Below are 72044 nucleotides of genomic sequence, written 5' to 3'. Positions count from 1 at the left end.
GGGAAGGGAAGGGAAGAGGAGGGAGGAGGGGAGGGGAGGGGAGGGGAGGAGTATAAGAGGGAGAAATGGCCCTGCTGCTCTTTAGGAAAACAGTATCTGCATATTGGCACCATGTAATTTGTGACCAAATAACAGAAGGCTAATAATAGTAGTTAGTTCAAAGCTGTGGGAAACATACAGACCTAAACTGGAAGGGAACAATTGTGTCCCCATGCAGCCCTGATTTCACAGACCGAGTTTTATTAAGAAACACAGAAATTACAGTTTTGGGGACCACTGGGGTTGCACTATAGTGATCTAAGAGAAGTTTATGAAGAAGGGTGTATATGCGTAACATTTTTTTCTGTTTTCCTCTAACTAGCAACACACAAGATGTTCATAGGCTTGCAGCACGTGGTTAATGAGGATTGTCAAGCAAAGAGAAGGTTGAATGGCACTCTTCAGAGCAGCCCTATGTAAAAGGAAGCAACAAAAAGGGGCCAAACCCTTCTTGGTAACAGCAGATGGTAAAACAAGGGGCTACAGAATCAGATGATGATTCAGAGGTTCAGGTTGACCATTTGGAAAAAAAACGTTTTCACTAGGAAATTACTACAACACTGTGACAAGTAACTAAAGATCTTGGGAGGCTTTCAAGACCGAGCTAGATAAAGCCAAAGCAATGTGATCTGTTGTTGTCAATAGTCCAGCTTAAGTGGGAGGTTAGACAGAGACCTCCAGAGATCCCTTTCACATCTCTGTGACTTAAAAATGTGAAGTTATAATTCTAAAAATATTAATATATTTAGACTTTTATTTTTTTACATATTCGTTTGGATATTACGGAATCTGCCGAGAACTCATTTTTCAGTTACCTGTGATGCTTTTCATGAACATATCAAAATGTAAACAAGTTCAGAATTCTATGGAGACATTATTGTTCTCACCGCCCCTCTCAATTTATTTAAGTCCCACCACTCTGAAGAAAAATAGAACACACTTTTGTTATTTGGTCAGCTAAATGATGATATATATGTAAATTCTTTCCCTAAAGACAGACACATACATTTGTCCCTTGTAAGGTACTATCCTACTTATTTCTATACATGTATGTGTATGAGAGCAAGACTCTGTCCCACACAGGCACCTTCTTGTCCCCAGAGATGTTCAGAGTTTTGTGAGGAAAGAAAAAACAAATTTTACAAGGGTCTGGAAGCAATTTGTTATTTGAGTACTGCGGTGTTTACGCATGCAGAAATGACAAGGAAAATGTAAAACACATTCAGCAGGATTTCCATGAATACTCCTGCATTCCTGTGTTCGAGGGAGCACCCCTGCACATCAGTAAAAAACTGCCTTGATTCAGTATTTACATGTGAAGACACAGGCAATCTTGATAATCTAAGGTCTAAGAGGAGTCACTGTGCATGTTGACACCCAGACCATGGGGGTGAGAAACACCAGTCCGACCCAGGAAGTGACTGACCACCAGAATGTGGAACACTTCCACTCTAACCCACATTAAGGGCAACCTTGAGAGACAGAAAGCAGAATCCTTGCAGAAAAAAAAAAAAAATAAAAAAATAATTCTTCCAGCTGACTGCAGAATATGACTGTGCTTTGTCTCATATACACTTAATAATAATTTAAAAAAAAAAAAAAAAAAAAAAAACCAGACGCCCGTGCATTTTTTTGTGAGCTTTACCAATGAAACTGGAAACAAGGGTATGTGTTATAAATTTCTCGCTGAAGTCCTGCACTCAGGGTAATTCTTTTGCAAACTAATAAACCCACCTGTGAAAGCAGGTAAGATTGGAACTCCAGAAGCATTCCACCTCGAAAGAAGAAATCTGATAGAGAAAAGTGCTCCAGGCTTGTTTAAAGTTTATCTACTGGCAGAAAAGCCTAAGGGAAAAGAGTGAGAATCAGCTACAGAGAGAGCAGCAGAAGAAAGGAAGACAAGAAGGCTAAAACGCACTGTACCTTTTCTGCTGGAGTAAGTAGATTTCATCCAGATGTTTATCCCAGGATTTTTTGCCTTGCAACTTCTGACTTAGTCCATTCCACATGCGGAAATAGAAGGGCTTCCTATCCCCAAATAAAGGTACCCCCATAGCACGTCCCCTTTCCTCTCTTGCCTAGCTGCCTGAAAGCCAACAATCCCCACTCTGAAAACAGTCAGGGAAGGCTCCCTACAGGTCACCACTCCTCCACCCCCAGTCTGTTACTTACAGAGGAGACCGCATCAGCTGATCAAAGTAATGTAAAAACAAAAAGTAAAATCACTTGTCTCTAGCAGACCATAGCCTGAGCATAATCAAGTACTTAGTTTCCAAAATAGCCCAACCCAAAGGTGTGTCTGATTTAGAAGCACTTTGCCAGCAGTTTACCCCCTCACAATGACCCTATACAGCACTGCAGAATATGTACAGCATCAGTGTCCTTGGCTTCTAGTATATCGTTTCTGAAGTCTAGAATTTAGAAGTAATTCTCCTTATGCATCTCTGAATTCCTCTGGAAAGCAACATTTAAGCAATTTTGAAATAGACAGCTGAACAGGTCAGACAAAACAGCTTTTAGGTGAGTGAACATGTGCAAACGTGCCCTAAAAGACACTGCACTCTGGTAAGGTAGTACAGAGGAGGACACACCTCCCACCCCAACCGTCTGCAAATCCCATTGAAGAAATTATCATTATAGACTCCACCTTCTCTGTGTCAAACAAAATCACAAGCTGGAAGAAGAGTTTATGTAGATTAATGTGTAAATTTTGCATATTTCATTTTCCTTTAATGTTTCACAATCTCTCACTGTTTCTTCACATTTCTTCCAGAAAAGCTTATTTAGGAAAGGGATGAAAATTTCTATTTAACAAAAACTAGGTTTTGGTATAGAAAAACATCGTGAGTGTTGTGTATGTTTGTGTGTATGTGTTTGTCTGTAAAGCAGTAGACAAAATATCAAAATAAAGAGAGGAGACAGCTTCTTCTTCTTGTGAAGAAGCTGAAAGCTATGTGGGAGGAAAAAAATACTCCTAGTTTCTAATCTTCTTTACCTAAAGTCTTGTCCTAATATTCTTGCATCCTGAATCAACAGAGATGTCCCTTCATTCTTACTCCTGCTGTAGTGGAAAAGAATTCTGTTTAGGGTGCCTGAACATAGGCAGAATCAGTAGGTAAGGGAGAAAAGTGTGTAAAGCAATAGGGCTGAGTCATTAAACTCCTGGTTTATTTAGAGGTTACTTAGACTTACCTAACCAGGATTCACATCCAACCTTCTGTAAAATCATGAGGTATCCTATCCTGTAAAAAATGTAAATCACCCCACAGAAAAAACAATGCCTTAAGGCAAACTTGAGGACTCATATCGGAAAATGTAAGATTCACTGAGTTGTCCAGCTCATTACATTGCAGCTTTCATTACAGCTTTCATTATAGCTTCAGACTGCAGTAAATCTGACTCTGTACCTTCCTCAATTGCATGGATATGAAGTCTGAATACTGCGAAAGAGTGTTTTCTTGTAATTCATGATAGAGGTCATTTTCAAAGGTAGTAGAATACAGAGATGAAAGATGGATGAAATACATAAGAACATTGCACAGACCAAAGTCTGTTTAGCAGATCATGGACATACCTCTTAAGCACTGCAAAGCTTTCAGTCTAGAATGCTGTAAACAGGTTTCCAAAACTAAGTTTCAAAAACTAATGACCTGGTAAGGCCTAATAGTTGAGGGGTGGAATGTAAGTCCATATGGTTTTGGTGTACATGGTTTGACACATACCTGGTACTTGCTTTTACCTTTTGTATGCCTTTTCACAGCTCCTAAGTCATGCTATGACTCTGGCTCCTAGCCTGCATACTCAAGGCCTACTTTTAGCTCCTGACATTATTCTAGCTCTGTCTGTTTGTTGTTCCAGAACCCTACTGCAAACAGGATTTTTACCCTGGCTCTCAGTGATGCCCTTTCCTGGTGTGTGTTTTGACTTCTCTTGTTTCTGACTTGGGCTGATTCTGGCTGCCCTGATTCCTGAAATCTCTTTATTCCAGGTTGGCCCTACCTAACGAGTATGACAGCTCATGTCAAAATCTCCTTACACACAATTTCCATCCTATGTCCATAGTCCATGAGTAGCAAAGTATGCACAAAGAAATACAAAGCACAGCCTGGACAAATGTGTTCCTCACACCACAGTGTCTTAACAACACAAAATTAGCATCAGACTAGCAATGATAAGTTTATGTTGGTTCTGTGCAGTTCAGTCACACCATGGTTCTAGGAGATCTATCAATACTGCATATGGCACAGTTAGGATGTGCTGCCCTTTGCAGAGCTATAGAAACTGTATAAATAAGCCACTATCTGGAAATACTTCATCAAAACCCAAGGAACTCATATTTTCATATACCTAATAGGAATTCCTATTTTCACATACAAGGGAACAGGACAGCCCTGTTTACCACTGGGGATTGTGATCCTGCCAGAAACACTACTATACACTTTTTTATAGTGCATTGCATTTCTTTTAGGTCAGTCAGCCTAGATTTAAAAACAAACAACCAACATAGATCTGAATAGCTGATTATGAATGAACTGACTTTTGGTGCCCCTGGAACTTAAGTCAGTCTTTTCCAGCAACATGCCTAAAAAGGAAAAATTATTACAGAAAAATTATAGAAAAATATTACAGCAAAATTTTCTACACAGTCTCCAGTTTTCATCCCTGTCACCCCTTCAATTCCTTCCTTCTTTCAAACATAAATCAAAATGGCTATTCCCTGGCCTATTATAAAAGTAATTTCAGTGCTAATATAGAGACAGACATAATTTGCACAGTACATGGCATGGATTCCTTTCCTTCTGAATGGCTCTGACCCTTACATTCCATGTTCTCACAATACTCCTGTTAAACTTCCTGGAAATTTTGAGTGCTGAAGGTATGTAGGATTGAGTTCAATGTGCTTATCTGGTGACAAATCAGGATGGGAGTACATGTTCTTTTTTCTCTTTCTCTGTTTTTCTCTTAGTTTCTTGAGAGTGGGGAAAATTGCAAGAGCTGAGTGATATTTTAAAGTTACTACAGACATGTAAATCCTAGTCTTTCACAAAATCCATCAGAATGTGCACTGTAATTAGCAGAAAACGGAGAAGATGAAAGGCATTGTAAAAGTAAGGAATCCTGCTGAACCTAAAGAAAAAACAATATTAGCTGCACATAGTAGAAGTCCTGATTTTTATCTTCTGAAAAGATTTTAAAGGTTTCTAACAGAAACAGCACAGAAAAGTATGTAAGGAATCATGTCAGGAAAACTTACACAAAGTGGCTTTTGAAAAGAAAAAAAATGAAAAGGAAGTCAACTTATTTATTATGATGATTTGAAATTCTCTTGCATGTTTGCCCTCCCAATTTGCCCCCCAGATCCATGTTAGGCATGTGGTAGACAAATAAAGTAGCAGAATTAGATGCTTAACACATCTTCAGACCATTGTACAGCCATTGGATAGCCCAGTTGTCTTGGCTAGCCTATAGCCAACCCAAGTAGTCTATGTCAGAGATAAATTATTGCCCCAAGCCTTCTGCTTGGTCAAATTTCAGCACAAAGATTTGTCTGTTTTGCTGTCTTAGGGACAGCATCAGAGCCACAGGTTGCCAGGCCATTTCAGAATCTCTTATTCTTCCACTGCATATTTCTCCCTGTCTTGTTCCATATGTACTTACTGAATCACATATATGCTCAAACCTTAAAAATAAAATTACACTTTCTGGGTTTTGCTCTAATTCACAAAAATCTTTCACCTTATCTCTCGTAAAAATTTACACTTCAGAATTCACAAGAGAAATTCTGTCATTTCAGCAACGGCAAAAACAAATTGCTTGGATTGCATACCCAAGTTTAGACTACCATCTTAAGAGCAAGACTGGAAGTGCAGTCTACAACCAGACTTACAATCTGTCAATATCATCTCCGTGTATTTCTTGTTGTACTGCAATTCTTTGTCGAAATCACAGCATCTAATAGCTCTAAAGATGTGAGTCGTGAGAGAAAAAATGAGAGAACTAGAAGTACAGGAAAAAGCAATGAAAAATAGCAGTTTCTGAGTACAGACCGAACACAGAACAGAAAGTCAAGATCTCACCAAGTCAGCAGTAAGCAGTGATGTAGTTTCTCCATGTGTATAATGTATAATTTTCTATTAGAGAAGGTTGTAATAATGACAAGCCAAGAACTGCTTATTACAGATATGTTAGGGAATCCTGTTGGACTGTGGTATTTCCAGTCGTTCAACTTACAGTATCTTACTTGTGTAGCATAGGAAAACCAAGTTGTGGATAATTGTGTGCAAATACACAGGATTGTGGACAGTTTCATATCACACAAGTGAGCGGTGATGTATATCAAAACCCAAAACTAAGTAACAGAGGAAAATAACTAGATATTCCAGAAGGAGCATACTTGTACTGTTATCTCCACCAGTCTTAAGAAATTCTTATCTTCACAAGATCTCATCTACTGGGTAAACAGGAATTACTTAACCATCAGTAAATCACAGATAACTCAGAAATAAAAGTAACATAAGAATTCATATAAACTAAATCAAGGTATAGCTGGCCTTTAAGGATCTACCATATATTATGTAACTAATCCTGATGTGTAATTCTATTAATCTGTCTCCTGGCATGAAGGATTGCAAAAGGCTGGAGGTAAGCTTGTTTTAAATAAAACATTAAAGAATTAATCTTAATTGAGGGGTGGGGTGGGGGGTGTGTGTGTCTGTGTGTCTGTATGTGAGCCTGGTTAAGAAGAGATTTACAGTGGAGTGGGTCTCCTCTTCTTCATTTGGAGTTGCAGAATCAAGGCCAAATACTTGCAGGGGAGAATGGCAGCAGAGGCACACACTCCTTTGAATGCATTCCAAAGGTCCACCCACCAACACTTGCAGGAAACTTTGTAGCATTTCCAGGAAAAGCTGGCAAGAACTGAAAACCTCTGGTGAGTGCAGCTGTATTGGCACCTTAAAGGTGAAATAGAATCACCAAAAATCTTCCTAGTTCATAAGTAACCTTGACTGAGTTGGTCAGTACGATTGTACTTCATTGGGGAATCCTGGGCAAGTGTTCTGGATTTTTCATACTGTTGTGATTTGAGCCATTAGCTTAAATCAGAAAGTTTTCTGTTGGTGAGTCCAGAGGCTTACCATTGGTTTAGTTAAGAGACCAATCCCCTAGCCTCCTGTCGAGGTAGAGTGTCTCAGGGACTCATGTACTCAATAAAGGCAGTAGCATATCCCTTTGGAAAAGATGGAATGAGTGAATGTGAAACATGTAGTCTACTCCTGCACATAAGGAATTAGTAGTGGGTCCTAACAAAAAAAATAGGTAAGGTCAAAAATATTTTACTTCTTTTCATTCCCCTCTTTCACCTTGGCCAGGTTCCTGAGTGTACTAAAAGGCTTTAATAGCCCTGATCAGCCCCACCTGGGATCTGTACTGCCACACTCATCACCTCAAAGCCTGTCCAGCCTCCCAGGTTTCCTAGGAATAGTTTGGACCCTTCCCCCTGCCCTGCCATGCTCTGCCCTGCCCAGCCCTGCCCACAAAGCTTCTCAGGTATAGAGTGAATTTCTGCCCCCCTCATTCACCCTTGCCTCTCAAGCCCACCCAGCCTTTAGGGACCTCATAGTCAGCCTGAGGTGTGCTACCCAGCCCCAAGTCTCTCATGACTTATCTCTTTCTCAGTACCCTGTCCTTGGCTCTATGTCCCTTGAAAAAGTGTTATGAAAACCACAATAAACCACTCTACAAACAGTCCTTTCTGACCTCAGATCCCTGTAAGGTGTGAGGACACATGCTGCTGAGAGGGGACACTACTGTTAGGTGCCTGAGTGCACTAATGGGCTTTGATGGCCCTGACCAGTCTAACCTAGGACCTTGACAAACAAACACACACATATACACATATGCCCTGCCCATGAACATAGAAGCCCCATTTAAGATCTATCTTGGGCCTTCAGTTCCTGCCTGAGCTATTTTGTGGGAGCATAAATTTTTAGCTCAGATATAGCTATGGTTGTGTTTGGCCATGGGCTCCAATGATCTGGACTCTGACCTGCTGACTGACTTCTAGCTTGACTTCACACTTCGTACTTTGTCAGCATGAACCCATGTAGTAGTAAGTGGACCTTGGTTACCATCACTGGGCATCATTCTGATCAATGTATTAATTTTGTAGCTTGATCTGAGACAATTTGCTGCATCACTACAAAATTGCCTGACAATCTAGGCTCTTCCTTGAACCTGGCTAAAATCTCCAGGTCTGTGTACTCATCTTACTCAAGTAGTGTGGGGCTCTACCCTAGCTGATGAGGCCCCAGTACTGTCTGGTATGAAGTCATGCTCAGCTTCCTATCTCTTAGGGTGCATCCAGCCCTTGCTGCTCCCTAACATTTCCCTCACAATTTAAGAGGTCCTGTAAATACCTCTATGCTTATTACTCTTTAAATTGCAGTATCAAAGATTGTCCCAGTGAAGTCTTGACCTGTTCTGAAAGTTTATGTGAACTTACTACTTTTAACAACAGAAAAGAAATAATCACCACAAAATTGTAGAGTCCATTTATGGTATCTGAAGAACTTCTTATAGAATTTTCCTGTTAGAGAAGTGACAAAGGAGCCAGTGGTTTCTTGCATTAGCTATTGGAAGGCCTTTGATTAGGTGAGTATATCAGAGCTTGATCCAAGCAGAGAGAGTTTAAAAAGGTCCCCTCTGAAAAGAGCATAGAAACTAGAAATGTTCCTCTTAAGCAGGTTGTCCTGAAGAAGGATATTCGTCAAGCGACTTGCCCATAGACAGGAAGTATTTTTCTCTGAATCATCTTTGGTTAGTTAAGGGAAGTTTCAGATTGCTGTGTTACTGTGTGAGTAATTCTGTTCTTTCTGTGCAGGTAAGGTGTTACAATAGTTAAGAAAGATACTCAAAGGCTGTAGCCTTCTGTCATGAGCTTCTGGGAAAAGGACTGTTATAAACCTCATGGGAAATTTTAATATAGTAGAAACTGAAGAGTGCTGTATGCAACGTGGAACTGATTCAGTGAGAAGGCAATGGACTAAACTTTAAATGAAATTTTAACAGCACCGAGAAAGGAAATTACAAATCTCCTGTAAAATGGAACTGGTTGTTTTCTATTTAATGCATTTATTAAAGTAACTACTGAAATGGAAATAATTTATTATAGGTTTAGTTACTTATTAGCAATTAGTTGTTTTCCCCTTTATTTCTGCTGGAAAAGTGGTTGTTGAGATTTATTTTGTTTGGATTTTTGTTTTTCCTCGGATTCTGTTGTTTTCACCTTAGTTAATAATTAAGAATTCTTCTTTTTTGTGCCTGCCATAACACTGAGCTGGATCAGAAAGTTTCATTTCCTTATCATTATCATTCTTTCACACTTTTAGCAATACGTTGAGGTTTTCTTCACATTTGTGTTATCTGATTAGATGTCATTAGGTAATGAATTTTGAGCCTACCATAATACTCAGAGCTACAAATGCTGTATTTTCGCTGGTGATTTGTTCACTCCATCCCCACCAAGAAACTGAGAGGTTTTATTCCACAGCAGAAACATTACAACCACATAATTCAGAACAACATAATGAATGATAAAAATTAAACATTACCCTGTCTTCCCCTGAGAATGTTGAATACCCCAGAAGGCTGTTCCCTAAAACAGACATACACTTATTAAGAACTGAGTACAGAACAAAAGTTATTCTGAGAAGTCAGGTGTTCGGGCACTTGTACATACTCCAGGAATTGACTGGGCTGAGCCATAGTGATGATAGTGATGAACCTGTTCTCTCTTGATCTTTTTTTTTTTTTTTTTTTTTTTTTTTTTTGAAGTGACTACTAACTAGATTCTTAAGGAGAAGGAAGTTCTATTGACTTACATAACTCTGAATAGGACAGACATTTAGAAAACAAATTATTAGAGTAAGTATTCTATCTTTCTAAGGATTTCTGAGAACAGAACTTGAAATTAAAAGTTACCTTTCCTTTTGCAAGTATGATCTATGAGATTTTCTAGGCAGAGGCTCATTTATAGCCTCCCTGAAGTCTTTTACTGTCAGTGGCCCTGTACCAAACAATTATGTATGTTTAAATCTCCCTTAAACTACACCTTAACCAAGGATTTATTTCTTTTGTTGTTTAGATGATCCAAAATGTCACTTTTTCCTATTAAAAAATCACTCATGCTGCTGAAGGGAGTACAGGCAATGTGACATAAAGATCACAACTTAACAAAGCACCACAGATTTTATCTCATAAAATGACATTAGGAGATGACTCAGGAGTAACCTCAATTCTTCTTGGTTCAGTCCTTATGCCCCAATATGGAGGTGTGGTCACTGTACATCCATTATCACTAAAAAGATCCTCAAGGCTCAGTGTAACACCCAACAACTGAATAACAAACATAAATGCATATTTTAGTTATTCCCAACAGTCTCCATGGTGGATGTCCTATTTTTTAACCTACATATCTATGAAACACAAGAGCTGGTGGAGGGATGGTATATATGCTTTGACATTCCTCTGTGCCTTGTGTGTTAAATTAGCAGAGACGGACTGCCCTTTACTGGATCGATGAAAGTTTGTTCACATTGTTAATGGTATCACAAATACATTCAAAGTACAAAGGGCAGCTTTGGTAAGTGTGTAGGTGACACTGAAGTGTGGGGAGTGGTTCCTGTCCTGAAGGGCAAAGCTGCCATTCAGAGACTACTCAATAAAATGAAGTAACAGGCCAACAGTAAGCTCACAGAGTTCAACAAAGACAAATATTCAATCCTGGGACTGGGATAGAAAAACCTCTACGTCAGTAGAGGCTTGGGACAGGTTGGCTGAGGACCATCTCTGCAGAAAAGTCTGCAACTTGAACATAAGCCAGAAGCATGCCCTTGAAGCAATGAAGGTCAACCACATATTAGCAATACTGTAGGCAGTACATCAAGAGTAATTATTATTCCCTTCCATTTCAGAAGGGTTATGATGCATGTAGGAGACTGCATCCAGGACTGGGCCCCCCTTTGCAGAAGAGATACTGGCAAACTGGAATATGTCAAACAGAGAACCACTAAGATAGACAACACTTCGAGGAGACACTGAAGAACTGTGTTTGTTTATCATAGAGGGCTAAGGCAGAGGTGGGGAGGGGAAGGCACAGGTCTAATTTCAGTGTCTACCTACCTTAAACAGAGAAGATAGAGAAGATAGAGAAGACAGAACCTTCTAGAGAAGATAGAACCAGACTCTTCTCAGAAGAACCAAGGACAAAAAGCAACAACTTTCAAACACTGCAGTGATGATGGTCCAGCAATGGAATAGGCTGTCAAGAGAGGCTGTGAAATATTCATTCTTTGAGCTTTTTCAAAACTCAGGTAAAAAAGACTGAGCAAGCTGATCTACTTTTGATGTTAGCACTGCTTTGAGCAAGGAGAGAGTACAGGCTTTTTAAAGGCTATGAATCTATAGAAGTCCTTTTAAGAACTAAAAATCTGTCAACTCTTTGAAATTTATATTTTGTTAATTATAATGTATGAAATTCCTGATCATTATCTGTTCACTGATGTTAGTGCATGCTAGAGCTGTACAGCCATCAAAATTTCATGCAGCTATCAAAATTACACGCAGCCATCAAAACTGCATCACTGTCATCTTCTTCAAGCATTAGCCAAAGCAGATCCTGGAGGTGAAAAACTATCCATTAAAATGTGACTCTTGTCCTTCAGGGGTTTTTTATGTGAACCAGCTCTGTTTGTGTTTCCAGCACTTGCTGAGAACTGAATATTGCTTACAAACACACATCATCTTGTGATATAGTCATGAATTGTTATAACTAAATAAACAAATTGTATTTACAAGTAGCAAAGAGCTAAAGCTGCTTCTCTTATTTCTGCTGAAAAAAAAAAAAAAAAAAAAAAAAAAAAAAAAGACTGGCCTTAGGAAACAAGAGAAAATTCACTTGGTAGTAGTATTTTTTAAATTATTGCCTGAAGTGAGTTGTATAAGGGTTGAGGATTTGAATTTTTTTAAACTTGCAAGACCTCAGTTTGCAGGGAAAAAAGATTTTTTTTCTTTCATAACATCTGGAAAACAACTGTCTTCCCAAGATATACTCTCTCCCAAATAATTTTAACCTTGAACTACTTGAAATACATACACTGTAGTCACCATGGTATCTCTGTGTATTAGCTAAAAGATTTTGAATGAGAACCTGCCACCAAACAGCCATAGCAGCTCGGAATTCAGTGTAAACTGATAGTGCTGCCACCAAGCAAGCTAGCTAATTGAGAACTAGCTCAGATATTTCACCACTAGACTGCAGGGTAAACCTGCTTCATCAAAAACCCTTTTAGTGTTCCCTGCACACAAGAGTCCTGTATGAAACATTCTGCTTCTAATTCTGGTATATCTTGAAACATGTTTGATCTTTGCATTTATAGCTAGAAAGAAGCAACTTCTCATCTGCTCATCATGATTTCAAATCAAGTTGCTGGAGGTTCAAGGCCATCATTCTCCAAAAAACTATAATAATAGCATGACTGTTGAGGTATCCAGTGTAACCTCTCAGAGTGAGACTTTCACAAACACTAAATCAGATCAGCTGAATCTCATAAGTAGATTTCCAATTAATACAACAGAGTAACCAGCATTAGGTCTTAAGTCTTTGCCCATCTTCTGAATTTAAACCTGTAAGATCAGAGGTCATGTCTCTAGAACTGCTGTAAGAACACTATATCTGAGTGACCTTCATTCAAACCCTGGGGAAAACACTACAAACTATTTTTTCCAACTGAACATCCCCTGTGCACCCACGGCATTTTTCCATAATTTGCCCGTTGGAGTCACCAAGTTTAGTGAAAAAGAAATGCTAACCTAATATACTTATTCCATTTGGCTTCTCCTGTAGGTGGGGTTGCCAAGGAAAATTGTTATGTATTAAACCCTTCTCTACCTCTTAAGTTCCTTCTGAAGTCAAATCTAAATATTGACTCCCAATGTATTTTCATTATGCCATATACAAACTATTTGAAAACTGATTATTTTTGTTACAAACCAGATCATCAGTTTAGTGTTTCGGTTCCAATCTTTAAAAAGTGTAATGTCACCTCTTGCTCTTTTCTTCTTTAGGCTATGTGTGTATTGGTTTTAATCTTTCCTTATTTGGAAACTCCCTTTTCCCAGAAGTTTGAGACATTTTCATTTCCACCATCCAGTAACAAAACTCTGATACGTCTTTCTTTTTCAGAAATAATGTAATCAGAACTTGGAGTATGGGAAGCATGTAAGCAATACTTTAATGCTTATAAAACCTGTAGAAATTATTTTGCCATCTCACTTCCACAGTTCACAAAACATTGCTGATTTGCAGACCCATGAGTGCTGTGCAGCTCTGCAGTTGTTTCATGGACACTTTTAGCTCCATAACATTTTTGGTTAAAAGGGCCTTTGAAAAAGGTACAGTATTGTCAAGGAGAAGTTGAGGACTGATAGTTACTTATTATTATTAAAAAAAAATTAATTGGAAGCAACAATACTGACAATGTAAATTTAAACTCTTTTACTAAACTTCTTATCTGAACTGGTAGTTCCTTCAGCTGCTGCAGCTATGTCTGAAACTGCCTATACTGATTTCTTTGCCATGGTATGATGAACACAAACTCCTAGCTGCATTTTTAATTCACATGCTGCCATACAGTGAGTGTTTGATAAAGATATTGAGGAGATATTGGGGCAGTCATTCAGCTACTGTTGGTTTTTTGCATTACCCGTGGAAGATAAAATTTTAAATAATAAATAGAGAAATGATAATCTGATAATAAATTATAAAATAATTTAACACTAAATAATTTCAATGGTCAGAGTTTTCCCACAGCTGTCTACCCTAGGGGAGCGATATACATTGAAACCTTACGCAAATGAACAAATTACCTTAAAAACCAGGTGTAACTTACTATAGGGCTAATAAAAGATTATTTTGCAATTTTAAGAATGCTTTTCACTACCAGCAAGCCAATACAATTTCTACCATTTTATCCTTTGTGTTGGTTCTTGAATATTGCCTATGCTCTGTGTAATATTATCCTCTCCTATGAAACATATTAAAAAAATTATATTATTTATATTTTTATATTAATAGCATAGCATTTTGTTACATAGAAACAGCAAACATTCCAAGGCATGACTAGGAAGTCGTGGGGAGAAAACCCTAAGAATATACCTTTTAACTATGTTTTTCACATGAAAAGAAGCTCAGAAGGCAGTCACATAAGTTACTAAACATAAGACATTTGAACTTCCCACCTTTGGGGTTCATCTTCACAAAAACAGTTGTGAATTTGTTACCTTTGGACAGAAGGAAAAACAACAAGAAAAAAATCTTCAAAACAGCTTCTGCTATTTGTTTCCCAGGGCTAGACTATAAGACACACACAAAGAAGCTCAGTATGAAGCTGAGCTCAGATGCTGTAGTGGTGGGCACTGCTCACATTCCAAAAACGCAGCTCAGATTACAGATTGGGCATCACATTATCAAGAGTACTATGGGAAGAATGTACATTCAGGCAACTTCTGCCCTCTGTTTCAATTCTGAGAAAGCATGACAGTATTACAGTACTAGGGAGTATTTCTGCCACAAGTGCACTTCCAGAACATGTTCACTTGCATTATAAATAGGAAATTTCATTTGTTGGCAGTATCAGTGTGTTCCCATTTTGGAAGAAATATCTGTAAAAGCGAGGGCCCCAGGTTTAAAAGAGCTTTGTCCAGTAGATAAAGAGGTCAAGCACATTACAGAAGATGTAGATAATGCAAAGCATCTAAGATCATATCTTTGCAGTTGCAGCCATTACTTGCCTGGTCTGTCCTGCAACACAGTCCTGTCAGTCCAACTGCTTCACAATGGTTCACAAATGTTTCTCTCTCCCTCTCCAGACAACATTGTTTACACAATTCAAATAATTTACCAAGAAATAACATTGAAATGTTGAATTTTGGGTTGACAGCTTTTGTTTCAGCAAACTGGGAAAAAAAAGCAAAAAAAAAAAGCACTCTAAAACTTTTAGAGGGCTGTATTTCGTAACTACTGAGGCAGATACCTTGAAGATCATTTGTAATACTGCCACTTAGATAGTACACATGCAGATACTACTTTAAACAAAATCTTGGCTCCAAATGAAGCCATTGTTATTTTGCAACTGTCTTCTTGTCAAAAACTGAATACAGTTATATTTAAAGGGGCAGTGCAGTCTCTTACATCTGCCTATTCCATTACAGCAAGTCAGTATTGCAAATCCAGGCTTATAAATACCAATGGAATAAACAGTGAGACTGGAAGAGTAAAACTTCTCTGAACCACAACAAACTGAAGTAATATTTATCCCATGGGAAATTCAGAAGTGAAAGTCACTGAGGTTATCATACAGTGTTCTGGGGATATTTAGAAAACACAGAATAATAAGAATGAAATTACTGATTTTCTTAATAATCATATTTAATTGTTTAAACACAGAGTTAATTATTTAGTTATTTTAATACTATATATTCTCCCTTGCTAGTAAGAGTAACTGAAGTATATTGTATGACACAGACTGTGCAGCTTCAGGGGCTTCATAGTAACATTTCTGACAGCAGTGAACTATCACAGTCTTTCTTAAAAGCTACCTAATTATCTTGGATCTCCATCTTATAATTGTACTACCCTCATTTACCCCATGCCAAATTACAGCCTGGAAGACTGCAGCTATGATTTGTGTACCTTATCTAATGAAAAGCTATATCGTGTGGTCAACTGTGGAACAGGTTCGAGAGAAATTAAGACAGAACTTTGTATAATTGCCCACTCATAAAGAAAACACTTCAGAACAATGTCACTGATGTTTTGCCTGGGGAGAAAGGAATTCAGGGCCCTGACAATGCACCTAATGACTTTTGCATTCCCATGGTAGCTATACCATTCCTCTTCTGTACTTTCGATAAGCACGTGGAGAGTTGCCTTACATTCTCATTTGCAAGAACCCTGGGTATATGTAGCCTCCACCCATTTGGAGGCCTCATTCTATTGTCACTATGTTAATTTATTCAAACAATAATGGCTAATTATTACTTTAATTAAATAATCATAAAATTGTATCTTTTTCCATATAGGCCTTGGATCACAAATTAAGAAAACCACTAATATCTACATCATAAAAGCTGAAAAAAAAATCCCAGAGGGATGGATCTATGCAGATTCCATAGGAAATCCTGTCCTGGTACAGCTGTTTGAACTGGTTGGGAAGATTTGTCCTGGAGGTGACTCTTTCTCTTGCTATTAAAGAAGACTAGGCTTTATAGACGTTTGATTCACACTATGTATCTTGTGTATGATTCCACTGTTATTATTTTAAATAATAGCAGTCCGGACAAGAGGAGATGAAAACAAATAGCAGGAGAGAACGAGAAGAGAAAGTGGCAATACTGCCAGTGCTTTAGTGGAAATCCAATTCACACTGGTTTTTTATATAATTGTCAGCCATTGTCACCATCACTCTCAGCTCAGGAGCTTTTCCTTTTGTGTTACTGTGTCATGGTGAGATAGATGAAACCTCTGGGGTAAGGACATTATCTTCATCTCTTGCATAGGATGATACAACCTGACTGCTGGTATCTGCTGTTAGAAGAAGCAAGACATTTTCATTTTCAGGATCCAATATAAGTGGTGAAAAATGGCAACATTTTGAAAGCTCAGACAGGTTTCTGATCTTTTTTCACCAGTCTTTCTATGTTTTCTGAGTATGATGATGACCTTAGAACCTTGAACTCTGCATGAGAAAGCAAAGGGGGAGAGTGCATACCTCCCTATGTAACGAATGTGACAGTCATGAAAGACGAGTTACCATTCTCATAATGACAGTAAAATAAAAAGAACTGTCTGCCAAAGAGGAGTGAGTTTCTCAGAATTTGCAGTGCACTTTTTGACTCCCTACAACACAAGATCAGTAGCTATAATGTAGAACTGACTACATTCACTTCACCACACACTCCATTCACAACTGTCTGTGTCCTGAGCTGCAGCAGCACATTCATCTCAAACCCAGAACTTCCAATATCCATAATTCCTGTCTTGCAGCTGGCCAGTCATTCCCACCCTATGGGCCCCAAACCCCTCTACCAGTTCCCTCTGTCCTGCCCTGTATTTCTTCACTTATTTCTGTTCTGGGATCTTCACACAGTTCTGCTTGTGCCATTCCCCCTTACCCTATTCCCTAGCTTTTGTAGTTCTGGGTACTCCCAAGAGGATCTGCTCTCAGTCATGTTCTGGAGTCCCCCATTACAGACTGTAGTATCCCTAGGTTCTCCATATCAGTTTTCTGATCATAGCATCAAAATCAGCCAATGGTTGTGCCTTCAGTTGCCTGTTCTCCAAGTAATACAGCCTTGGGGTAAGATGCAGAAATTCACTGATTACAATCTTTCAGACCATTTCCTTTCCTCCCTCCATTGGCTCCTTTTTGCCTCAAGGTCCTCACTGCTCCATCTTCAGAATGACTTTACAGCCTCCTCCACCTCCTCATTACAAATCCAATGGGGTTTTGACCTCATGTAGGAGAGTCATCTGATGCAGCAAGTGATAACCTTCCTGGTGCTGCCAATTGTCCCGTGCTTCACTGGACCGGAGAGCTGCTTTACTAGATTTCATGCACCAGCTCTTTCAGCCTGATGAGGGAGAAAGCATGCATTAACTAGTTTGTCTTATTGCCTTCCCCCAGCCCAGTCTGAGAACAGTGGCCAATGTGCTGTACTGACTTGAAAATTTTCATTGTCTTTGCACCTCAGACTGGTTCATGTTGCAGATTTAGCTAAGGGAGGAAAACATTAAATATTGAGTCATAATCCCTAGAAAGAGAAATTACTGCTATGACCCTGGTTTATCCAATTATTTCAATGTATTAATCTCTCTCATAGGCTGCTCATTCTCTACCACTCTGGATCCACTTTACAGACAGAGGAATCCCATATCCACTGTTCTTGGAGCCTCTACTTCAGAGGAGTCCTTTGGACTACACTAAGAGTCCACTCCACTGGCTACAGAAATGCACCTGTATCTCATGGTCTGGTTAGAAAAGCACAGCCTTAGGCAAGAACCTGTTGTCCAGAGCACTCAGTGTGACAACAGAAACCACCATGAGAATTCCAGAAAAGACAGGCCATGTGGAATGAGATTTTTGAATGGAATAGGTCCTCTTCACAAACAGGAAGTGATGTTAATCTACTAGTGTGAAGGCCAGTGGATCACAAGCACAAAAAGACTGTTCAAACTATGTCCAACTTAGGCACAATATTCAACAACTTTTTAAACAAATCAGTTTAATATATTGAAAATAGATTTGTATAATGTAGAAGCAATCCCTGCCTCCACATGGGGTGGCTGACAAAATGTGATTTAATTGAAATGAAGTGGGGAAAACAGTCACTATTACTTTAATGCTTTCAACCTTTTTTTGCTCTATCTTTCTTGTGCTGAATGCATGCAAACTGAAATTTTCACACATACTTACACCCACACATGCAAAACAATGAGCTGGGAACATCCAGAGAAATATGCATACAAGATCTGAGATGGGCAGTTGAATATCCTACTGCTGTCAGCAGCACTAAGTAAAAACCCATTTGCTACAAAGTTTGGTTCCTTTCTCCATATTTTTTCTTTTTTTAATAAAGAGGTTTGCGTTTTAATTTTATTAACTTTTCAGCCATGTAACTGTGTTTAAGGAGCACTGCTATTAGCTTAAATCTTTCTCATTTTACACTTCATCTTAGTACATCCCTTTCTTATTTGCATTACACATATTCTGTGCTGGTGAACATATATAACCACAAATGAAGGAAAAGAAGAGTCAGAACTCTCTGAACTCGAGAAAGGATTGTGCAGTCACTCTATCTCTTTTTAACGCCAAAGCTTCTATTGAATTTGTAGTGTCTGGTACTCAGTAAAGGGCAGTCTAGCCTTCCTCTGTCCTGCCCCAATCATTTGTTTCTACTGTCTAGCTGCAGACTAACATTTGTGTAACTGCACAGTTAACTGGATCTAAAGCTCAACCATTAAAAACCAGACCTAATAAAACCTGTATTTAAAATGTTTTTGTCACCTAATATGCCTCATTAACTGAGCCACACCAACACTAGAGTCAGCACAGGAAAAGATGTAGGAGCAAGTGTCCTGTGGCAGGATCCCTTGCTGAGACAGGAGCCTGGACTTATGCCAGAATGAATATGTCACTATGACCTCAGTAGTAGTATGAGTTTCCACATCTTGCATCTATTTACTTACCTACTTTGGTTAGATAAAGAATTTCAGAAGTGCAGGTGAGGACTTGAAAATATTCCACACTCCATGTGAGGAATGCAGAACACCTTTGACATACATTCTTACCGTTAATTGGGCACAGATTCCTTTAGATCCAGAGATTTCTGTAGGGAACATGCCCCTTGAAGTTGTTTTACTAGTTGCATGGCAGGACTGAAGATTCCACGTTCCAGTCCTATTCCCTCTTACTGTGTTCGATATGCTCTGTCTTTAGATCTGTTGAAACTTCTGTCCTTCTCCTGTGTTAAGAGTATATAGCTACTGCTACCTGGTATATTGTTCTCACTCCTTATTATACACCATTCAGTAGGAGACAGTATATAAGAAATTAATACACCCATGTAATATTCAATCCGTCAATATTCCTGAAAAAATTATCTTCTAAGTTCCTGAAGTCTGGTTCTAATCAGCACTTTCTGGGTTGAATGTAAAATCTTTTGAAGACTAGCTGGAAAAAAAAACACTTTAATGTTTTGAACAGCAAGCTGAAGATGACACCAAACCACCACCTGGTGTAGAAATCTCAGTGTCTATAAATCAAGAGTGTATACATCCTTGCATGTGCTCACTTTTGTAGTGACTTTCATATGCCTAGGATAATTATTATGATTTGACAAGCTAAATTCCTGACCTGCCTAAATACCAGACAGGCTTTTGGGCATCTCAGAAAAAATGTGAAGAACTTGAATTAAAAAAACATTATTAATACTAGAAAAGGAAAAAGACAAAGAAAAAAACCAATGGGAAGTCAATGGTAACATAAAACTTTATGTAAATTCAGGAAATGTAGAAGATACTTGGTACAGCAAATGTGAGTTTGAAAATAATTAGAAAATTGTCTCCCAGGGTACATGGTGGAAAGTCATCATCAGAGTCCTAAAATGTAGTCTGGACAGAGCTCAATTAGAGTGGGCAATTTGATTTGAGAAAGTGAATGTCAAGGGTTAATAAGACATGACAAATATTTTTCCCCTTTGGAACAGGTGCTTCGTAAGATTAGCCGTTTCTGCATTGATGTTAGATCACCATCTAGAGGACATCTTAAAACTCTTGTTATTTTACTGTTCTTTTTAAAAAAAAATTCACAGAGGCCATGTGAGCCAAACAGCACAACATGCTAATAACTGGTTAAGCACTGAAGTGGGAAAGTCATTACATTTTCTTTTCCCCTCCACTTGCACCAGTCTTATAAAACACTTTTTGTCCAGTTTCAGTCAGTTACTTGTGAGCACTACTTCTAAGGGGAAGATGATATGGAAATGTTCAGGATTAAGTGTGATTTTTCACATCAGGTGGTGTCTTATTGTTATGATCTCATCCCTTTCATTCTATTTCTTTTTAACTTTGAGCAGAGACGTACTCTTGTTGATTGCCAAAACTTTCACACTCTTTTCATTCTTTAGTGCATGAAAAGCTGTATATGACATGAAGTCCACAGTGTTTCTGCCTAACAGTCTCTGACATCATTGTGTGTCAGATCAGACCAATGATGTCACAATGTATCCCGAGTAACACTGTGGTGCTCCAGAAATCCTGGCTCCATTAGCTGAAAGGTGTGAGGAGCAAAAGTGTCTTGTGCTGAACAGGAGAACTGATGGGGGACAATCCAACCCTGATAGTTTCCCTGGGATTGACCATCTATCTGGTGGCTATGTTCCCAGCTGTGTACTGCCCAACCTTCTCAAATGCCGTCATACCACTGAAAAACAAGACTGTGATTCACACAGCCATGAATAGACAGCAAGAGGGAAACAATCCATCAGCAGGTGAGAGGATGGGTTGAAGTGAGAGGATGAGAAAGAGGAGGCTTGAAAGGCAGAAAATTAGATGGGATATGGACACAGAAGCTTAGTTTGGAAAGACCAAAGCAGAAGAGGAATGAAAAGATATGTGTCAAGGGGCAGTGGGGGTCAGATAGTCCCTAAGGAATAGGGAGCCATCAACTGTGATAACAAGACCAGCAGGCAGGGGCTTTACCTGCCAGGGCCTAGTCCCCACAGCCTGCAGCAGGACAAGCAGGATAGGCCTGGGAATGGTAGACCGGGTCAGACAAGACATCACCAGGGAAGTCTATGATGATGGGACAGGTCCAAGTTGAAGGAGGAATGCTAGTCAGTGTGGCAATCAGACACAGTGCCAGTAACCAGGATCAGACACAGCCCAGTGACTGCCCAGCCCTACACTTAAATGGGACAGAGGATGTGGAGGAGGCACAAGTTTAAGCTGGTCAGGGGCATTAAGACCTTTTAGTTCACTCATGGCCCTGACAGCAGCCTCCCCTCTCAGCAGGTCCCACTCACACCCTAAGGAGATCCAGGTTCAGGATGGACATGTTGTAGAGTGATTTAATTGCTATGAATTGTCACAGGGTAATTTCCAAGGGTAAAGAACCAGGAAAGGGATGAGAAACTGGGAAATGGGCATGGCATATAGGGGACTTAAAGCCTGGGGAAGGAGGTTTGGGGTATGGATCAGGTTGCCTATGAGCAGCTTTGGAGGCTCAGTGGGCCTGAAAAGAAATATCCAGGCCACCTCTGGGGAGCACCAGAGGCTGGGCAGCCAGGAGAGCAGGGAGCTTCACTCAGAATCCTGGGGGCAGTGCCCAAGGCCAGGTTGGTCCCTCAGAAAGGATCACGGGCCCTGCTCAGTGGTGGGTGCAACTCCATGGTGTTCATGGCTCAAGAAAGCCCAAGTAACTTGCAGGGAGCAGTGAGTTCCAGCTGCGTTCTAGGGGACAGGGAGCCATCAGACAAGTGTCTGCTCAACAAGGCTGGCAGGGCAGGGCCCTCACCAGCCAAGGCCCAGTCCCCACAGACCCTGAGCATGGCAAGCAAGGCAGGCCTTGGGATGGGAGTTAGGTAATTATAGGTAGGGATAGATAGTTATTCTGTCAAGAATACGGGTCATCGGGTAAGTCCATAGACACGAAGCAGGTTCAGAGTGAAGTCAGGAATAAAAGTCAGGATGAGGGTCACATCCAGTGAAAGAAACCAGGGTCAGACACAGTCCCATGACTGCCAGGCAAGTCCATAGTGATAAGCCATATTCAAGGTCAAACCAGGAAGTCAATTTGTAGATCAAGATCCAGAATAACAGAGTCCATGACCAGGCAGAGCTGTGATGGAGATGGAGCTGGAGATAGGGATACTTGCAACAGACCACAAATAGAGAACCAGGCCTGAGATAAATGAAGATCCTGGAACCATGGGCAGAGGATGGAGGTGAAAGCTCTGGTTGAGGCTGGTAAGGGCCACTAAGGCCTATTATTGCAGTCATGGCCCTGAAAAGATGAAAGAATGAATCTGGGATGACTCTTACAATGCAAATGTACAGAAAGGGAAGAAGACACGGAGGAAGGAGAGTGAGGAGAAAGTGATTACTGAAATAAATGTTTCAAAAGGCCTTTTTCAGGCAAGAACTCTCTTATTCATATAAGCAATGCACCTATATGAATATTTCATTGCACTCTGTACTTGTCTTGTGCAATGTTCTGATACTAATTTTGGGAGGCAGTCACATTACTACTGTAGTTGCAGTCTTTCTCCTGCTACATGTGTGTCCTGATTCAGCTAGGATAGGGTTAAGTTTCCCCTGCAGTGGGGAGGGATCTCTAGCTCGGTCATTCAGCTGGGTTATTCAATACCATGCTGACATCAAGGTCCCTTCAGCACTCAAGGGCAGGAATAGCAGAGATGTTTTTTGTTCCTGTCCACACCTTCACTGCTGTATCCATGCAGTATATCTCTTGTTCTGTTTCATTGTTATTACTGTTATTGTTATCGCTGTTGTTCAGTTTGTTGTTGTTACACTGTTGTATTAATTTTTTTCCTTATCTCAACCCCAAGGTTTGTATTTCGCTCCCTGCCCCATCCGAGGGTGGTGGAGGGGTAGCTAGCGGCATTGTGGTCTCGGGTCCTGGCAGGGCTTAAACCACCACAGTCTCGTACTATTACCTGGTGGAGTGTAGTCTAATAGTAAAGTTATTTGCTCAAAACCCAGTGGTTTCTCAAAATAGAGCCATAAGAAAATAGGCACTTTGTTCTGCACCAAGCTTCCTCAGAGTGTGGTGGAACCAGGAAGGCAGAAGTCCTGTAAGAATCTTAGACACAAGTGTTGGATTCTATCTGCAATAAGAAACAAGTGTTCCTAACACACAAGTCCCTTTAAAAATCATGCTGCTTGAGAGACCAATATCTAAAACAACTTCAGTTGCTCTGTGGCAAGTCAGTAATTGCTGCGTACTGGAAAAGGCAACGGCTTCTGACCCTGATATGCTATCTTTGGAGCAGTGACTCACTTTAAGACATGGCAACTTTTCTGAAGTGATCAGTTCCTCTCAACCCAACAATGTCCCTCTTAAAAAAAAAAAAAAATTAAAAAAAAATTGGTGCTTGTGACATGCTGACTATTCAAGTATTGTTTCCTGGGGAGTGTCTGAGCCATGCTTCTCTCTCCCCTTCCCTCCAGTCTCTTTGCTCTACTGGACATTTTTCTCTTATCTGTTATGCAGCAATGATATTGAGGAAGAAAAATGAAACATTGTCACAGCACAGAGCATACCCAGGAAACAATCAAAGTGCAGCAATTCAGGAAGAAGTTTGAGAAGCAGAGCCAGCATGGGAAGAGAGAAAGCAAGAGAGGCAACTTTCAGGGAGGAAGTGTGTTGAGAAATAAGTGGGAAAATTAGTCAAATGCATGAATGACAAAATGAAGGAAGAAAAAATCAATGTAAGAAAGACACACTTGTAACAAGAGGATGGGAAAGACTGTGTTGAGAAAAGAAGGGAAAAGATCCTGCAAGTGTCAGATTACAGGAGTTGAGATTCCAGTACTCAGTTCTTCCAATGCCTTGCTTCTCTGTACCTCAGTTCCTCTTGTAAAATAGCAATAACGATGGTCTCCCCTACCTGGATGATCACTTACTACCCTGCTACAACTGAATGTATTTAGCAGGGCAAAGGGAGAGAGGTTTAGGCCAGGTTTGTGTGCTCATATCCATACACATTAAGAAACCACACTTGGGAGTTATGAGGATACTATGGGGAGGGTGAGCATAGAGGGATATATAACAGAAACAAGAAAGGCAAGGGAAACAGGGAGTGGGAAGGAGTATGAATGAAATGCTGCTTAGTGTGAAGGAGAAAGTGAACACACAGTAAGGGTAAAATGGAGTTGAAAGTTTAGAAAGGAGGGAGGAAAGCAGAGGTGAAAATGATCCAAGTATGAAGAAAGAGAACAAGAAGAAAGCTTATCATCCACTCCAATTTACAGGCTGGGACCAAATGGAAGAAACATTTGTGGCCTCATCAACAGGGGAAGGAATGGAGGTGATCAACATGGTGCAGCACGAAGACTCACAGAGACTGAGAAATTCAGTGGTGAAGGATCTGCTGTCGGATTTGGCTCTTTTCCTGAACACTGGCAGCGTTATGCTCTTTTTTTATACATGATGTAAAGGATTAAATTATTTCTGTGGTCATGGATGATAAGAATTTGAACATCTACCTGTGTTTCATGATCACCTACTAGACAGCATGGCTTCTCTTCACCAACCACATCCCAGGGAAATTGCAACACTGAGGACAAGGGACTTTGTGCACGTATGGAAAGTGTTTCCTTTTCTCCTTGAGAAACACAATAAATTTTTAGTCCAAGACTCATGCAATTTTTTTCTAAGCCAGACCTCCCTTCTTAAAGTTCCCATCTGTTCTTTCTGTAAAAACATTATAGTTAATAATAAACAAGAATTGATTCAACTCACTAACTTCCGGGGTTACCCTGTCTTTTAAACAAATATTCATAAATTTGTCATACATGGTAAGAACAAGAAAAAATTGCATATTCCAGGGAACTGTCTCCCCATACACTTAATAAGATAGATACAATTTAAAAACTCCTCAAAATGCAAACTGCCAATGGCTTTTGCTTCTTCTTTACATTATAAACAAATAAGCCCAGTAGTCTCAGTACACTGAAATATCTTCTATAGTACACACAGTCTGGTACAAAGTTAATTGCTATTAGCATCTAAAAGAAAGGCAGTCTGAACACACTGCTAGGACAAAATTGATTAAAATGAAGAATATACACTGTTTAAATTATAAGGATGAGCACAAACCCAATTTTGTTATTTTTCATGATGCATAAATAAATCAAATTATTTCAAGATATTATTATTTATTACTTGTGAATTTCAGCTAAGAACTCCAGTAGGCTGGGAACAGTACAAACACAGAACAAAGAAACAGTCTTGGTCATAAAGACTTTGTGATCAAAGGTTGGGTTCTTTTTTTTCTGAAACAAACTATTAATGTTTTAGCTAATTAATCAAAACAAAATGTCTTAGCAATCTGTTCTTGAGAAATATTTCACTGCGCTGGTCAGTACTTGGAAAGGATTAACATAGTTATTAGAATTCTCACAATTTTTACAATGCTTACATTGATAAGGGATGCTTCCACTTGCCAGCACCTATTCCACAAAAAATCCTCAGGCAGCCATATAAGTAAAATAAAAATATTCCCATAATTAAGATTATTTTGTATACTTACTAAATTTTAGAACATTGGTATATATTTTCTAATTATCAGAACCTGAAATTGATGTAATTATTAGGCTGCTCTTGAGAATCTGCTTTAAGTACTTCTCTTGCTACCCTAAAATATATTACTTGTTACTCTTTTTTTTTCCTCTGAAGTAAATGAATACCTAAAATTCAATTTCAAGTAGAAAGTAAAATCCTACATCAGCTCTGCTTCTCTGTTTGGATGGTATTTACAAATGTACAGATGAGAGAACTTTTAGCAATGAGAGAGACAGGTTCAGGACCCAGAGTTGTTTTGGGAATTCTAATTGTTCAGTTTTCAGCAACTTCTAGAAGCCCTTGTGATTGTCCCGTACTCCACCCTCAACCTCAACCCTAAATACAGACTAAAAAAAGGGAACCTTTCTGGCAAAGAAAGAAAGAAGAGACTCTGTTCTCAGCTCCCAATTACCCTCCCACCAATGGGGATGCTCACCTCTTTTGTCTCTTATGAGTTTCGCTGATGAAAAAAGAAAACCAAATAAACAACAGAACAGGGAAGACCTTCAGTAACCTTCATTGTTATGTGACTTATCTTTCATCCTAGAAGCTGGAGCCACTCAGTCTTTCCTAGTACCTATCTCCCTTTATTGGCAGAAGAGGATTCTTCCCTCTCTGGTAACTTCCATGTGTGGTTTGAATAGTAACCCACAGGATTTCCCTAATAGCCAATATTAGGGAAAAATCTTAGAGAAAAAAAAAAATAATCTTAGCACAAATCTTAGAGCTCCAACTCATTGTCCTGTCCATTCAACATGACTGTGAGGTTGCTGGAGTAGACAGGGAAATGCACTGAACAATGGGACTAATAATGTAACTGTCATTCTGTTTACAACTTCTTGGAAGTTGTTGCTTACTAGAGACACTGGTTTGTCATCCTGTTACCTTGGGACTTGCTAAATTCCAGAATTGTCACATCTGGGACAGAGTGCTGAGAGTAGGAGGAGAAGACCCTCTTCCCTTATGAGGTCAGTTTAAGAATTCTGCTATCATCAGCTGCTGAGGAAAGGATAACAAGAAAAGGAAGGTAGAGGAATGAATAAGAGCACCCTAAGGCCCCTGAGAAGATGGTCATACTTTCATGCATCAGGCCTTCCTCCTCCTGGGGTCATATCTCTCTTTTTCCTTTTCCATGAAGATTACCAGATGTGGCACTTGTTGTCTGGATTCATTGGGGATCCACTGGGGCAGTGGAAGTGCTTGGCAAAGTCCTGGCTGTTGCTGACAGATCCACAGACACGAAGTGGCAAGGGACTATGTGGATCTGTGTTCAGGAAAGACTCTAATTTCTCAGGATTCTGGTGTCCACACATTGCCTGAAGGGAAGCAAAATAGAAAAGTCAGTTTGGCTGAAGTCCTCATGTGAACAAGACTTAAGGCTCCTCATGCCTCTGCACATTTGACTGAGGCTGCTGGAATAAACAATGTTCAGATCTTTCCCTTTACCACCACAATTTCTGACTCCTTCCCTTTTGCAAAACTTCTCTGCCCCAGTTTCCCTATATGACAAGCAATCTGCTCTTTTTCTATACTGTGTAGTTCAGAACACAGGGAATTTAGACCACCTCGAAGTTTAGGCTCATGCAACTTTTGACTCCATCTAAAATAATGGTATAGATGTAGTTTCAGTGTCTAGATTCAGCTTCTTTAGCAAAAGCAATGGCTGTTCATCAAGAAAGGACAGCACTTACACAGCATCACATTACTACTCAAGAGATTGGGGGGAAAGTTATGTGATTTTACTGGTGTTAAACTAGGAATCCCAGTTTTCATTCTTGTGATTTCAGTTTTCATTCATTGACAAATGACATAGTAGCTGCCATATGGCCTCTGAAATGCAAATATTGACACCAAGACCCAACAATCTGTGATTTCATTTTCAACACACTGCTCTGATGTAATGTCAATACATCAACAACATTTTCCCCTTTGCATAGTTACAGTGACTTATAAGGGCGTGACTTTTCTGAGCACAGAAGTTCAATGATCTTTCATGAGGAATTCAGCTGCACAACTATGGACAACAGCACAACTTTGCACAAATCCTTAAACCAGGTTCTCACAGAAATCTCAACTCATGTGTGCATGTACCTCTAGTTCTTTATCTCTAAATAACATTCTAAACTATTTCTTTCACTATCAGTCATGCAGAATGACATCTATTCACCATGACAGAGAGGCAGATGAAGGAAATGACGGAGAGTGTGCCTTTTTGAGTAAAATTCCACTTTCTATGTGTAAGATTTCTCACAACAGCAAAAAAGTACTCGGAAGCTGGCAATGAAGCATGCTTTCCCTGACACAACTTGTCTGCTACAACTTAATTTTGGTAGATCTCAGAGTTTTGTGAAAGATATATTTGCAGTTAGGTCTTTTGTTAGCTTTGAGATCCATAATAGATTAGGGGCCATTTATGTGCATTTTAGCTTTCTAAATAAGGTTCTGAATCTCCCAGAAACATTGGTCATCCCCAGTTCTGTGAAAAGGAGGGTAAGTGATTGAATATTAAGAAAGACAAACTGTAATAATGTGCAAGAAAATGGAGAGTGAGAGAGATGCATGACTAGTCTATAATTCATTACATGAGCAAAACTGAGGTAGAAGAGCTGGTCATGTGAAAGTCCAATCTTAGGTAAATCCTTCTTTTCTTGGTGCTTTTTCAGCCAATTCTTATAGGCCTGTGGAGAGAGAAAATTAATAATAATAAATCCCCCTTCAGATAGTGTCCCAAAATCATGTCTTATGTCAATTAAATCTATCAGTCTAATATGCATTTAATAATTTAGCAAATCTGTATCTCTCTCTCCTCAGTCTGAGGCTCCCTGCTGCTGGACATACCCCTAATAACTCTAAGATGGGAGAATGACAACCTAACTCCTTTGCTTCCCAATACACTACCACATACACACTGTCGTAAGAGAAGATGTGGTTACTGCACTATGAAAGAATGAAAATTACTTTCAAGTAATTTGAAAGTCATAAATATTTGCATAAAAATTAAAATACTTCTACCTCCCAACATTCTTCATGCAAGAATGTAACAAGTACAGTCTGAGACCTAGAGATCTGAGAGCACCCTGTACTCAGTGATTAATTAAACTGCTGAACTACTACATGAGGAAATAAAAAATTCTCTCTAAAGTATTGCTGAAAACATCATTATGGAGTTATTTTACCACCACACAGAATCCTGGTTCATGTCTCAGCTTAGTTCCTCAGGTATATAATAAACATATAAAAAATAACATGCTTTTGTATGCATGACATAAATGGGGAAATAAAGAAAGGCCCACCCCAGAACTGGTGAAGAGGAGAAGTGGTCTTACATGGAATTAGTGAGCTTATGAGCAAAGCTTTGTGAGGAACCTATGTCTAACATAGCAGGGGGAATGCAGGGCATGCAGGACACATGCTGCACTGGCACAGACGTGCAAGAAATCTGGACCTGGAGCAGCATGTAGGAGAGGGATGCAGCACAGCAATCTTGTGACGTGGCAGTTGTGTGATGAGACTATGAGATTAGAGAAGTAAGTAGACTACAATACCTGGTAAGCAATGGCAAGCCCTCCAGTGTCAGCTGTATTCTCCAACAGTGTAAAAGTACCATTGACCTTAAAGCCATAGCTTTCATACTGTTCAACCAAGCAGTCTATAGATTTCTGTAGTGCACTCCTGTTACATGTAGGACAGCCCTCAGGCAGCACTGTGGGGGGAAAAAATCCTAGAAAGTATAGGTATTTCTGGTATTCATCTGTATTCCTCACATTAGTCACTGAATATTTTTAAGAGTCAGAGTGGCCTGGAATAGGTTATCCTTAGCTTCATCTACTTTAATAATAGGGACCAGGATTTGAGATCCCCTGAGGGAAAGTACCAATGGGGACCTAGAAGAGTAAACAAAGACACCAGAGCTGGTACCCACCATAACCATATAATGCGTGAAGAAGTTCATGCGCCATGAAGACACCCATGGCTCCAAAGTTCACAGCACTAAAAAAAAATATGAAAAGAGTGGTTTTGAAACTAAAAAGAGGGCAGGTGAGCATTCTTCATAGCTACTGAGCACAACTGTGGGCTGCACAGGAGAATTCTACTCTGAGAACACACATTTATTTTCTCTCAGATGTGGTACACTCCGTAAAAATGCAAATACAAATGTAAATTACCAGTGCTTAAAACTGGACTATGGGCTTGCATTAAAGTATTTGTAGCTAATAAACCATCATAACAATGAAGAGTCTGTGAATGAAATCCTGCCTTTATTAACTCTAATGACATGTATTGTTGTTGAGATATGTCCTTATTTACCCACTGCCAACTAAACTGCTGCACAAACAGTAACTGCCATGGTAATCATATAAAAGCAGGATGGTTGGAGAAGCAATCTTACAAAAGTTGTGTAATGAAAAATGATACATAAAACTGGCAAGGCAAATTAAAATCATGAAGGTTTGACTACAGTTACTTTGGTCTAGCATTGGTGATCTCACTACAAGCAAGAGGTTGTACTACAGATCTCCAGCAGTTCTTTCCAATCAGAATTTCTATTATTCTGTGCAATGAGTTTACAAATAGTCACACAAGAGTACACTCAAAATGATGGGCTCATTCTTTCTTTACATGCACCGATTAATGATGGTGAACTATAAAATGATTGTAGTAATCATTATTACATCACTGGAAACTTGATAGGAAGTGTCAAGAACAGAACAACATCATTGGTTTTAAAACCGCTCTTTCAGAAGCTCTGTAGCTCATAACATAATTGTTGCCCAGAGAAGTTGTGGATGGCTCATCATTGGAAGTGATCAGGGTCAGACTGGACGGGACTTTGAGCGACCTGATCCAGTGAAAGATGTCCCTGCCCATGGCAGAGTAGTTGGACTAGATATGTTTAAAGGTCCCATCCAACCCAAACCATTCTGATTCTATTACAGTTGTACTGATTTGCTGACTTCTTATTTTAAAAATTATCCTCAGAGTCATCTGAATCGGTTTTTGTCAGTAAAGTTGAACTTCAGAGCATCATATGAGAAAATGCTATTGTGCCAACTCACCAAAACCTGATCAAGTTTGACTTATCAGTCTACTCAACTGGGATGACAGTGAGAAAAATATATTTCACTAACACTGGTTTCAAAAAGGAATAAGAAGCTGTAGACACTTTTTCAGAGAGGAAGAATATGGTAAGTGACAGCTCAAAGCACTGGGAATTTTTTTTTTTTCTATTATTCCTTTGAGGTGTCCTGTTCTTCATACTATGATGAATTCACAAAATATTACAAGCACTAGATGATATCATACAACTAGTGGTAGAAGATCACCATGGAGAAAATAATTACTTTTAACTGTGACATGTTTCTTTCAGACTTCAGACTCTTGCCACAGTGTGAACTTTTCTTTCAATACTATGGGATTAGAAGTGTCTGTCCATTATCATGCAAAGAGGAGCATCATAATGTTTTTACATTCAACTGTTTTAAATGCTTTTAATATCACAAAAATACTTCTTAACAGATCTGTTCTATATGATGAAAGCACCCAACTCTGAGTATGATCTACATAAGTGTCATTGTTGCAGGGGAAGACTCAGAATTTAAAATGTATGCTTATAAGAGGAGGTTTCTTTAAAAAGAGGAAGAGAAGATCTGTATTTGATCCACTTGACTTCTGACAAGAAGTTGCTCTGTAAGGCTCCTCTTTTCTCTGGGTTAGATTTCTTTGGGTTAAATTTCATGAATTCTTGGAATCTAGAAAATGAGAGGCAAAGTTAAATGATTTCTTTGCAGTTAACCTACATGAGACTTCTGCCTCTTTGCTCTGGAGTAATATACTCAGTTTAGCTTAGTTTCACCTAGATTCTGATTTTCCTCCAGCAGTCAATGATTCAATCCTCTTTCAGTATTCATAAGGCAGTTTCCATCTGGCTTTAGAAAAAGCTATTTTCCCCCCCTTTACTGTGTTTTTCTGGGAACAAAGAAAAGGTAAGAAAGGTAAGAAAGAGGTTAAAGGCAGACCCATTAAGATTCTTCCTAGAAACATGGTGCAGCCAAGGGACTGCATTCAGTTTCCACCTTTGCAGCCCCTCCATACCTGGGAAACTCCGTGTGGAAAAAAGGGCTGCGTAACATTCCAGCAGGAAAGACCACCATGTGGTGCCCTATTGAGTAGTATGAATGCACAGTCCAGGGGGATACATGCCAGCTAGAAGAAGAAACAGAGAAATATTAACTCCTTATCTCACACTTTTCTCCTTCCCTCCACTGGGCTTGCAAAAACAGTCTGCTCAGTACAACAGCAGCAGCAAATAATGAAATTCAGATTATCTAGAGTTAAAGGTGTTCAAAAGAAACCTTCACTTGTCTACAGATGGTCAAAGCTAGTAGCTTAGCATTCATACACATTAAGGAATTCATCTCACAATTTCCCTGTCAAGTAAGTCAGGATTAGTAACCTTCTGTGAAGTCCTGCACAGAATACTCTTCAGGTAGTGTAAGGTCCCAAGCATACCTGCCTTTGAGGTGACCCTGACAGCATTCACATCATCACAGTGCTTTGCTCTTTGCTTTGCTGCTAAGTCCAGAAGAACCAGCTATCTCCCTTACTCAAGGATTCAAGGGAAAAAAATCTTCTTTTTTCAGAGGTCTGGGGTTCTCTCTCCACAAGGTGGGGGTTTTGGTAGCATGAGCTCAGACTCAATACAAGACAGGCTGCTAAGTTCAAGACTTTTTTAAGCAGGATGCTGCAATGCAGACTTGCAGCAAAGAAGGAAAATAGCATCTTGTCTTGCATTGTAAGTGTCACCAGCAGAACAGGACAGGTGGTTATGACCCTCTATTCAGGACTGGTGAAACCACATCTGGAAGTACTGTGTCCAGTTCTGCTCCCCACCTCCCTGCTTCCTTGTCTGCCCTCTCCCTCCTTCCCCAGTAAAAGAAAGATACAGACACAAAATTTGACATAGTCCTGAGTAATCTGCTCTAGCTGGTCCTGCTTTGAGCAGGAGGATGATCTCCTCATGTCCCTTCCAACCTCAGCTAGTCCATAAGTGTGTGATTCTGTTGTATTTTTCAGATTAGTATCTGACACTTACGTATCCTGTGAGAGATGGTGCTGAAGGAGTCTGAAGTATGAATTTTCCCTCAGTACTTTCAAGCAAGCCACCACATTGAGGAAAAAAGTGTTTTCATTTATCTCCAACTGAGGGAAGAGACAGGTAATGTGACTGTCATAGAACACAAGCAAGGAATGAATTGTACAGTATAAGAAAGAGAAAAGTCCCACAGGTCAAAAAAAGGGTTCATCAAAAGACAAACCAATGGAATACTTGTATTTTTTTCTCTCCCAGTTCTAAAGACCTTCAATTTAAGATAGGAATGTTATCTGCAGGCCAAATATAACATACCAGCAGGTCACAACAGGTCTCTGTCAGGTCAAGCACTCTAAATAGGAGAAAGCACAGGCAAGAATATAGAAGCAACAGATAAAGTTTCTTGGGGCCCATATATTCTCAGAAAATGAACAGTAGGAAATATGCATTGCTCCAGAAGCCACAGCCTCTTTTAGCAGCAGACAAGGAAGCAGTTGGTACAGGTAAACTGCCAGTAATGAGGCAAGCATGTTTACATTATATAGCTCACATTCTGGTATTCCAGGTTCACTTTGGCAGTCTGGAGCATGTGAGCTGGATAGCCAATCACCACTTGTAGTTTGGAAACCTAAAATCATATTAAACAAACAAATAAAAAAAAAAAACCAACAAACCCCACCCCCCACCCCCCCAAAACAAACAAACAAAGAAAACAAAACAAAAACAAACCAACAAAAACAACAAACCCAAACATGAGCAATAGGAGGATTTACATTCCAGAAGTCATTTTTAAGCTCTATTTCTAAACAACCTTAATATGATCTGTGATTCAGCCCTTCAAAATGAGAGCTCCTCTGTTTCAACAAGACATCTCTCGCTATTCTTTCTTAACAAAATGATCTGAGGCCTAATGCTGTTCTACTCTTTACAGCATTGTTTTCTGGCATTTCAGTTTTTAATCTCTCTAGGTGTATAAAACTGAATTGTATCTCAATATAATTCAGAGTATCCATGGACAAACACTGAGCCTCTCCATGCCTATACATCAATGTATCACATGCATGATGGCACTTATAGAACAATTATACAATTGTCAGTGTGTATAAGATATTTATTTAAGATTGTGTGCTTGTAGAAGCAGGTGGGACTATGTAAAGATGCAGGACCCTTCCATTCCTTCCCCAAAGGCTTCAGGGAAAGGAAGGCCTCAGTAACTTCTGTCTTCTGCACGCACCAAGACTTTAGCCTCTTGGCGAGTCTGTTCATCCATCCACTCCAACCGATCCAGTTGGCCATAGAAGGCATCTTGGATCTCAGAGAACATCTGCTCAGCCTGCAGTGGAGAAAAGAAGATGCAGTCAGAACTGCAGAAAAATATTGTTCAGGCTTAGCTACCATCTTCCCATGTTCCGCAATTCAACCACAAAATAATTGAGAGAAAATTCCTGTTCTGATAAAAGAGGATATTTCAATTTCTATAATGATTTAGGCTTAAGTTATTTGACATCCAGCAGTTCCTCACACAGCTCACCATTCTCTCCCACACACCTTTTCATCTTGCCTCTCATGGTAACTAAGAGGGAAACATAACTCTTTTTTATTCAATCCCTCTTGGGATAGGAATGGACCAAATGATTTCCCCACTTCTTGAGTGAAATAAAAATTCATTATCCACAAGTATTTCGTGCTGGTGTCTCTCTTTCTGAAGTTATGGCAATCTGAGTGTCTCATTCACAAGATTATGTTTTGTCCATTCAACTTTGTGCTTCATTGCATGTAGTCTTAGCTTTTCCATTAACTTTTCTTAGAGTTATTTACTCTTGTCAACTTATACACTGCAAACTCTTCAAAAAATCTGATGCCTACACTAAATTCCCCCAAAAGAAAAAAGAACTCTGATCATCAAGGAAAAAAAAAAAAAATCTTTTCCACACTGCAGGCAGCTTTTCCTTTTACTGTGGATCCACTCAGAGTATTTTGGCATTGATTTGTTTCTGTACCACTGGTCATATGATGGTTTAATGGCTTTGAAATTGAAAATCTTATTAATATATGTCAGATTGGTGATGAATACTGTTAATACTAACTGTTATTCCCGGAAGCACTCTGAGATTGCATGCATTTGTATGGCTGTCATAGGAATTGGCACTGCACGTATGACTCTGCTAACAGTTAAGATCAAGATAATAACTGGTATTTTTACTATTTATTATTCTAGCAATGACAGCAATTTATTGTTCTCACATCTTTTATTCCCAAAAAAGGAGAGGAAATAAATAAGCACAGGAATATGTAAAAAACCTACACACAATTATGCTACCTTGATATAGTCTTAAGTTGGCATGTCAAAAAGAGAAAGAGGTGAAGCTGAGCTCTGCTTGGGGGTTAAGAAGATAAATACCTACAAGTTTCTTGGTCTTCTGAGGAAAAATTTCTTGCACAATCATCTGCCCTAGAACTGGTTCAAAGAAAGAGCTGGTGTCAGTCAAGCATTTCCTCCAGCGCTCAGCTGGTATCTGTAAGAACAGAGAAAGAAAAAGAAACACATGAGAGTGAGGAGAAAGAGATAGGAAGACAGTAAAAAGATATGTAAAGGTGCAGGTGGTATCATATATGCTGCCATATAAAAAAAAGACAGCAGTGAATGGCAAGTGATATAGTTACACTTAAGCTACCTCGAAAAAAAATCAAATAAAACATTGGTTTCCTTATGATTTACTCTGCTTACTTTCACACAAGATGAAGATTCATATGCTAGCTGAGACAGATACATAGAAGAAAGGTAACCATCTATATATTGTTCCCTAACTCATGATGCAGTGCACTTAGCTCTCTAATGTTTTGTGTGTCACATCTACTCCAACATTTCTTTGAGAAAAAGAAAACATTTAATGGCCTAGTGAGAATAGTTTTCCTCCCTAAATCTATCAAACTCCATTCAAACAAGGCATCCAGAGAACATCCAGAAGGCATGCCCTAGGGTGTTCTGGGGAGGCTGAAGATGGTTGAAGGCTAACTCACCATTCTAGATCCCATTTTTCCATAAAGAATCTTAGATAGCTCCAGGCGTGCATCTTGGAATCGACTATCAAGGGCTGGGGAGAGATTCCCAACCAGACAAATAATCATATAAATGTGAAGGATCCTGTAGGAAAATGACATTTAAAAAGACTGAAGATTGAAGTCTGGTCACTAAACACAGAGGTATGACAAGTTTCAGAGGAATAATTTAAGGTAGAGGAACCCTAGTAACCTAAACTATCACAACAAATTCTGAATGGGCACAGTCTGGGGGCTGTCAGTAGAGGATGATTTGACATGACTCAGCCAAAGAAACTCTCTTCCCAGAACACCATGAAGACTCAAGAAGTGACTACTGGGGCACAGGATTCTTTATGGGAAGCAGGAGAACATTTTTAGGACCAGGTGAAACTTATTATAGAATATTTTGAGGGGTCTGTGGGATTCTGTAGACTTACAATAGGAAGTTTATGGGAATGACTGAAGTCAGGGAAAGGGAAGGGTCATGGTAGAATGGGGGAAACATGTATGGGAATCTGGAGAGGAAAGGTGGTAAGAGGTAATGGTTGAGCATGAACCTGTGGCTAGCTGGGACATCTGCTTGAGTGAGCCCTGCACATGGTCACCAGAATCTCTCCTATCTTATTAAGTGCTGTTCTTAAATAACATTCTACTCTGTGTGTGTGTGTGTGTGTGTGTGTGTGTGTGTGTATGGATACTGGAGACACAAGGAGTCTGAGAGTTGACTACTGGAGGGACTTTGGTTCAAGCTAGCTGCTGGAGAGAGCAGGGGTCTGAGAACTGGCTGTTGGAGAGACGAGGAGTCTGGACCAGTTACTGGAGAGATCTGCTTGTATATGCATGTTTGTAACAGGAAAAGACCAGCCACCAAAGTAGGGCTGCAAGACACAGGGGCTTATATATCCAGGTGCCAGCAGCTGTGGACTCCAGGTCAGCCTCTGGACAGACTGAATATCTACCAGCTGTTGGAGTGATCCATACTCTATGTGTACATATATATATTTCACAAGTATAGACCAATCCTGATCATCTAGAGAGGAGGAACAGGATCAGAGTCTGAGCTGTTCATGACTGTATGAGTGCTATTAGTTGGTAGGTGCCAGTAAAGGCATTGTGTTCCATCTCTGTTGAGCTGTGTCACATACACACACACATATGTATATATTTTTTTAAATGTGTGTACATATATGGTGCATGCATGGGCAAACCTATTGGGAATATATGCTAAGCCTTAGTACTGGCTAAACTTGTGGACATAGAGCCACTGCAGCCTTGCAATTGTTAGGCTACTGGATTCAGCAGCCTCTAACACAGATCTCTTTAATTTATGGTATCTGAAATTAGTATTTCTTGAGGCATGATCCACTCCTACCTTTCCTTGTGCCATTGTTCAATGAGCTGTGACATGCCTTTTAAATAATCCATGTCGTGCACTGCAATTGGCTGAGAGAGGTTCATTGCCATAGGATGAAAGACAGCCTGGAGACATGACAGCCAGTCAATAGCAGGTGCCTTTTCCTAGAAGTAAAACAAAGCTTACATGCTGAACTATGAATCTAAATTGACTGGTAAGAAATAATAGGGAAACTCGGGTAGTCTATCTAATCATGTTGAGAGATACCTTCAGCAAGTTAAACTTGTTTTATGATGTAGTTATTGATTATAGTAGAAAAGGAGAAATTTTTTTTATTTAATTGGCACTGGGGAGGGGAGAGAGTTGTGGGCCTGAAAAATCCAACTGCTATCAATAAAAGACCATATGTTAATAGGATATTTAAAGCTCACCAGATATTAAGTGTAAGTTGCAAGAGAACGGCATCTAAACAGCATGTCTAGTACCTCTTTTGATTTGGATCTTCAGAATGTGAATGTGACATGTAATTGTGCTGCTCAAATTCTAAGACACAGATACCTGTAGCTCCCTAATGGTAGTGCGGAAGAACAGCATCCCCCTCTGCTGTCTTTCCTGCAGTGGGGTGACAACTCGCTGGAGGTTAGAGATGAAGGATAAGGTAAGGGAAAAGGAATCAGGGGGACCATCTTGTGGTTCTCCAAGTAGGCTCCCCAGTTTCTTCAAATATGAGAGATACACACGGAGAACCTGCAATACACAGCATATGACCAGTGGAAGAGACATGACTAAGTTAGTCACCCCATTCATTCATCCGTCCATCCATCCATCCGTCCATCCATCCATCCATCCATCCATACTGACTGTATGTGTCAGTCTTTCAAAAGCCCTGCAGATCCATCACTAAAACTCTCTTATTCACTGCAACATCCTTATGTAATTCTTCTTGTGGAATACAGTTTGCCAAGTACAGGTCCTCTCTCAGTGAAGAACACTGAATACCCAAAAGGTTACTTTTGCCCCAGCTTACAATTACATTAAATACCAGAATTAGTTTAGACATATAGGGCTGCCATCTCTGGAGTCTAAGGAGAGAGATGTAGTGATAATAATGAGCCAGTATTTTGATTTCTTACTTCTATGTTCATGAGGTATCAAAGGAATGCTTATGATAGGAAGACAGGCTTATTTTTTTGAGGACTCTTCTGAAAGAGTCAGACTGAGAGACTGAAGTCAACTCGTATTTTATAAAGTTCAGAAAAATGACAGAGCTGTGATGAAATTAACTTTGTTGCAATAGCTCCCAAGGTCAAAGAAGTTATTTCCACAGCTCAGGTTAAAACATCCTAAAATAACTTTAAAAATGCTAGCTACCCCTCCCCCAATACATAACTTTAAGTTATAAAGCCTTACTTTTTTTTTTTTACTTTTTTTTTTTTTTTTTTTTTTTTTTTTTTTTTTTTTTAATATTAATTCAAGCCAAAACCTAGAGGGAAGCTCAGGCTCATATTACTTAGCAAATAGAAATTAAACATTCTGTTTCTACACTAGAAGTTTTAAACATGGCATCTAAAAATGGGTTACATTTTACAAACTATCTTTTTGCAAAATAAAGAGTTTTTTAAAGAATTCCTTCTGGAGGCATTTTCAGACATCACTGACCGTACCCATGGAAACAGCCCACTTGGAAACAGGAGGCAATTCAAGGAGATCCCTACACCAAGTAACTATTTTTACCTTTCTTCAGCCTCTGATATGTTACCTCAGGATAATTCTTCTCTTTGAATTTATTCTCAGAAGGCATCTCAAACTCAGGATGGTCAATCTGCAAAAAGGAGTAAAGGAAAAATACAGTGCTATTTTCAGAAACACTGGGAATGTGAATATGTGCTCAATAGGCTTTAATTTCTGTGTCACAGAATTTTAAATGTTAATAAATGTCTTTCATTTTTGGAAAAATACAGAAGTAATTTTTATGAATCTATCATATTCTGTGGCTCATTTACAAGCTCATTAAAAATCTGTGGTGACTGATACTCAGATGAAAACCACACAAATTGGTGGTGAGCAATTGGGCGGGGGGGGGTGTTGGGGTGTTGTATCACTTCTTTTCTTTCTTTTTAAACTGTCTTTTTGTCAACTCCTGAGTTTTCACACTTTTACCCTTCTGATTTTCTCCCCCATCCCACTGAGTTTTATGTAAAAAAAGTGCTTTTTATGTAATAAAATCAAGAACTTCATGGAAATTTGGGAGAAACTTCAGAGAAGAACATGCATGAGCAAGCCAGGTTCTCGTGGGCTGTGTAACTGACTCTTTATTCCCAGTGCTTCCTGATCATTTTCTTTCTTTAGTCCACTCACCTGAATAATATTGGTCTTGAGATCAAAAGGACTAGGTCCCACATAGACTCTGAAAAAAGGAAAGGTACTATATCTGCCCATGAGAGTCTGAAGAGTTTCATTAAAATCTTTTGCTTTCACCACACCTGTGACATTCCATCCAACAACCTAGAGAGGGAGATAGAATGACAGGTGAGAAAAACACTTGTTTGATCCATATTTATGAAGTCTTTTTTTCATTCCTAGGAGCTCAGTCATTATGACAACTCAGAAGCAACAAAGCAAAGAGCAACAAGGGAAACATAAAAATTTCTACATATCCTGTTGGCTTTAAAATAACCTGTCACTTTCACTTAAGCAAAACAACTAACTGCAAAAATGATACAGGGAAAATGAATTATAATTATCAAAAGAACAAGGTGTACAGGAAAAAAGCAGGAGAAGAAGAAGAGAATAAAGAGCTTTCGTTTTTCTGAAGTCAAGGACAATCAGGGATTACAGGTCCTACCTCCCTGACAAGCAGATTCACAGGTAGGCCTGCAGTCACTGTTCCTTCTGCTGGAAGGTTCTTGGAGACAGGGCATAATTGCCCTTTGCTGGTAGGAAGATGTACAACCCTTCCTGGCACTGAGGAGTCTCCCAGAATGGAAAGAGAAGCACTTTCCTATTTAAACAAGCTCCCCTGAAGCCTGGTCATCAGATCTTGACACAAAAATTTCACCTGTTTTGCAAGATGTTCCCTAATCTGTAAATTGGATTCAGTTGTGAGGAAACATTCATGTACCTGATGTCAGAAAATCAAATCTTGAAACGGCATTTAAAGCTAGAAGATTCGTATCTTAGAAATTGTGAGCTTAAACCAACCTTTATCATAAGCTTGTTTCAGGGCCAGATGCTAGCAAAATTCTATCATGTAGGACCATATGACCCTAAATTCACACTCCTTTTCCCTGCAGGACTTATCTTCTGGAAGGAAAGGAAACAACACAAACATTCACCTGATTTAGGAGGTCCTTCAATGGTTGAGTTCCTTGGGATTCTATCTGTTGGGTATCCATGCAGGACCGATAGAACTGGATTGCTTTCTCCTTAGCTGAGCCTCTTATTGCAAACTGTGGGCGCTCTGAGGAAAAAAAAAAAAAAAAAAAAAAAAAAAAAAAGATTGAAACCTAGAGAAGTGGTAAAAAAAAATAATTGGGCAGTATTAGTGCAGAGAAAGGCTGTCAGAAAATACTACACTGCACTTTGATTCAGTTGGGTTGGTGTCATAATTTTAAAGTGTGACTTTAATCTGTGTTGTGATTTTAATTCAGATGGTAGCCAATTACCACATGGCCAGTTGTTTACTTCTCTCCCCCTTCCCTGGTGAAACAGGGGAGGGACAAAAGAAGAAATTCATAGGTTGAATTAAAAAAAAATTAATAATAGTAACAAAAAAACAACAGTAACAACAGTAAGCCCAAAACGGGTAAAATGCAGCAGTGGTCTACCGATCAGTGACCGGTACTCAGCCGGCCCCCAGCAGCAATCTGACTGCACCAGAAAATCCTGCCATGCTGACCTGGAAATCAAAACGGGGTGTGACAGAGCACACATCTGCCTATATACTGAGCATGACGTTACATCATATGGAATTCTACAATGATAGATCCAGACCCGACCCTTCAGCTGTGCTCCCTCTCAGCCCAAAGAAAGTTAACTCTATCCTGGCCAAAACCAGGACAGTCTGTTATACTCGGCAAGAGGAACTAAAATGTTTAAAATGCAGATATTAAATGTGACATGCTCGAGAATAAATCTGTACATGCAATGATAGAAGAACAAAGAGACTGGACTCAGCTTGTTAGGAATGATTTTGCTTTCAGCTATTAGTATTCTCAGCTCTGACTGAAGAAGATGCTGAAGGTAACCCAACAATCATCTGTCCCTACCTAAAAGCCTTTTCAGGATCAATTGGTTTTCTTCCAACAATACATCAAACATATTTAGTGATTCTTCTGTGGTTCTGCTTGAGTGTTTGCCTTCCCAGCTGCCACAGGCATATTTGTAGAAATCCTCACAGGGGTTTACAGTGTTATTCCTAGAATTCAGGAGTCTGGCCAACAGTGTAACACCCAGCTTGGCATCACAGGATCCTGGGCAGAAAGTAAATAGGAGAGAACTGAGCAATGACAGTGAGAGTGAGAGCAACTCCAAACAAAAAAATATTGAGGACTTATCTGTGGGACATTTCCACTGAAAGATTTATTTTTAGTACAAACTCCTTTGCATGCAGAATGTTGAATTCCTTGTAAGTTTTTGCTGAATATGGAGCAAAGTGTGTTCTTTCACTTTGCAGGAAGATTGCCTTTGCACTTCTTAAGGGAGATTCTTTAAATAAGGACAGTTAATCAGTCTAGAGGTGGTGTCCTCTGTTTATACTATCTAGGCCGTCACAGGTGGGATTATTCTGCCTTCTCAGTGTATTTTCTCTGAATCTGACAAATCTGGCCAAGTGATAAACAAGAATCAACAGATGTTGTCAATACATGAAGCAAAAGAAGGACATAGCACAGAGAAAATGAGATAATTTTAAAACATGGAGGGAGATGTTCAAGCATGGGAAACATTTCTCAGCAGTTACATTTGTTAAAACAGGACAAAGACTTTCTAGTACATCTTTCTTTGATCTAAAACTCCCTTTATCTAAATTGCTGCAAATCACTTGGGTTTGAGTTCTCATTTTGGTTTAGTGCCTGGTATCAACATCAAATCAGATCAGCTATTTACTGAAATAAGCCACTTGTAAATCAAAGTAAGACTTTCCATACTATGGTTTCAACAGTTGACATGTTGAACATCTCTCCCACTATGACCCAAGGAAAAGGCAGAACACTATACTTTTTTTACAACTGGTGAACTGGTGTTATGATTCTTTGATTCTGAAAGTCTGATTCTTAACACAGATGCTAAGCCTAATACACAATGGAGGCAGATAGGAGAGAAAGGGGTCTTAGAAATGGGGTGGATGAGGAAGCAGGGAAAAGGATATCCCATATTATACCTAAGCCACAAGTCACCATGATGTAGGTGATAAGCAGTGTAAAGCCAAGAAGAGTACTGAGAAGTATACACAGAAGTAGGCTTTTTCCCTGAAGGCATCGTTCTTTCTTTGCACCTGTTCTCAGCTCCTGGTCACAGGTCTGAAGAGAGAAAAATGAGACAAAGAGAAAAAATGAAGGAAGAAAATTTCATATTAACGTTAGCATTGGTCATATACTCTGTCTTCCACCTAATCTACTAGAAAATCTCTCACAAGACTAGTGCCAGGATACCAACACTCACCCAAGTCACTTAGGTGACTGTACTCCAGATGCTTTCTCAGCTCTTTAATTTCACAATTGTTGCATAGTGTTATGAATTATGCATTGAAAAGCCAGCTTGCCATGAGGAGGCCTGTACCTCCATAGTTCCTTCTGGTTTATGGAATCACCTTGTGGAATCACTCCTAAAGGTATCAAAGCCTTTTTGAGACCATAAAGCTAATAATAGGATGGCTAAGACTGAATGGCTAGGTGATTCTTTATTCTGAGAGCACTAACTTCAGGTCTCTCCTCAAGAAATAACTCCTACATCCTAAGCCCTCTAGTTTAGTTCAAGTGGGAGAGAAGATTTGCCCTAATTTAAAAAATGCAGTAAACTGTAAACCACAGAGAAGATTTTATATACAGACAGGTTTTACCTCACTTAAATTTAGTTGTGTTCATAATCTAGGCTGTCTTTTTAGTCAGTGGAGAAGGCTAGGCACCTTACGAGTACAGCTTCTATTTTAGGCATTCATTTTAGGATGAGCTGAAGCATCCTCCAGAGGTACCTCGTTTTTTTCTCCATTGACTACAAAGGAAGTTAGATGACTATATTAGGGTACACCCCTAATGTCTGCCTGGATAAAGTTAGATAAAATGACATTTACTCTGTATGGCCACTGCTTCTACCGACTTTGATGTGCATAAGACTGAAAAACAGCAGATTACAAGAGAACGGACACAGGAATGGATGCTGGTAACATAAGGACATGGAAAGAACTGAAAAAATAAGAAGTGGAATAACTAATAATATACAGTGAGACAAAGGGGGCAGAAGGAAACCAGAAGGTAATGGAAAACCTGGGAGGAGGAGAGATAGAGAATAAATAGTATAGCAAGCAAGGAGTATGAAAGCTGATGGAAGTGCTACTCTGAGTGTCTTACATGCCAGTGTCAGGGCATAGCCTGCACTGTCCCACAGCCTCATGTTTAGCTTCCTGTGCTCAAGCCTGGTTCTCTGGTAAAGCTGTTTAAGAAACATTGACAGGCCTTGGATCTCTCTGAGAAAAAAACTAGAAGCAGCCTTGGTGGAGGTGCCCACTTCTTCACTTGGGAGCTCCTTTTGGCAGCTCTCGTACATGATGTCAGTCTGAGCTATCTTGCAGCAGCAGCCATGCCTATGGCCGTTGATCTGAATCCTGACCTTAACCTACAGACTTGGTTCTCAGTGTTTGACTTTGGACCTGTCTTCTCACAACAGACTTGCCTGGAAATCTACACTCTTGGTTGACCCTGGCTACAGTCACTAGACCTGTCTTAACCCCCTCATTCCTGTACTGTGGGGGTGCACCCCTTGCTGGTAGTCGTTACTTCTTGCCTGCCTTGTCATGACTCTCAGGTTTTAAGCTGTCTTCCCCTGTCTGCTCTTGCTTCTGTCTTACATTCAGCAGCTAAACTGCATTTGTCACCACACTCAGTATCTATCTTCTTTGCCACAAAACCAGAAAACATAGATCTTTACAAAAATCACAAGAAGAAATGAAACAAATTCCTACAAGGATTAAGTACCTCACAGCATATACCCCTTCACTTGAGGAAAGGCTAAGGAAATTAATGAGTCTGATGAATCATCTTAATATACTATGTACCCTTCCTGTACAAAAATATTAACAGAATAGAAAGCACAGAAAGAAAAGAAAACCAGACCTCATCATTTTATATCTTTCAAACATGCATTTATTCAATCATTAACAGAAGCCTCTCAAAAACATATGTCAGCTTACTTGACTCATGGAAACTACTAACAAGGGTTAAATACCTAACTGCTTTTCTCCCTTTAAAATCCTCTTCTGACTTCTTTAGACAGAACACAGGATAACTAAATGGAGAGCAAGTACATACAAGTACATACAAGTGAATCCTGGCATTAAAAGATGCTGGATACAGAACAAGATCATACTGGCAAAGTATAGGAAATATAAAGGAGCAAATCCAAATTCCTTTCATACCTCCCTTTTACTCTTCGAGTAGAGAGTGTCACAACCTAAGAGTATAGAAGGGAAGTAAGTGAGAGAAAATTTGCTCGGCTGAAAAGGAAGAAGAAAAAGTATTCTTCAACATGCAAGCCCTCATCTGTCACCATTTAGGAGTGAATGATTTACATTCGCAATGATCATGACTTCTCTGTTGCAATAGACTTCTTTTCACATTAAAAATACAGCCTATTCCATCTATGAAATATTTATAATTTGCAATTCTTTGGTCTCATGTTGTCAGACAACATCTATTTCTCTCTTTCGAGTGCTAAATGACATGACTGCGGAGATACTAACAACAAATTTTTCAAGAATGTAACTGCAGTTTCTGCTGAACTTCTGATTATCAGTAGGTCTACATCAAGCCTAAACATTATGTACCTTTGGAAATGGAAAATGTATCTAATAATAGATTTTTTTTTTTAATCTGTAAGAGATCTGGACTCTCCCCCTCAAGACTCCAATGTGAAACAACTAGAGAAGTACCTAGCTCAGAACAGTATACCCCAAAAGAATAGCATAGCCTAAAAGAAGAGACAGAGGAGTGGAAATCGATTGTGTACTTCTACTTAGAAACTGAATTAAGGTCTGTGCTATGTGAGCCATAAGGGTAAAAAGTGTTCTTCAAACACTTCACCTCCCATAAGAAATGTCTTTCTAATCTTGCCTCTGTTACTGGGGCTGGATTTGAGAGGAATTGGGGACCTACATAAATGGAGAAGAAATAGGAGGGCAGTCATACTTAGTTGTCCCTTATATGTTTTACATGACAACACCTTAAAGAAATCTAGACAGACAAGTATCTGTCCTTTCAGTACTCTTATAAAGATACTGACCTGGGCAATATTCCTGTCATATTCTTTATCTAGTATGAACTTCACTTTTATGCCACAAACAGACTAAGTGGTTCACAGGCACTGATATACAGATCCCTTCCTAATTCAGTGATCCTTGGTCAAGGAAGTGTGGATTTAACTAGATGGAACTGGAGGTGGGATATAAAACTTCCAGGGCACAGGATTCAGAAGCATTATATAGCTTTCCAGAAGCAGAAAGCAGAAGCACTTTATTGTGGTATGTTTTGAGGCTTGTTTGCCTCATCCAGCATGCTTCATATATATGTGTGAATATGAACTATTCACACAAGTGAATAGTTTGAACAAGCCTGTGGAAAAGGATAAAGAGTCTTTAATCTCTAACAGAGCTTTTCCGTAGGGGTCTCACTTATGAGTAAGTGAGAAGAATTATTAGTATTTGCATAAAGTTGAAGATGGATGCAATTTCCAGTACAGATTCAGTTCTTCAATGCTTTTCTTTTAAGAATGTGCAAGGGCTCAAATTTAAATGGCTTCACTGTAACTAGGTGAGATCAAATGCCTGTAAAATCATTAAAAGCTGACTTCTAATGGTCCTCAATTATAAAATTAAGAATTTTGAATTTATGTACTATATGAATAATCCAATTCAAATGCAAGCATGACAGGCTAACAGAATCTTGACAGGTACTGTTATCACTAAAGCAAGAATTGTTTGATGTAACTAAATCAGCCAAAGAATTTCAGTTTCCTTCAGCATCTCCTTCTGTTTGTGAGCCATTGTTGAATTCTGCAGGGATGTTGAAGTTCCTCTACATAATTCTTCCTCATCTTGCAATTTCCCAGCGTTGGGTGCTGTTGCAGAAGAAGCATCATCTAACTTTTACGAAAATAAAGTAAATTAAAATAAAGAGATCTAAGACAGGGAGAATTGGAGTTCTTTTTCATAACTATTTACCAGACAATTTAGAGATATTATTTTTCAGCCAGTATTCATTAATTACCGACTTTGGCTGTTACTCAAATTGTATTTATAATATTAGTCATGTGGATGACATGTTTTCAGACTAATGCTCCAATACTCACAAAAACTTCAAAATTTTCTTTAATTTATCTTTTGTCAGCGAATCACTTAAGCACATAAATTTGGCACATTAAAAACTATTTGTGAAATAGTATTTTAGCCTGTGTTCAAAATATAGTACCTAATAACATAAGAAACTAAACAGAAAGTTTACTGACTTATATTCTACACTACCAAAAGCTTGAAGCATAACCATGGTCAATAACTATTTAACATTATCATTGTTGTCTGATCTTTATTACACAGAAATATGTGAATGAATATACAAACCAAATATTTCTGCAAATTCTTCAGCCAGAAAAATGCAGACAAGATAAATATAAAATGATCATTTGCATTACAGCCACAGTTCTTGCAACACCGAACAACAGCTCTCAACAAAACATACACATTTCTTTTTTTATATTATTTAGTTACATGGAAAACTTTACTTATCTCTATTGTCCTTGAATGTTTTGTACATTTTTGCAACCCTGAGATAACAGTTCAGGTCAGATCAATTTTTCAGTAAATATGCAATTGACACTTTACTAGTTATTTATATATGACATCAAATCAGGAAAAGGACACTGCACTATATGGGGAGCAATTAGGCTTACCATGTCATTCTCACATTCAGAAAACTATGCCATGTTTAACCACAATTATTTGTGGGGAAAAAAATTTGCATGTTTCTGAGCAAGTGTTTTATTAATTTATTTGAAAAATGGGGATACAATTAACAATGCAAATAATCAGACTCTCATTATTGTTGTTATTATTATTATTATTACAACTACTTACTGGTCAGTGCTTCAAACAGATCTGAATACAGCCTCAGAATAGCCATTAGGATGACTATCAGGAAGGACAAGAGCCCCTAAATCCTTGCACCACATCCCACATCATTAATTCTGAGACCTGGACAAGCGCCTTCTAGATACAAACTGTCAAAACCTCAACTGCTCCAGTTCCCTAGGGTGACAAGCAGTATAGCCGTGACAGTGAAAGGAAAGGAGAGGGGTGAAGTGTAGCTCAGCAGACTGCAAGACAGACCAATTTCCTTACCTCTGGAAGAGTCCTCATCCTTGTCACTGAGCAGGCTTTGCTCCTGTGGTTACAAAAGTTGTCAACTCTGGTTTCTTATTTACTATCAGTCTTCTGTGCCAAAACACACTACTAACGCACTGACAATCTCTTCTTCCCAGCTTGACTGATTGCTGTGGGGAGGAGAAAAGAGAGGAAAAGCTCTGAGAAAAACACCCTTAAAGAAAATGGAAGGGAGGGAAATGGATGTATTTCTGCAACTCTCCACTCACCTTCTCTTCCTAACACCTCTACTTCTCATAAAACTGTATTTTTTGTTCCCTTCTGCCTCTGCCTGTGACCCATGTGTCTTGGAGCAGCCCTGAAATCTTTCTGAACAGCAATATGTAAATCTCTATCTGCCCCAGCATCTTCACAACTATTTGCTGTTTCTTTTCTCTCCAATAGCCTTACTATCCTGCCCACCCAACAAGCCTCTTTTCGTCTGGTATTCTCACTGCTACTAGCCTGTTTCAACCTGTTGCTTTGGGGCCTGAAGGCCTCTGCCTAATTGCAAGCTAGTGGATCCTAGTGCTCCTCCTCCAGCAAAAGAAAGGCCAATGTGCTGACTTTCTCTTTTGCTCTCTCTCATCTGCATCCAAAAGTCCTTTCAAGGTGTGAACACAAATCCATTTCTGATTCTTTTTCTTTTGCATTGAGCCATAAAAGAATTCATTCATTACTGATTCTGTTTACAGTTCTTCATTTGCTTCTCAGTGATGGCCAGCCTATGTGTCTTTGCTTCCTTAAGGATGCATATTGGAAAGATCTGGGAGGTAAGTTTCTCTGATTTGAGGACTGGGAACCAGGATCATTTCCCTGAGACATTAAAAACTGATTAGGGGATATTGAGAGTTAAGATCTTCTCAAGTGGTAGCTGGGAGATGAGACATATGGTGGGGACCAGTCTGGTGTCAGCTTCCAAAGAGACAGAAATAAGCGAATTACCAGGACAAAACTTTTTACTTCCTCACCTTGCTGGTCTCTCAAGGGAATATGCTGTCTTGATTCAGTAGTCTCAAGATAATTAGGTATCTCTTCAATTGTTCAGAGCTTCCCAAATCTTTGGTCTCTCTCCTGAAGTCCAAATCTTCTTCCCATCTTCATCAGTCTGATTTTTCCCCTGCTCCTGTAGTGCTTGAATAGTTACCTAATGACTTTTTAACGATTTTAATGATTTTTAAAACCTTGTAAACTAATCAAGACACATCTTGAAAAGTAGTTGGATCACAACCTCATTATATGTTCGCATAGGATGTTCCAGGAAATGAAATGATTATCATTTTCTCAGTGAAGAGCATGGGTCTTTGAATTAGTACATGGTTTAGTGGTGCTGTGATGTTGAGAAAACTGTCTTGAAAGATCTGGCATGAAGGTGATGTTCCCTCTTCCAAGTCATCACAGAACATAATAACATTATATACTGTGTCTAACAAACACTGCTGTTGATTTCCGTTGGACGAGTATGCTACTGAGTAGCATTCTGCTGCAAAAGAGTTTGTTAAATAATTCACTAGCAAAGTTGAACTGTTATGGAGAGAATCAAGTTGTTACAACTTTCATTTATTCCAAAATTCATGTCTTTCTTTAGAGAGAATGTGGATTTATTTCACAGAGATGCTCACTCTGCTTGTGCTCTGAGATATCCAGGTGTAAGACATATTTTATCAAAAATTATGTGACCCACACTTCAGAAAAATCTGACTGTGGCCATTAGCTGAAGCTGAGTAATTCAGACACTGTAGTTATGCACCTTTTCAAGTAAAGTTTCTTGCATCTATCAGAGTAAGTACAGAGCACATATGCATCTGGCAGCAATAGAGAAGCATACCTTACATTTTCCATACTACCAACTGGATATGGAAGTCTTCTTCAGGTTAGGTACCACAGGACAGTGTAATATGTCTGTATATGCATTTAGGCCCTGAAAAAGGTCTACCTTGGTGAGGATTGCATGATGGCAGTGTGCAGTCTGACATCTTTATTGAATATACAGCCTGTAGAGCTTTGGGGATCTTCTGAGCTGAATATGTGAAGTATTCACATATACAAAAATATGGTTCTGTATATATGCAGTTGTTTTTTTCCTGCTAGCACATAAGTTTCTTTGAAGACACCTTATCAACTACCAAAAGTGAGTACAAAAAGTTTCTCTGTAAGCTTTTTCTAACTACAGAAGCAGGAAGAGGGCTTGGGAGGGGGTGTGGGAGACGTCACAAGTAAACCTTATCAAATTCCCTTCTTATCTTTAAGGCACAGGTGACAGCTCTGCTCTCTTGAGTCTACAAATTAATGAGAGGACCTCTGGCTTTTTTCTCTCTGACATACTCTTTCTCTTCTCTATAAAGTGCGTTAGTTTTTCCAAATATACCACTGATCAAGCCCATTGAAAAGAACAGAGTGTTGCACATGCCTTCCAGCTGTCGCACATAAAAATGTTTCATGACAATTCTTTTTTTGATACCTCTTAGATTTAAATAGATATGTGATTCAAAGAAAATTGGGATTAGTAAGTGCATGGATGTGTCTTTCACAGATGTTGCTGCAAACATTTTTTATACATTCAAGATGGTTAGTAATCTAGACAGGTTTCAGAAAAATTTCTTAACATCTCTTCCTGAAGTGAAAATGAACTGAGACTTTGATCTTCTACACTGTGTGAATAACAAATTCCCCTGCAACAGTTTGGTAGGGTGAAGTTTTGCTTCATAGATTGATATTCCAGCTTCAATCTTCCAAAAATATCTATGTATCATAGACAGCACACCAAAAAAAAAAAAAAAAAAAAAAAAAAAAAAAAAAAAAAAAAGCACCAGCTTTATGTAATTAAATGAGAAAAAAAAGAGCATTAGAAAACCATGATGCAGCAATGTTAATGTCACTGGCCATCTTGAAAACTCATGTGGAAAGGTTATCACTTACAAAGAAACTGTACTTCGTTTTAAAAATAAACTCATCTAACTCAAGCTTTTCTACCTCAAATGGTCTCTGATGGTACTACCAATGACCAGTGTGATTTCTGGATTAAAGCAACATGAAAAAAAAATCTCATTTATATGAAAGACTTCCTACCAAAGGCTAGTAGTAGTTTTGGTAACCACCAAAAGCAAAAATTTTTAAAACATCAGAACACTATAGCACTGAGAACTTGTTGATTCTTTAGAGAAGTTCAGAAAACTGGAGGCAAGATAACCTGAAATCCATAAGGTTTTCCACTGTGGAGGGGGGACTGACGGCAGGATAAAATCATTTTAAACAGCCCAGAATTGGAGCTGCCTATCCAATCTAGCAGAGTGTTTTAGCTATCCCATGTGTGACATAGAAAGATCCCTTCTGGGGCAAAAATACTCTCAGAGAATCTTAGTCATATATGCAGATGGGAACTTTTCATTACCCTTTTTACCACCAAATACTTGCTCTCTTATCTCTACCTTCAGTCCACCAGCTACATATACAATCATAGAGTCACAGAACGGTTTGGGTTGGAAAGGGTCTTTTAAAGATCATCTAGTCCAACCCCACTGCCATGGTCAGGGGTATCTTTCACTAGATCAGGTTGCTTAAAGCCCTGTCTGACCTGGCCTTAAACATTTCCAGTGATGGGGCATCCCTGGCTTCCCTGGACAACTTGTTCTTCCAACTTCTCTGGGCCACTTGTTCACACAGAATCACACAGAATCATCTAGGTTGGAAAGGACCCTGGAGATCATCTAGTCCAACCGTTTGCCTAGCACAGTTCCCACCTACAGCATATCCTTAAGCTCTAAATCGACCCTACTCTTGAACACCTCCAGGGATGGGGACTCCCCCCCTGCCCTGGGCAGCCCATTCCAACGCCTAACAACCCGTTCTGTAAAGAAATACTTCCTAATATCTAGTCTAAACTTTTCCCTGGTGCAACTTGAGGCCATTCCCTCTTGTCCTGTCACTTTCTACTTAGGCTAAAGAGGCTCAAACCAGCTCTCTGCAGCTTCCTTTCAGGTAGTTGTAGAGGGCCATGAGGTCTCCCCTCAGCCTCCTCTTCTCCAGACTAAACAATCCCAGTTCCCTCAGCCGCTCCTCAGAGGACATGTGTTCCAGACCCTGCACCAGCTTTGTAGCCCTTCTCTGGACATGTTCAAGTAACTCTATGTCCTTTTTGTAGTGAGAGGCCCAAAACTGAACACAGTAATCAAGGTGCTGCCTCACCAGCACCAAGTACAGGGGCAAGATCCCTTCCCTGTCCCTGCTGGCCACACTAATCCTGATACAAACCAGGGTGCCATTGGCCTTCTTGGCCACCTGGGCACACTGCTGGCTCCTGTTCAGCCAGCTGTCAATCGATATCCCCAGGTCCCTCTCTGATTGGCAGCTCTCCAGCCACTCCTCCCCAAGCCTGTAGCGCTGCTGGGGGTTGTTGTGGCCCCGGTATTTGCCCTTACTGAAACTCCCCCAGTTGGCCTCAGCCCATCGCTCCAGCCTGTCCAGGTCTTTCTGCAGAGCCTCCCTACCCTCAGCAGATCAACACTCCCACCCAACTGGGTGTCATCTGCAAACTGACTGAGGGTGCACTCGATCCCCTCATCTAGATCATCAATAAAGATGTTAAACAGGAGTGACCCAAACACCCAGCCCTGGGGGACACCATTCGTGACTGGCTGCCAGCCGGATTTAACTCCGTTCACCTCAACTCTTTGGGCTCGGCCATCCAGCCAGTCTTTTACCCATCCAAGCCATGAGCAGCCAGTTTCACCAGGAGAATGCTGTGGGAAACAGTGTCAAAGGCTTTACTAAAGTCAAGTTAAACAAGATCCACAGCCTTTCCCTCATCAGTAAGCAGGTCACCCTGTCATAGAAGGAGATCAGGTTGGTCAGCCTTTCATAAACCCACGCTGACTGGCCTTGATCATCTGGTTGTCCTGCATGTGTTGTATGATGGCACTCAGGATGAGCTGTTCCATCAGCTTCCCGGGCACCGACGTCAAGCTGACAGGCCTGTAATTTCCCAGATCAGCCTTCCGACCCTTCTTATAGACGGGTGTCACATTGGCCAATTTCCAATCTGTCGGGATCTCCCCGGTCAGCCAGGACTGCTGGTAAATGATAGAAAGCGGCCTGGTGAGCACCCAGCCAGCTCCTTCAGCACCCTCAGGTATATCCCATCTGGTCCCATAGACTTGTGTATGTAATGCAGTAGGTCACTCACTGTCTCCTGGATTGCAGGGGGGTTGTTCTCCCAGTCCCTGTATTCTGGCTGTGGAGGCTGGATTTCATGAATACAACTAATCTTGTTATTAAAGACTGAGGCAAAGAAGGCATTAAGCACCTCAGCCTTCTCCTCATCACTTGTTACCATATTTCCTCCTGCATCTAGCAGGGGATGGAGACTCTCCCTGGACTTTCTTTTGCTACTGACATACTTATAAGAAACTTTTCTTGTTATCCTTGACTGCAGAGGCCAAATTAATTTCCACTTGGGCTTTAGCCCTTCTGATTTCCACCCTGCATAGCCTCACAGCATCTTTGTAATCACTGTGTGTGGCTAGCCCCTTCTTCCAAAGTCAGCCCTTCTGAAGTCCAGGATGTCAGTCCTGCTTAGCTCTCTCCTGACCTCTCTAAGAATAGAGAATTATTTCATGATGGCTGTGCCCTAGTCGGCCTCCAACCTCCACGTCGTCCACCAGCCCTTCTCTGTTCACAAAGAGGAGATCCAGCAGGGCACCTTCTCTGGTCAGTTCACTCACCAGCTGCATCAGGAAGTTGTCTCCCACACATTCTAGGAATCTCCAGGACTGGTCTCGTTCTGCCGTGTTGTATTTCCAGCAGATGTCTGGGAAATTAAAGTCCCCCACAAGAACAAGGGCAAGCAATCATGAGATTTCACGTAAGTGCCTATAAAATATCTCATCCATCTCTCTGTCCTGGTTGGGTGGCCTGTAGTAGACTCCTACTACAACATCTGCCCTGTTGGCCTTCCCCCTGATTCTAATGCAAAGACACTCTGCCCTGTCTTCACTGCACCTGTGCTCGACGCAATCATAACAGTCCATAACATACAGAGCCACCCCACCACCTCTCCTTCCCCATCTGTCCCTCCTAAAGTGCTTGTACCCATCAATTGGCACACTCCAGTCATGGGAGACATCCCACCATATTTCTGTAATAGCAATGACATCATAATTTTCCTGTTTCATCACGGCTACAAGCTCCTCCTGTTTGTTACCCATGCTGTGTGCATTGGTATACATGCACTTCAGATGGGCCGATGTTTTGTCCCCTTCCCCCTTCAAATTTAGTTTAAAGCTCTGTCAATGAGCCCAGTTAACTCCTGCCCCAAGATCCCCTTCCATTTCCTGGACAGATGCATTCCGTCTAATGTCAAAAGGTCAGGTGCCCTGTATACCAACCCATGATTGAAGAAACCAAAGCCCTGATGGTAACACCAGTCTTGGAGCCACCCATTCATATGCTGAATTCTCCTGTAATCTTCCTCATCCATCCCTGTTGGAGAACGGCTTGCAGAGAGCAAGGCCATAGCTCCCTGCAGGAGCTGGTCGACCATAGCTCCCTGCAGAAGTCGGTCGCAGCCACCTGAGGTAAACAGAGGAAAAAACCCAGCGTACATTGATGATAACAAGGACTGTTGTGAGAACAGGGAGATAAGTTGGGGCGCATTATGACCTTGGGGGTGAGAGCAGAACAGCCCTGGGAGGGAAGCAGGTTCACAGCAAGAAAGATGTTTATGCATACCAGAAATGCCACAAGGGGCTGGGGTATTATAATGTGACCTTTTAGATGTACCCAATGGCTGAGATATTATAATATAGTTTCTTAAATGTATCCAATAGAGTTACAAGTAGTGTATTGTAGAATGCTTATATAAGGTGTGACTTCTTTCAATAAAGTTGAAGCTTGCTTTATCATTCACATTGAATCGGCTGCTTGCTTCCTCCGCCCGCAGCACATCCCCCCAACCAAAGGGATGGAGGAGAACACAGTTTGTGCCCCTGACCCCTTAAGCAGTTTTCCCAAGGACCTGAAGTCTCTCTTCATTGCTTTAGGCCTTCTCCTGGTGATGTCATCACTACCTACATGAAAAACCAGGAGAGGGTAGTAATTCTTCGGTCTCACTAGGGTAGGGAGTGTTGCTGTGAGGTCCTTGATGCGGGCCCCAGGGAGGCAGCAGACTTCCCTATGAAGCGGGTCTGGTCTGCATGTGGGGCCTTCGACACCCCTTAGAGTGGAGTCACCCACTACAATGACTCTCCTGGGGTTCTTTTCAGAGCTGGTTTTAATACCTGGTCTGAAGTGACCTGGCCTTGGTGGACCTTGGTCTTCTTCGTTTGTCTCATTTTCTTCCTCCTTCTCTTCTTTGTTCAGAAGTTCCAGGGCCCCGAATCTATTGTGAAGGGGCATCATGGAGGGTGAGGGAGGTGTTGATATATGAAATGTTAAGAAATTTGGTACATAACTAGTAAGATGGTTGTAGTAGGCCTAAGAGTTGTCTGTTTAAGCTAAGGAGTTTCTGAGCTGTAGGAACGAAGAAAGAAACTCGCATAAACATAGATAAAGGCCCCAAGGACAGAAGATGTGGAAGCATGGTGACAGAAGATAATGTGCATTGTATGACCCAAAAGATTAGGCCCAGGTCCTGGCAACAGAAGATAACGGACATCACACTTGAGATAAGGTGGGCAATGAAGGATTTAGTCAGAGGAGTCTGGCTTTTAGGGGATGCTATTTTGAAATTGGGGAAAAGGTGACGAGGCAGACTACTGGCCTTCCTCCTGAAGACCCCCAAAGACCACCACCTGGAGGCGATGTGCAGGCGCAAGAGTGACATGATTGTTTTAAAACTGCTGATAAAGTTTTTGGGACTAACCACACCTTAATAGTAAATATGTATGTTTGTGTTGTGCAATCCTATGAGTATTTATAAGGTACCTGCATTTAAGTGGTAAATCTAAGGGGTTTGGTGTGCACGACTGTGGAGGAGCGATCCCCCATGCACCCAGCGCTGCAATAAAGAATGCCTGCTTTCTAAAGCTCTGATTCTGAGTCTTAGAGAGTGTTTCTTCAACCAGCTTTCCGGTATCAGTGGGGAGAGGATTTTCATGCCTCCCTGAGCAGGGACCTGTTTTCAGCCTCCCTCATCTCTTAGGGTCCCTCCTTCTGCCTGATAGCAAGAGGATGAGGGATTACCTGCCTCGTTTGGAGCTTCCATTAGCTCCTGTTGCTTCAGGGGTGCTAGGGTGTTACTCCACCAGTCAATTTCCTTTTCACATTCCCTAATACTTCTTAATCTCTCAACCTCTTCTTTGAGTTCCACCACCAGGCTGAGCAGGTCACCCAGCTGATCGCAGCGCACACAGATGCTGTCCCTGCTGCTCTCCGGCAGGACTGACAGGCTCAGGCACTCCCTGCAGCCTGAGACCTGAACCTCTGCATCTTCAACATCTTCATTCAGGAAAAAGGACAGAAAGTCACTGATACTTCTAACCACTAACATCAGTGAAAAGACTTTAGGTTCGGAGGAGGCAGGAAGAAGGGGAAATACCAAAGGTTGTAACCACGGACTAATTCAGTGTATTGTAGTTCAGTTACCTTGTTGAATCTGTTAAAGATGATTAGGAAAAAAAGATGGGATAGCCTGACCTGTGTGGGTCCTTCAAACTGAGTATTTATCAATCCATCCAAAAAGAATAGTATACTCAGACCTGGAAGCTAAGTGGGTAGAATGGATGCAAGGTATGTGAGTCAGAAAGCAGACAGTAAGGGTAGCCTTGATGACAGAAAAGGGGTTGGTTTCAGGTAGAGAAGTGAAGTCTGAGAATGAAGATAGGAGAATAGAGAAGATTAGGCAAGAAAGCCAGAAGAAGGAGAAGAATTGAAAGTAAGACTGGGAGGAGAAGATATTGGAGATGAAACTACAAAACACTGACCTTATTTTCTTTAGTTTCCCTCAGCATAATCCTGCCCTACATGAATGTCTTCTATTATTTTCTGTGTTACTTTAATATCTAATTTTATTGCTTCACTGGGCACAATCTCTAAGAATAAATAGGCTTAATTATAATATCACTTCAGGCTGTTGTTAATGAGTTAGGAGTTTGCTGCAGTTACTGTACTAGTGAGAACTTGAATTTATTTCTACGCAACAGGGTAAAGATTTATATTTAAAAAGATTTTTTGTAACTGTATCTTTTTACACATTCAGACATTAACTGTGACAGCATCCCAAAATACCCATGAGGCATTGTTATCCATTCATAAAAGCAAGCCCTAGCCTCTGAAATTTTTATTTAAAATGAAGGAGGAAAAGAAAGAATAAAAACGTAATCCCCGAACAAGCAGCCACACAGCCTGATGTTGAAGATGCATACTAAGGCAAATGAACTGTCTAAGCCCAGCAGACTGCCAGAGGGACTCTTTTAGAATTAAGCGTGTACTAACTCTATTCTTACTCCTCCACAGTGCACCATCTTCCAAAATATACCTTAGAATACCCTTTTCCATAGTTCTTTATAGCATTGGCTCTCTACTTACAATTGTTTACAGGATGATTTAAAGGGATATTTACTCTATAATTCAGTTCTGACTCTGAAAAGTCAGTAGAACAAAAAGTCCCCTTTCATAATACAAATAGTGTGTTGCGTTTTACTGCATTAGCCCTAGAGATACAACTGAGATGAGAAACAACCTTGTGTGAGATACGGAGTTGTTCACTAATATGTTTGTGGCAAACTCAGGCTAAATTCTGTGCTTGGTGTCAGTAAAAGACAACTAAGTCTTATAACCTAAACAATGGGTGCTAATGTGTGAGGTGATAAGGGCCTTTTATTCCAAAGATTATGGAGCTAATAAGAAGAATCAATTATATTTCACATGCAGATTAAGTTCTGATGCAGAATCACTTCAGTCATGACTGTTAAAATGCAATACTCACCTGACTCAGAGACTTGGGTCTCAACATGTATATTTTAACTGTAATGTCACAAGGAATTATGCAGAAGCATAGTGTTTACAGTTAAATTAGAAACTATAAGAATTCCATGGCCATTGGCAATGGTTTAGAAAGTGTCAGCAAAAACACTGTTTTTCAATATTTTTTAGATAGAAGCATGTCCATATTATTTAACATTAGTTGCAGCTGTGGAACAGACATTGAAGTGTCATGAATCATAAAAATTCTTCTCTTCTGTTTAGTCCCCAAATCTGCTGTTCCCCATTATGTTTTAGATTGTACTTGATACAAAAGACCATCATATACTTTGCAATATCACAAATAAGGCTTGTGAAGTGCAAAGAGGACTGACATATTTAAAAAGAAAAAGTGACCTCATCTCTCCTGAACAGAACCCTAAATTTCCTTGCTCTGTTTTTCCATCGTTTTCATTTTATGTCTTCTCTTCTTACCCTTTTTGCCCCTTTCTTTATCTCCCTCTATTACACTGTGTTTCAGTAGTTAAGGCCCAAGCTCAGGATTCTGGAGATTTCAGGTTTCACTCTTATCTTTGATCCTGACATAATATGTGGGTTTGAGTCATCTGTTAATTTAATTTAACAGTGTATCTGTGAAATGGAGTTGTTTGTACCTGCCCAGCAATGTGACATATTTCAAAATTAACTGATTTCCTGTGTGACTATGAGGTATTATTAAGTATCAAAGACTTCAGTACAGGAAGTCAAAAGGCAAACTGAACAGCCTAATTAGCAGGGAAAGATTTTCTCCCAGACTGATAAAATGGAAACAAACATATTTTTAGTAGACTTCTATGTAGTTAAATGAGTATGCTGTGCTTTCATTCACTTCTCAAGCACAGGATCTGCTTTCCCTGTGGCATTCCTGAAGCTTATTGTTAAAACTCTTCTAAAAGTTTGAAATTAATATGTGACTTTTTTTCCTCTAAGTTTTAACACTATAATTGTAAAAAGGATCTGACTTTGTAATTATGAAGCCTGCCACTTCTTGCCCTCCCCATAACATACATGGAGAAAAGTTTATACCTGTGTCTTCAGAGTTATTAAAAAATAACTTTTTAACATATGCAAAAGCATGTGTAACCCTTCTCTGCAGTTCATTCCTGCAGTTCTGACAGCTTCTTCCCCATCCAATATTTATGCATATGTTTATCCATATCTATAAGCATTTGTCCATATTTTTTCAGTCTGCATCTCCAGTTTTTGTCAAGATGATTTTGCATTCTGAATCTGTCTTCCAAGAACTTTGTGGCCAGTCCAAGCCTGGTGTCATGTACAGATTTTCTAGTCTGCAGTCACTATAAAAAATAAAATTACCCCTGAATATTGGATGCAGTGTTCCAGATACTGTCTTAAAAAGTGCTGAGTGGGACAATCACTTCCCTTAATCTACTGGCTATGCTCCTGTTAAAACAGGTGTACACCGTATAGTTATTCCCTATACATTTACTGAATTATTTTATGTACTTATCTACCCATCTACTGTGGTAGTTAGTTCTATTTAAACAAACTGTCAAACCCATGGAATTTACTTGTGTTGAATAGCGTTGATATTTATTATTTTACCATCAGGTGGTAGAAAGATGGTACTGGGATGGACTCATTGATAAAGTTCTCAGGTACTGCCATAGTGCATATTATCAGGGTCTTGAGTGCGTTCCTTCTCCACTGCTTCTGGGGTTTTGCCTGCCTAGATTCAGAGCCAACTTACACAATGCAGCTGGCTGACCTTGAATCAAATTGCTGTGAAAAGCCTCGGTGGAGGTTGGTCCCTGCTACTTTCAGGAACTGCTTTGCAGAAGCTGGGAACTCACCCTTGGTCTCTACCTGAGCTATGCTGCAGTTGTACGTGTGCCTTTACACATGCTTAGCTGATCTGGATACTGATCCTGACCTGCGGACTTGAATTCCTGGCTTGATTTTGGACATGCCTTATCACTATGGTCTTTTCTGGCAATCACTGGACTGCTGGCTGACCTTAGTTACCATCACAGATCTTATGTGCTGTCCTTGCTCATATGGTGTGGGATTACATGCCTGACAGTGTCCTTACTGTCCCTGCCTGCCTTGTGAGGATGCAAACTTCTTGGCTCACCTTTCCTTATGGAACAGCTCCTCTCGACACTCCTTGACACACAGAATCACGGAATCGTCTAGGTTGGCAAAGACCTTGAAAATCATCCAGTCCAACCATTAACCTAACATTGACGGTTCCAAACGCATGGTCATTCTCATCTACGTTTCATCCATAACTCTCCCTCTGGACTTAAAGCATGTTGAGTAGCTTTTGAAATTGGTGAACAGATACTGCCTCTCTGTAACCAGCATATGGGGATGTGTACTTTGTTAATTGTCTCCTTGAAGATGGGGAGTTCATGTTCAGCTAACACCTGTCTGATCTCTGTGATGATGTTTCTGACTTATGGATAGACAGTCTGGAAGATGGCCTGAGAAACCACCATCTACACTATGGACTTTAAATTGACTGCCTAGCAATTAACACTGATATGGCAAGGCTACACAACACAATGGAGGACATTCTTCACAGGTGTTGGAACCCAGAATGTGCTATGGTGACATCTCGTGACATGCACTAGGTCACTGCATAGAACCTTGAAGGTGACCTTCTTTATGTCAAAATTTGGCACTTCCTGCTGACCACAGAATCACAGAATCATCTAGGTTGGAAAGGACCTTGAAGATCATCTAGTCCAACCATTCACCTAGCACTGACAGCTCCCAACGACAGCATATCCATAAGTGATAAATCGACCCTACTCCACCACCTCCCTGGGCAGTCCATTCCAACGTCTAAAAACCCGTTCTGTAAAGAAATACTTCCTGACATCTAGTCTAAACTTTCCCTGGCACAACTTGAGGCCATTACCTCTTGTCCTGTTACTTACCACTAGGTTAAAGAGGCTCAAACCCAGCTCTCTGCAGCTTCCTTTCAGGTAGTTGTAGAGGGTGATAAGGTCTTCTCTCAGCCTCTTCTTCTCCAGACTAAACAACCCCAGTTCCCTCAGCTGCTCCCCATACGATATGTGCTCCAGACCCTTCACCAGCTTCGTTGCCCTTCTCTGGTCCACCCAAGTGCACAACACAATATGACCTCAGGAACTGGAGGGTCATTTTCTGCAATGTGAAGAAATTATCTACCCTTCAGCAGCATATTTTGCCCCTTCCTGGAGAAAAAGATTGGTCCAGTATTTCTAGATAATTCCTGAGCATGAGCATACTTGAGAATACAGCAGCAGTAGAATCAAAAGCAACAGCTAGAAAAGAGGGACTATCAGTCAGCTTGTCAGTTAGTTGCCAGATAGGATAAGCTTGGCCTGGCTTTTGAGGTGTGCATTGAGTATATGCACATGAGTCACTCCAGGACTCTTAGCCATGGAAACAAAGATCATTCCTTGGAATGGGTCACCAGGACAATAGAAAGTTGAACGAAACTTTAAGTTCTGTAGTTTAATTGTTACATACGGGATGAATTGTAAAATACTAGTAGTCTATAAAACTAAATTAAGAATAATTTTTTGTAATAAATTTGATTACATGCTCTGTGTCCCATTCTCTAATTGTACAAACAACTTGTACCATTAGGATAGTATTGTTGCATGTTAATAACTACTAACAGACATTAGTACACTGTCCTGTTTTGTTAAGTGTAGAACTAATCTATCCTGTTGAAACACCACCAGCATAGATGGTATTCATGACACTTGTTTAAAGCAGTTGCTATACTTACTATTCTTAATTAGATTCCATAATCTAATGATTGTATGCTACAGGCTGATGAATCCATTATCCTCACGATGCATGAATTCTGTGGCTTTGTTTTCCTGAGGTCGAGTTGGTAGTGAGGCTGAGCACATACTCCTCAGGCATATGCAGAAACACACAAGCACATACAGTCAGAATACTCAAGCACACAGCTGGCCACACAGATCAACATGCACAGAAAGTATGCCATCCTATATAATGTGCCTTGAAAAGTTAGCTAATGACACTAAGAAGACATCAGAATTAGCAAGACATTTAAAAACTAAGCATCCAGAACATGAAGACAAATATCTACAGGGTTTTTTCAGCAATGTTTCAAGCTATGTGATATTCAATCATGCAATCAAATAAATTTACCAAATTTCATAAAATAACAGGCATGCATGCTCAAAAATTTTTTATTCATAGGGATGCGTTATCAAAAAAGCTTGATTACTGCTGTAGGCAATCATAGATCACATTAAAGCATTTCTAAATTCAAACTACACAAAGAAATAGTGCTGAAAAAATATTTCAAAATTTCTCCCTTGATAACTGCCCACACCTTCTACTCTACTACTGACAGCAATTTGTACCACTTCATTTCTAAAAAGTCTTTGTGGTTTTATTTTGGTGTTCTGGCCTACATATAAAACATTCCTCCCAGACCTTTTCACCAAACCCAAACCTATCCACTCACCTCGAGGACCCTTGACTTTTTTCTTTTATGTGGGAAGTGTTTGAACTCACTGCTTTTAGCAAGTACAACAAAATTTTTAAAGTATGCACATTCCATATGAGAGCAAGGCTCTGGTTCTGTTAACAACTGTGCCATTTCTCCTGTATTTAATGCTGTATATTTCCAGATCTTAAATTCCTCAGGTGATTTTTTTTTTTTTTTTTTCAGGAGACTAGAGGAAAATGGACCAGTGAAGTACTTTAGTAAAATAATTTTCATTTTCCCTGTTCCTAACTCTTGTGGGAGGATATTGGTCCTGCACAACTCTATGAGAGTTATAACAAGCAAAGTCGTTTATTTTTCCAATAGTACTTACTAATGCTCTCGCCAAAGCTCTTACTTCATAATTAGCCAATCAGCAATTAGACAGTTATAAACCTTTTCTCCTATCAGTATAAGACCACTCTAACACACACTGTGCAGACCAATCCCATTGTTCACACACAGTTCATGCAGCGGTAACTTCTCACACTTCAGGACTTTTCCACAGTTTAGCGTTGCAGCTGTCCATTGTTTTCCCTGCTGCCTTGGCACACCTCAGCAGCTTTCTTATCTTTCTCCCAAGGCCTGTTTCTCATCACAGCCTTGCTGCTTTTTAGAGGCTGTGTAGGGCTGACAGGCCGATGCCTCCCACATCTCCCCCTTCTTTGTTTTATAGCTGCACCTGCAAGACTTGTTTCAGAGCTTTATAAATTCAGGTTTAGACAAACTTCAAAAAACACAGTATACCTAAACCAATTCTACAAAAGGCTAAAAATAATACAGCAGTTACAGTTACTAGTTGAAAAGAGTAGGACAGTCTTTGGCTAAGTATTACCAAATCAGGAAGACACAGAATAGCACACTTACTTAATGGGGTACTAATATTCAGATCTGCAATTGCTGAATTGAGGACCCTGGATGCAGCGAGGATTTAGAGTGCCCTTCCTCATAAACTGGAAATCCTATGCAATGTGTCCATCCATAGGTGAGGCATCCAACATTGCTGCAAGCAGGTCCAGCCTCTAAACCAACAGGCCAAAATAACTGGCACTTTTATTTGAGTGAAAACATCTGATTTCATTGCTCTGCTGGGTTCCACCCAGAGCCTGGCCACCACTCAAGGGGGAAAAACAAAGGAGTTTCTAATAAGGTTAAACACGGGTACCAGATGGCCACAGGCAGTCACTCTGCAGTGGAGGGGGGGGTGAGGAGTGGGGGGGAGGGGGGCACTCGGAGAGGCCCGGGGCTGCCGCCACCCACTCCACGCCTTAAGAGTGTCCAAAACCAATTTCCAAGTGGTCGCTAGCTCACTGGCATGCTGATCCCCCTTGGAAATAGCATCCCACAACTGTTCAGCTATTTCAGCTCATTTTGCTCACCTATTTCATCCCAAAGGCTGTGACAGCATCAGCAGGAAGCCCTGGTTTCTGCACTACTTAAGTAACCTTCATACAGAAAATTCATGATAAGTTATCCCTCTCTTAGTGAATATAAGTTATGCCTCTCTTAGAGACTATATGCAGCAGGAGTCTGACAGTGGCTGTCTTCTCTGCGGACATGTTCTGTCCCATGCTACCCCTGACTGATCACCTCTCCCAGGTGATTTTCCATCAATCAACTGTTTTCCACTCTCCCTGTCACAGCCCCACTGTAGACAGTACCTCAAATCGGGGATCCTCCCGCGGCATCTTCTGCGACCTTTATCAGATATATATCTGATAAAGATAAGGAGCTGACCTGAGGCCCCAGATAAGGACATCCGTTTTGTTTCTTAATGTAGTAGAGGCTATGGTAAGTATTTCTCATAAACTCAGAAGTGATAACTGTTATTCAGGGAGAGGTTTGGGCATCAGATATAAAATACAAATATAGGCTTCTAAAGTGGGACATCAAATATTAGAGATCAAAACTGCAGTTTAAAAAAAAAAAAAAGAAAAACAAAAAAAAACACACAAAAAAAACCCAAAACAAAACAAAAAAAAAAACACAAAAAACAAACCAAACAGTTCAGCTGCTGCATACACCTAATCATAGTGTTAGGATGTCAGTATGTCTGGTCTGTCAGGTCTTTCTCTGCCAGGGCTAAGGAAAGCACCTCGTTTCCCAGTGATTATCGAACAGACACAAAGGAAGAAAAGAAAATGCCCAATTCTTTCTCAATGGAGTGAGAGATGTAGATACTTTCCTGTCCAGAGTACTATTCACCTTGAAGTACCTTTTCAAGGTAGAGACATTCCTGTTCTTCTTGATAATGTCACCTGCAAATAACTTCTGAAGTTACAATGTGGTTTTTTGTTATGGGAAATGAAGCAGGGTCCCTATATCTTTCTCCTCTACTGTAATACCAGTTAAGATGTTTATTTGAAACTTTGAAGGCTTGGCCAGATTCTCTTCTGGCCAGCATAAGTAATTTATTCCCTAGACCACTATGCTCCAGCATGGTGGGTGAATAAAAAGACAAAACAAGCAGTCTGGCAGCAGTCAAAGCAAAGAAACAAGGCAGTAGATCAGATCCACATCATGACATGATGATCACCAAGAGCAAATTATGTGCTAGCTTCATCAATTACCTGGTAGGAATGAATTGCCAATTTAAAAACTATACCTTTCTCTTCAGTTGGCTTTGGTGAGATTGGCCCTTAAAGGTGTAGTTAAACTGCTGGCTACAGAACTGTAATGGTTAGGGGCTAGCACTTCTGACTGGTCAATTCATAAACAAAATACCGTAGATTCAGGAGCAGGGGGGGAAGACTGTAAAACAAGCATACTAAAATATCCAGTTCCTGAAAGATGCAATACTCTTCTTAGATAACATTAGATATTCCATTACAAGTCCGTAAGTGGAGCTGAACCAAGGTCTGAATCCCTTGTTTTGCTGAGGAAAAATCAAGCATGTAGTAGCCAAGCTGTGAACATCTTTTCTGCAAGTCTAGGCCCCACAGTATGAATGCTTGCCAAACAGTAGCATGAGTGAGGGAAGAGAAAGAATGTTAACTACATGATGGCCAGACATGGAAATGAAATCAGACTTCTCAAACAGGTTTAAGAGAGACTTTTGGTGTTTATGTATATGCGACGGGCGGAGGAAGCAAGCAGCCGATTCAATGTGAATGCTAGAGCAAGCTTCAACTTTATTGAAAGAAATCACACCTTATATGAGCACTCTACAATCATCATGCATACTACTCACAAATCTATTGGATACATGTAAAAAGCTACATTATAATATCCCAGCCCCTTGTGGTATCTCAGGCATGTCACAACATCTTCCTTCTTCTGGCTTGCTTTCTTTCCCAAAGCCATTCCTTCATCATACACAAGGTCATAATGTACCTCAGTTTCTCTCTTTGTTAACATAACAGTCCTTTGTTATCAAAACTGTACCCTGGGTTTTTTCCTTTGTTTACCTCAGATGGCTGCAATCAGCTTCTGCAGATACTCATGGCCTTGCTCTCTGCAAGCCGTTCTCCAACATGTATAAAATTTAGTTCATTGTGTTTTTTCTGAACATGTCATCTATTTCTTGCACTTTCTGATCTTGAACTTATCTTTCTCTTCCCCCAGATATGGGTATGGGGCCCAATCCTAGCATGAAAGAGAATACACACATTTGAAACTCTTCTCCATCTTGACACACATATATCCAGAGGGTTCTGTGAAAACTGGGTTACAACATATTTTTAAAAATGCATCTGAGACCTTTAAATGCAAATCCTTTCTCTGAATTGAAAAGACTGTAATTGAATCTTTATACAATTTGCACGCATAGAGAAAGCAGCTGACCTATTATCTGAAAAAAATGTAAAATAACATAAAGATAAATGACTTACCATTATACTTCTTCCTGTGATATAAATAGGTGAGCGTGTGCTGATAACAGCTAGTTGGGATTGAAATTGCTCTGCAAATCCAAGGCTATCAGAAGCCCATGAAAAGCTGAGCAAAAATTGTGAGTTCTTGAGTTACTATGCTCACATTTTCTTCTCTCCTTATTCTAACAACTGCTATAATTGAACCAATGGCAGGACTTCTAGGAAATGGAACTATCTTGGTTATCAGTTCAACTAGCTGCCTCAGGAGCAAAATATTGTCCTCATATGATATGATTATGATCTGTCTGAGTTTATCCAGATTCTTTTTTTCAGACCTAGATGATGTTGGATTTGTTCCTAAGCCTGTTTTGTGAAATGTCCTATTATGAAGAAAATTTGTTTGTAATTTTCAAGACAGTTTTTATGTTTCTGAACAACTCCATCCTCTGGTTTGCCTGGTTTAGTTTCTTCTATTGCCTGGTTTAGTTTCTTCTATTGTACCAAGGTTGTTAGTTTTACTCAGTCTTTGTTCATCTGGCTGAAGGAAAGGATTTCATCTCATGCCCTGGATGCTGATAATATCATTGGTTTTCTCCTTTGCAACCTCTCTTCCTTTCGCCTGGGATATCTACAGCGTGCACATCAACTTCACTGCTCCTTTAACCATGACAAACTCTTCAGAAAGGAGAGTCACAATGAAAGCTAGTTTGTTTGGACTGATTCTTTTCTGTAATGCTGGTATAGCTTTGCCTTTAATAGTGTTTGTTGTTTCAAGTATCCTGCTGATTAGGTCTCTCTGGATACACACCAGACATATGCAGAATATTGCAACTGCCTTCAGGGAATCCCAGCTTAGAGGCCCATATTGGTGCCATCAAGTCAGTCTTTTCCTTCCTTATACTCTACATTACATATTTTATTTATTTGGTTTATTTTATTTTATTTTATTTTATTTTATTTTATTTTATTTTATTTTATTTTATTTTATTTTATTTTACCTTTAAGCACGGGGGAAGCCATGTCTGTAGCTGTAATGGCTGACTATCCTGAAGGACACTCTATGGTCCTAATCTGGAGCAACCCCAAATTTCAAGAGCTGCCAGCTAAGATTTTGCACCACACAAACTGTCATGCCAGAACTAGATCTGTGTAAAAGACACTGAGCTAGCCTGGGCTTTCTAGTTTAGATCCAAATTAATTAAACTGAAGTCACCATAGGAATTAAATAATAGAAGCATGAATGAGTTGATTATGGCCCAGCTCTGGAATCATGAAGAAGCTGGGAATTTGCTTTATTTGAATGTGATCTTTATAATGAAGAATTTTGTAAGTTCTCTCCTACTTTAAAAGATGGATGCCTGTAGAATATAAGTACTGTATTTGCTGTACTTTCTTTGGAAATCACCACTGCTTCTCCAAGACAGAAGAAAACCAAGGCCAAGACTCAGACAATAATGTAATCACTTGAAATGGTTTAAGTTACCAATCAGACTCTCATGACACTAACAGAACAGATCTACTTAAGCACAGGCATGCTCAAAGTTTATATGTGAATATGAAGTTTGAAGGCTGTTTCTGGTTAGTACAAGCACATAATGAGGTTGCTAAGGAATTCCCAATAATTTGGGAATTTCTCACTGATTATTTTTGACTGCTGTTGAGTTTATGAGTAGAAAAATATTTGTTGATTCTAAAAGCATCTTTAAGATTCAAGTATGATTCAATAAAGAATGACACATACTTTTGAGCTTCCTGCTATTGCTGTACTAGTAATCAGTGGCTGTGTTCCCAGCAAAAAGATACCCTGAAAGATTTCAAAATCTGAGCTAAGTAGAGCTAATAGGAAAAAAGAATTTCCTTGTCGACGGATAAAGCCTGGGTATCAAGAATAACACCAATATGGTTTGCCAGCTTGATCCAATTTTATTAAGTACAGAGCATCTTACGTACTATTAGAGAGTGATCACATACAGCTAAACAAGCTGTGATTGGTTCAAAGCTACTGTCCACACAATATAACTCATATTTCATTGGTACAACGCAAAAAGCACACACGAAAAGCACAAGCCTATGGACCTCCTACTTGATGTTTCAACTTCACCGCATATCTCTAGTTAAGGAGTTTGCTGAACAATAGCCCTCTATGCAGTGGCAAGCCAGAGAGGAACAGTGAACAGTAGTTCTTTACAGAGAGGCAGCTAGCAGAGAATTACTCATGTTGGTATCAAGGACCAGGTGGCCGTTATCTTCCAAAAATTTCTCCACATTTCCTTAATGTCAGACTTTTCTGAAGAATTAATTGAAAGTTTAATATTTTGGGTTTTACTATGGAGAATAGATTCCTCAAATCAGAAGCATGGATTTGTGTCACTCAGGTCTTGTCAATTATCATTAAATTACTAACATATTAAAATTATTAATTAGTATTATAGAGAAAATAGTTTACCAGTGTTTAAATATATGGCTGGAAATTGCACATCTCCATGATGTGTCTCAATTTTGACAAGATGTGTCCTGTAATATTTTTCTACACAGGAATCCCTTCAGCTTTAGAAATAAATTGCACTTTCCTGGACAAATCACATATTTGAGTCCAAAACTCAGCACATTATTGTTACATCCAGACTGGAACTTTATGATTCTTTTCAGTTCCAGTGGAAGTTTATATTCTTTTGAAGTGATCATCACTGAAATATATATGAAATATATATGATCATCACTGAAATACATATGGCTTGAGCCTTGTGTTGACTAAGCCCATTCTCATTTAAAATATCCATTTTTTGATGCTGTCACAGTCAATCTGTTTGAAAGAGAGTATCTGTACTTAAGCTGAGTTTGTGGAAGAACTGGGTTTTTTAAAATATTTCAAAATACCAATTAAGAATTATTTCTGTTGGAGTCTTTCTTTCCCTTACAACATAAATTGTTTCACACGTGACAACAGTGGCTTGCAGAAGAATTTTGTATGGCATTTAACAGAGCTAGTGAAAATTCAGGACGTGGCAATGACACCATGATGTGACATTTTCGCCATCTGTGAAAAACAGTGATTGCCAGCTTAGCACCATGAAACACATATGTCAAGAGGTTTGGACTATCCTGTGCCCCTCCACAGTGTCCCCTCTCTGGCCTTAGGGAAAAAAACCTCCAATCTCTTTGACCACAGGAACAAGCAAGACACATGGGATATGATCAACCCATAAAACATGTATTTTGTCCTGCTCCAGGCTGAGCTATAAGGTATGTGGCAGCTCAGCCTGAGTACCCTGAACAACGTCTATCACACAGTTTGGTTTACATTACAGTTTTCTATTTTCTCTCTCATGAATAAACAACCTAACCACGTTCCTTGGTGGAAATGAGATTTGAAAGATGTTCCTGTGTTATTTTTCAGACTCTTTAAGTGGGTGTTCCCTCCAGAGCTTTCTTTGCATAGTGTTAAATTAAAAAGTTACCTGTGCATCAACATGCGTTTTGGAACCTAAGAGGGACAGTAGGCAGAAATACTGGAAGGCACCTTATTGGATCAATCCTCTGATAGATCTTTCTTCCTGTAACTGACCAGCTGACTAATTTGTCGTATTAATAAAAATATCTTTAAAAGGCATTTTACAAGCTACTAAATCATTGTTGTTCTGTCTGATAAGTTATTAAATAAGATTGACAAACATTTGTTCTGGGAAAAACCCCAAACATATAATAGTAGGAAAATAATAGTACTAAAGTTAAGATTCTGTGATGTTATTCATTTTATCTGATAGTAAGCATTGTCTTTTTTTGTGGAATGGCTGGAAAACAACAGGCATATTATGAGCAATCCAGAGTGAGTGGCCTCACTGTAACAACAGGCTGTAGCTGTTGTGAAGAATACCTGCAAGGCCAAAGGGCTGAGAAACTGCGTGCATAGCAAAGAGATAAGGAAGCTGCACTGTGGAAAACAAGATGTTTGCCCAGCAGGAGAGCGGCGCGTGGACACCACACCAGGACCAATCATAGAGGGCAAAAGGACGCGTGGACAAGTAGCCTTAGCCTATAAGCAATCAAGTAGCTGCGCGTGTGCTTTATGGTAGTCTATAAATTGCTGTGTATCCTTTAATAAAGTGGAATTAACTTGATCACATTGGTCGTATAAGTTATGTCCGGGACTGCCGCGTCAGCAAGTGGTGCCCAAACAGGGACCGGGACCCTCCTGTCAGTGTTCGCCTGAGCACGAGTAGACGGCCCCGAGGTGCGGACGCCAGCCGGAGCAGGCGCGGCCCTGGCGCCTGGGAAGACGTGCACGCGCAGGTTGGAAAACTCGCCCTAATCAGGTGAGCGGCTGGGGAGGAGATAGGGTCCACGCCGAGCAAAGAAGAAGTGGCAGTGGTTAAACTCCTCCAACATATACTCTCTAAGAGAGGATTATCTTATGAGGGGAACCTGAGGAAGTTGCTGCCATGGGCTGGACAGCACGGGCTAATCCCCACAGCGAGCGCAGCTTTTGAAGTAGTTACTAGGGAAAAAATCAGCATGGCACTGTGAGACAATACTAGTTCAGGTTCCAAAGACAGTGGGAAACTCTCCACGGTGTGGAGATTGACCCTAGAGACTCTGAAAGTGATGAAAGCAGACCGGCAGATCATCGCCTCTGCTTTCGCTGCTTTGTCAGCAGCGACAGAAGGTGCTGGCGCTAAGGATTCCGCTACTACTGTGGCACTGGCAGGGTCCCTGTTCCCCAAGGCAGCTCCTAAAAGGAGGGGTGGGGACACGCCATGCGCAGCACCCGTGCGGCAGGAAATTCAACAGCAAAAATCAACAGATTCGCCGCCACCGCTTGACTCCCCTTTCGAGCTCAAGGGAACAACTGCCAGAGCGCCCCGCCCCGCTCTCACCGCCTTTAGCCCGAGCTCGAGCCCCCCCGCTACCACAGTCCTCGCCTCCGTCACCCCGAGAGCGGTGCGTGAGCAATGTCGTTATGGCTTACAAGATCAGCAGTTGCGAGAACTAATGAGGAAACTAGTAGAGCAACTTCACATGCAAGTAAAGGAATCGGCTCGGGCCTATTCCTACGGCACTGCCGCCACCCCCTCTTGCTATTAACCTGTTTTTTTTCACAACGGTGCGGGGGGGTGGTCAGGAGGAAACAGTGGCCATCGGGGCCGCTGCCATCATCAATGCTCAAATGAGGGGGGCGGGCACTGGGAGGCATGGGGGGTAATGTTAATACAGCACATCGATGGCGGAGAGTTATTCGGGATGCAATGATTGAGGGGCAGTTTAACCAGCTTGGAACAATGTTTCTGGTAATAGTAACCCCACACGGCAATGAATGGGAGGCCTTAGATTGGAAAATTATTAAGGAGGTATGAGAGCAGTCAATTGATGGAAAATCACCCGGGAGAGGTGATCAATTTATACTCTCTAAGAGAGGGGTAACTTGTAATGAAACTTTTGTGCGAAGTTTCCTTAAATGGTGCAGAAACCACGGCTATCCTGCCGATGCTGTCACAGCAAAATGGGCTGAAATAGGTGAACAGTTGAGGGATGCTATTTCCAAGAGGGATCAGCATGCCGGTGAGCTGGCAACTACTTGGAAGCTGGTTTCGCACACTCTTAAGGTGTGAAGTTGGCAGCGGCGGCCCGGAGACTCCCCTAGCTCCCCCTGCCGCGGAGTGACCACCTGTGGCCGAGACCAGCACCACTCTCTCGGCCCATGCCCACCTACTCCTACCCCAC

General features: G+C 40.2%; 3 protein-coding genes across 6 annotated transcripts in view; 1 reads left to right on the top strand and 2 right to left on the bottom strand.

The window, feature by feature from the left end:
• LOC113482293 (transient receptor potential cation channel subfamily V member 6-like) overlaps positions 1-2542 on the bottom strand; it is a 29711-nt gene extending 27169 nt beyond the window's left edge. The window contains 1 exon segment of the mRNA XM_026852797.1: positions 1963-2542. Coding sequence (XP_026708598.1) covers positions 1963-2093 — 131 coding nt within the window. The 5' untranslated portion in view covers positions 2094-2542.
• Positions 2543-26675: 24133 nt separating this feature from the next.
• On the bottom strand, positions 26676-61833 carry KEL (Kell metallo-endopeptidase (Kell blood group)). Of its 4 annotated transcripts, none has more exons than XM_026852259.1 (19): positions 61780-61833; positions 48054-48205; positions 42831-42969; positions 41719-41922; positions 40786-40910; positions 39809-39955; positions 39210-39272; positions 38009-38197; positions 37469-37614; positions 36076-36199; positions 35460-35570; positions 34289-34387; positions 33605-33682; positions 33058-33164; positions 32058-32168; positions 29887-29954; positions 29510-29667; positions 28547-28642; positions 26676-27280 (listed from the first exon to the last, which is right to left on the bottom strand). In XM_026852259.1, the coding sequence occupies exons 2-19, from the start codon at positions 48069-48071 to the stop codon at positions 27104-27106; spliced, it is 2160 nt and encodes a 719-aa protein (XP_026708060.1). In that variant the 5' UTR covers positions 48072-48205; positions 61780-61833; the 3' UTR covers positions 26676-27103. The 4 variants fall into 4 exon arrangements, with proteins under 4 accessions (XP_026708060.1, XP_026708048.1, XP_026708070.1 ...); XM_026852247.1 differs by lacking the exon at positions 61780-61833 and adding an exon at positions 48305-48564; XM_026852269.1 differs by lacking the exons at positions 41719-41922; positions 61780-61833 and adding an exon at positions 48305-48564.
• Positions 61834-66481: 4648 nt separating this feature from the next.
• Positions 66482-70643, top strand: LOC113479408 (taste receptor type 2 member 40-like). Its single transcript, XM_026847301.1, is given in 7 exon segments — positions 66482-66667; positions 66669-66800; positions 66802-66881; positions 66883-67171; positions 67173-67275; positions 67319-67475; positions 70463-70643. Coding segments are annotated over 7 exon segments (1128 nt in total).
• The last annotated feature ends 1401 nt before the right edge of the window (positions 70644-72044 follow it).

Source organism: Athene cunicularia (genome assembly GCF_003259725.1).
Source record: "Athene cunicularia isolate RWA chromosome 1 unlocalized genomic scaffold, athCun1 chr1_part1, whole genome shotgun sequence".
Lineage (NCBI taxonomy): Eukaryota > Metazoa > Chordata > Aves > Strigiformes > Strigidae > Athene > Athene cunicularia.
The sequence above is the reverse complement of the archived record's forward strand: the minus strand, read 5'-3'. Positions and strand labels throughout refer to the sequence as shown.

What these genes read in the sequence shown, in the direction of transcription:
- KEL (XM_026852259.1), bottom strand. An exon ending in GATCCTGAAAAGGCTTTTAG is followed by an intron (nt 40,911 to 41,718) that starts GTAGGGACAGAT and finishes TTTTTTCCTCAG; the next exon opens with AGCGCCCACAGTTTGCAATA. An exon ending in CTACCATTAGGGAGCTACAG is followed by an intron (nt 37,615 to 38,008) that starts GTATCTGTGTCT and finishes TTTTACTTCTAG; the next exon opens with GAAAAGGCACCTGCTATTGA.